Here is a 70,791-nt window from a genome sequence, read left to right on the forward strand (position 1 = left end):
TACCAATACTTGATTACTGTATTATTACATTTGTCCTTGTTATGTAGAAATACACCATGCTTTCTATAACAGAATAACAATATATTGCTGGCCCACTTGTTCCTCATTATAAAAAACTACCCAACAAAACAAACAGCCATGACAGAAACTTATGTGACCTCCCACTCACTACGGGGTCAACCAATCAAACATGTTTTAGAATGGAGAGACAGAAAAGAAAGTTTTACTAAACATACAATTATCTCTACCATTTGGAAAGAAATTTTCTTTTGAACAGCTGTGAAACAGTCACTTGAATCAACAAAAACACAAATAACTGAGGCTTAATTATCCCAGAATACCCTGTTCAGTATCAACAAGATATTGAGGTCTTCTCACAGCTATAAATCACATGGGGACAATAACATTTGAAACTAGAAAGATAAACATTATTTTGGTATCTACTTGTTCACGAAATTTGGATTTATACATAAAATATAGAAAAATACATCTCAAATCTTAAACCAATATAACCTAAATTTTATTAACTGATATGTTCTTAGCACTTGGATTCGAATCAAGGATATTAAACTTTTTTCCTTTTTTTGGTCATATTTTTCTCCATAACTTAATAAATGAGGCCTTGAAGAGCATGCATTGTACCTGTATACATATTTGTATATATGCTAAGAACATAAACAAAAATCCACAAGTATTATTGAGAAACAATTTTTGCCAGGAATAAACATGACAAACACATGGAAAAGTAAAGATATCACATGTTACTTAAAGATTTCAAACAGCTGATATTTAGACTGTACATAATCTGACCTAAATCACAAATAAATTAACCAGTTCAAATCGCTCAATTCATGGGAGTTACTGAACAAATCGGTCAAGAAATGTCAACATCCAACCTCAATTCTCATCACGTATACACATACACCCATCATGTCCGATACTGCTCTGTGATTGGTCACTTTTTCTTCACTCCCGAAAAAATCTGTGAGGCCCATGATTGCAATTTTTACAAGTAAATATTTGAAACTTTTTTTTCTCTAGTTCTTTCGTGAAAATAAATGATTTTTTTTTAAAACATGAAACCAAAGTAATTCCTATTAGCAGCCACATCCACTCTCTTGCTTTTTAGTATCGTTTGTAAGTTTAATTTGGTCAGGAAACTCATTATACAATTCCACTTCTGTTTCTTGAGCCAGGGCATTCTTAGCGACAGTTTGGAAAGCCTGTTCTACATTGATGGCCTCTTTAGCACTGGTCTCAAAATAAGGAATCTCTCCTTTACTAGTGCACCAACTCTGTGCTCTCTTGGCAGTCACCTGTAAAAGATTTTAAAGATTAATACTATTACCAAGGACCAACCTAGGGGGCGACTCGGGCGAAAAAGTCGCCTTGGGGCTTGAAACTTCGCCTTAAAATATCATCAAAGAGAAGTTCAAGTCGCCCTGATTTTTTCAAATCTATACTACTTTCAATGTTGTCATTAAAAATTCTAACATCTGGATTAATCTTCCGTATTAATTGCTCATTGTTCGCAAAAACCGTTACGTTAATAACTTGTATCACAGCATGCCCCCGACATGTGTTTTTCCACACTATCGTACATCCATCGGAACTCCTCTAAATTTTACCTTGTTTCATAAGAAGAAGTACGTAGTATCCAATGTAAACTGTGTACATACCTGAGCGACTAACTATCGCGTGTTAAGATCGGAAAGAGGGTGTTAAATCAATTGCAATATAACTTTTTGACAATCCTGTGATGGTTCACCCCTGTGATCATAAATGCCATACGCTACAAGTTTACCAGTCTCCGAAGTTTGTTTATTAAGTTTCGATATACATTTACTACAGCTGTCACGATCGGCAGTCTGCGCTGATCACTATACGTTACGACAATAAATTGATTTTGTTTTATTAATTTGTTTAATGTCTTAAAGACAATAAATCTATTTGGCATATGATGTTTTTATTGATATGGTTAACTGTATTTAAGTAAAAAAAATCGGATGTAATAGAACACAAAAGTTACCAGACAACGACACAAATGATTCTCCTAGCCTAGAAAGATTCCTTTGATTGGTACCAAAAGGATTCAGAAAATAAATGGCACTGTACATTGAAGAAAAGAAGCGAAAGTTATTTGCATTGTGAATATTAACTGTGATTAATATGAGTAACTGTACATAGTGGTAAATAATCTCCATGAGAACAATTTTCATGCATTAAATTGCATTCTTGATCATACGTATATATATGTATATAAACACAGTATTAAACAATTGCAATTAATTTAAAATTAGTTTCATTGTTTAGTTTAATAATTGAATAAGAGTAAATTGATATTGGTTAACAAAAAGATTTGTGAAGGTTGACGCAACACGCGTTTTGAGAAGTCTCCCTAAAATCTGAAACTTCTCCCTAAATTTCACAGAGGGAGAAGTGAAGTCTCCCTGAAATTTGGGTCTAGGTTGGTCCCTGTATTACAGTAAAACTCGTTTAGTACGAACACGGATATTGCAAATTCACGGATAAAGCGAAGTCATCTTGGATCCCCAGCTATGTAAATTTCATGAATTTCTTATAAGGTTATAACGAATTAGGGATATAACAAAGTAATTTTTTAGGTCCCAGTGACTTCGTTATAACTGAGTTTTGCTGTATTGAGTTCTCAACTTCTACAGATTTCCTAGGCATAAATGAACCTTTCTTACATCTTAAATCATATTTTTATCCTCAGCCTGTGTAACATTATAATATATCTAAGGAAAAATCAAAGAATGATTAATCAAAATATGCAGTTGGTCATATTTTGTTTTGGATATCTGCTGTATGAAATTTCTGTTTGAAAAACAAACTGATTGAAATTCAATCTTCCGATATCTCTAAAGCAAAGAAATACAATAAGGAAACTTTAGATATGATATCTGTGATATTTACCGATCACAGCTAGTAATTCATGTTGTATACATTCAACTTCTTCATCAATATTAACTTACCGCCCTATTTTCCAAGTCGATTTTATTTCCTATAACAACAAACGGGAAATTTTCAGGGTCCCTGGGACTGGCCTGGATGAGGAATTCGTCCCTCCAACTGTCCAAAGATTTGAATGTGTTTGGCATTGTGACATCAAACACAAGAACACAACAGTCAGCTCCCCTGTAGAACGCCACACCCAGCGACTGAAATCTCTCCTGTCCCGCTGTGTCCCAAATCTACAGAAACAACAGCATATCTACCATTACAGGCATATACAGCTCACAAAATATTTCCTTTATATTCATGATGTGCTGCTATGTGTCATATGACTAAACCCCATCAGAGTTGGGATTATAAGGTTTTTTAAGCTTCAAGTTGCATCTTTAAATATTATTTCTGATGAGCACAAAAGTGATAGTTCATATCCCCATGAACTTTTTAACATTGCTGTTTATTTCTTATATTTACACCTAAAGATAAGCTCATCAATACATTATTGTTAACAAAATCAATATGCTGCATAATTTTTTCATACACATTGAACACTGATGGATTCTCCTTTTACCTGCATTGTGACTAGTCTGTCGTCTACCATCACTTCTTTGGTCAGAAAATCTGCTCCAATGGTGGCTTTGTATTGGTTACTGAACTTCTTGTTCACATACTGGTTCATGAGGGATGTCTTACCGACTCTGCAGATACAAATCAATTAAATCAGCTTCATTGAATTGCATAATAACAGAGTCTCACAAATGTTAAGATAGCACACGGATAAAGCAGCTGTTTTATCGGTCTTTTTCTTTAATATTCATGTAGAAAATCAGAATCAAACACATGCAGTTTACAGAACCAAAGTGATCACCATCTCTTTTTTTTTTTATGTAAAAACATTGATGATCCCCATTCAACTCATAATGATGAAAACAACAATTCGCCTGAGTGTACAGATGACCTGGGAGCTACAGTGCCTCCCATTATAAAAAACTGTGATTTATGGCCCACAAATATTGTGCTAGTTTTTTACTAATTAATCTTATTTCCAAACACATTCTGTACAAATATTTGATTCCAAAAAAATCCTCTGACATTTTACTACATATATCATCACTTTCCTTGCGTCCGATATCCTTTCAAACACCATCACAAGCTTGTAAAGTGAAGTCTGTGGTGCAGTTTGTTTACAGGTAAAAATGGGGACTCTCTATCTTGACGTAAATTTGACATACATTCGAGCTCGGTAAGCATGTTTAGGAGAAAGTCCGAGACAAGTAAAGTGACGATAGACAAGTAAAGCGACGATATCAGTAGTAAATTGTCTGAAGAATTTATTGGTACTAATTTTCTTCCACAGAATTTGGGTGTAAAAAAAGGTTAATCAGTCTAAAACTGGAGCAATTTTTTGTGTGCCATAAACTGCAGATTTAAAATATGGAAGCCATTGTAGCACAAAATCGAATTTTTCCAGACCGGGAGCTAGACCTACAGCTAAATAATTCTGTACTGGCTCAGAATAGTCACAATTAAATGATTAAATGCCTTTTCCATGCTTTATTTTAAACAATCACAGTGATTGTTTAAATACTCATCATTTTTAAAAATTTTATCTTGTATATCTTTTTTACCTGTGCTAAGTGGAGGTGGGGATGGGGGGGGGGGGGGGGGGGGACTCAATGTTAATTCACTTTTTTATATGTAAACTAATAAGAACATTAAATGTTTGCTGCAAGAAATAAGTGAGTTAGGCATAACATTGTACTTATTATTTATGAAAACAATATGAACTGAAAAATTAATGTCTTACCCACTGTCCCCAAGTATAATAACTTTTAATAACACCTTCTTTCTTGATGCCATGTTCTGTTCTGCAAATAAAAAGAAAATTGTGTAGATAAAAATTACAGAGAACTTTAATAAATCAATATATATATATGAGTTAGCACTTGGAAATTTTTAACCACTTTTGGTAAAGCTTTTTCATCATTCAATACACATCAACTGTATAAAATACAGAAATTTATCCAATAAACTATATTCCTTCTCTACCCATTGGTATCCTGAATAACAAGAATTTACTGTCAATTGCATTAAACAATGCATGATTTACAAAGCTTCAAGTCATGTAAATGGAACAGAAAGGATGCAGTTGGTTGTTTCATTTAATTTTATTATAATGTTAGATATATAAGACATTGAAACACAAAAGACCTTACTCAGTCAACTCAGTGTAACTGGCGCCACGGTTTATTAAAATCTATAGCTGCATGTGTTTAACAAAACAGATAATGAAAATAGATAACACAAATAAATACATATAGAAATACATTTGATACTATGACGGATAAAACACAAAAAAACATTCTGAATCCAGTATAAGATTCTTTTTTTTTTTTTTAACATCACACAATCTTATACCGTAATTGTAAATGCAGAATACAACACATAAATAAATTCACTATACTATTATCCTTTTCCCAGGACTATGGATAAATGCGTGCTGTAAATTATGAAGAACAGTATACTAAAAATACTAACGTGTACTCCCTTTTCAGAAAATTATCAACTAACAGACACGAAACATGATTCTTTTCACTTGTTTACAAGAAGAAATAGAGATTCATATAAGATCTTATGATGGTCTATTTATAGCCCTGGTCAGCTGATCAACTGTTGATTAAAAAATCTACATTTGTTTCCAACGCTAACTTTGATGTTGTTTCAATTTAAATAGAAAGATACAGATACATTTCAATCTTTGTATCAATGAAAAAAAAGTGTATGGCTTATAAAAAGAGTTTTCTATTTCATTTTCCTCATGTAAACAAGAAAGAAAGTGGCAATTCCTATCCTCATGATTCTCACATTTTACTCAATATTCTTTCTGAATATCTTAACTTCCTGTAGATAGGCCTGACTCATTAGCAAGAAATAATCAATATCTGAGAGTCTACACTCACCTTAATGTATTATTTGATCAACAAATCTGCAATTCGATGGTTGTTGAGTTAGAAAAATCACTTCATCTGTGAGACACCTCTAAAATGGCTCCTGTCTCGTGACCTGTGACGTCATTCAACTTCCGACGACCTCCTTTTCGATTCATTATGTCAGCCTCCAGTGATACAAAACGTGACTTTGTGTCATCTGAACTTGGGACCAAAGAATAGTAATGTGATACTCATAAAGTTTATAATTAACTAAAAAATCATATTTTGTTTGTTAGAAAAAAGAATGATTTTCATTGGAAAATATTTTTGAATTTAACACTAGTGGTTGCTCAAGCGTTTTGTCACAGGTGCTAAAATTATCATGCATATATTACGATATATCAGTTACGTATGCGTTAGTGCATACATGTGTATATCAGGCAATCAGCTGTATATGGACCATTGTTTATTAAGATGAACGATATCGGATATGAATACGTAATCTATATATAAAGAGATATCGTGCATGTCAACAATATGGTCAACGTACGTACGTAGCCCCTAAACAGCAAAAACGAGACTATAATTCAGGTGTTTTTTTTACAGTTGGGATCAAGCCTATGACAGAGAAATAAAGTCGTTTAATGACGTTGGAGATGTTGGAGAAATATGGTATTTAAAAGTTAGATTTATAAAAAATAATGAAATGAAATAAAAGAAATTTATTAATGGAATGCATGCATTTCACAAATGAAAGTTATTGCAAATTTACCCACGATGGATATGATGGAATATATAATATGATGGAATAAATATTCAAGTTGAAATCGAATTAAACAAAAAAAAGGTTTTACCAGTGCATCAGTGGCTCAAACCCCTTTACCTACATGTATATGTAGTATATCTCCGTGGATCCGCCAAGCATTCTGTTGAATAACTGATCGTAATATGAACACTAGAATGTGAGACTAATAAAGTAAATAATTTGTCTATATAAAAGGCAGATTAATGATACTTTAGAGTTATAAAACATAGCTGAGGATTAGAGATAGTTAAACTATGTATGTGGGAGCCATGCAGACCATCTAGTTTGGAGCTATTTAGTTTAGTTTTTATTCACATAAATACATACATGCATACAGATATACATGCGTTTACTGACAAATGTTGTTTATATATTGATTTCCTGAACACAGTAGGTCACAGATTATTTACGTTTGAATTGTATCGATACATTTACTTCCTTACTCTCTCTTTCTTCTTTCTTTCATTCAAGTCATGAGCGGTAAATGTCGTAACTCCACCTACTACAATCTGATTGGACAAGGATCAGTCAAAATTTTTCATCACCAAGATGTTACAGCATAAGTTTTACACAAGTACATGAATGGGGTTCAAGGATCAATTTTAACCTAGAAAGATATTGATACTATAAAATAATGCATTCTAATGAGCACAATCAGCTGCAACTATAACAACATAAGATATTCAGCTTGCTGTTTTTGAAAATCTGGTGAAGCCCTTTTGTGCTTAGCCAGCTACATGTATGTTCTCAATACTCTCTCTGTCTCTTTCCCATATATATTGATATATATTTGATTAAAGGCACTCCAAACACAAGAAAAACTTCAAATATTAGTATATACAGTAAAACTTGGTTATAGCGAAGTCTGAGTGACCAATGGATTTACTTTGTTATATCCGTAATTCGTTATATCCGTACAAAGAATTCGTAATAATAACTATATTGAATTCACTATATGCATGTTTTCTTTCACCAGACTATTTTTTGTTAATATGAGGCTTAAAATAAAAATACATAACTTTGATACCTTTATTATCGGTTTATGAATTGAAAAATATTTATGAAAATAAATTAATACAAACTATTATGATAAATGGTAGTGCAAACTCTTTTAACTTTAAAGAAATTCGTCATAAAAGTGTTAAATTTTGTTATTATTCACCTCAACGTGACTCGAAATGAGTTCGCTATATCCGTAAATTTGTCATATCCAAATTCGTTATAACCATAAAATTTTGCTAATATTTGTTAAGAATCTTACCGGGGACTTAAAAAAACTTTGCTATATCAGAGAATACGCTATATTCGTGTTCGTACTAAATGAGTTTTACTGTATTTACATTCCACATATTTTTTGCTTGTAAAGTGTGTTGAAAGCTACGGCAGTAATATCACTTTAATACACACAGCTTACTAAAAGGTTTATTATGACATCACAAACTTTGAATGCTGTAAAATGCAACGTCACAAGCGAAAATCAAAGCTCACGCTTGTGGCTGTTACAGTGGCTGGTATAAATCACAATTGCAAACAAGGCAAGAAGTTTAAAAATTGTACTCTGTCTGGTAAATATAAGTATTAAATCATATTTTTTGAAAGATACAGTCTTGATAACTGCAGCGATGTATGCATACAAATTTTTATAACATGCTCATGCACGTTACTCAATTTGTATGTACACACGACTGTATCTTTAAAAAAATCATGATTTAATGCTATAAGATCTATAATAGGAAAATAGTTTTTTTTCGACCAGGGGCACATTATTTTCAGTGCAATTGCATTGTTTCAATCACATGCATTGTTGTAGCAATGGCGTGTCTTTGATGCTGGCGAAGCGACCGGCAGACTTAGTCTAGCAAGCTGCTTATGTAAACTTCGATTCTCACCAAGCGGGAATATCAGCGGTATTTTGAAATAAGCTTTAAATAAAACTTTTATTTGAAAGGTTTGGAGAGGACAGCCAAGAGAGGGTGTTGGATTGGCTGGAAGATTATGGAGGAGTGGTCACCGAAGACCCTGTGATAGATTTAGGCTGCGGCAATGGGGTGATGCTCCTGGAAATGGTAACAAATTCAGACTTAATTACATGACTAACAATTAAAAGTATTTTCATGTATTAACATTAAGCAGTCACCAGTTATAAAGATGCCACTTCACTATTTCAACACCTCTCATCATCAGCTTACCATCCATTTACCTCTAGGTATCCCTAATAACTGATGTACATTTTATTTTAAATATCAAATGTGTTTGGCATTTTTTTTTCCAATGCTGATGTCGAACCCCATATTGACTCCCTAAAAGGAAATAACTTTTGTTGATTTTTTTTAAAGCAATCAATACTAGTATTGATTCAGTATAGATTAATAGAAAGAAAGAATACTATTGATTCAGTTATATAATTAATAAAAAGAAAAAAAATTGAAATAAAGTAAATAAGAGTCAATACATGTATGTAACTTTAGGAGGGGCACATATTATATATAAGATTGTAATCTATTATTCATATACATGTAGATCGACCACTGTAGCCATAAAAAGCTGTGGTACATGCACTGTGTCACATCATGGCATGCACATCAGTGATTTATCGAGTCTTTACTAAGTTACTGTCACAGTGGTACCAATATACGTTTCATCAATATTCATTGAATACCAATTTAATCTCATGGATTTCTTTGTTGAGTTGATCCACAAAATTTAATTTTCATGAAAACCAAGAAGATGGGCCGGGGAATAAGATGGCGCAAATGCCCATTCGGTTTAGTCGTAAAATACAATTTTGAATTTATTTTTTCCCAATTAAATCCATTCAAATATTATAATACATGTACAAGTTTGCAAAAGCACAATTTCTAACTATATTCAGTTTTTAATATATTTAATAAAAGATAAGAAAAACAAATATTGCCTGAAATTTTGGTGGTATCGAACCCATAACATAAAAACCCTAGATATATAAGGTTAGCTTATGTCAGGTACTCTAACCACTGAGCCATTTCAGACACAACAAAGTAGGCTGTTTAAATATTATGTGTGACTTTGGCCACGAATTTACGGACTTGTATTATTTTTTCAAAACATTCAAATGTTGGGTTACAAAATAATAATTTTAATGCATAGTGAGTCATCTCTCGGCACGTTTTTGTTGATTGAAATCAGCTTGTTTTCCTTTAGACCTTTTTTAGACTATGAGAAAAATATGGAGCACAGACCCACTCTATAAAAAAAAAATACATTGAATTAAGTTCTAAAAAATGACAGTATTTGCAGGTTTTGATAGGTATACGCCTGTTTGAGTCAACATATTCCAAGCATTAAACATGTTTATAGGTTAAAAATCAATAAAACAGTATCAGATTTATTGATATTTTACATGCCTTATCCACCCATCTTCTTTCTAATAATTAATTGTATTTGATAGTATCATTGGCCACAAATTTATGTATCCGTGAAACTGATTTTCTTTAAACCTGTTGCCCACAAATATTGACAAAACCACAATTTTGGCAGTCTATTATTAGCAAATTGAATATGTATCACAACATTACTTAGGTATTGTTATAAATGGTTCACTGCTTGTGATTATAAAAGATGGACCTCAGGTGCTTCTTTCGGGTATTCCTAATATCAACATCTGGGCTGCATTCATAATCGTAGCAGCTAGCCTAGCCGCAAGGTCGTATAAATCTAGGTCTATTGAACGGACCGCCTCATATTTGAAGTTTTTTTAAATATTCCACTAAAGACTTATTACATTGACATAATTTGTTAATTTCAAGTGGAAATATACATTTTAAAATTCATTATAACTTAAAGGATGAACAAAATATCACTAAGTTTATAGATTTCAAGTTAAAGTTTTAACCAAGGTCAGGCCATCATGAATTTGATACTTAGCATAAAATATAGCGGCTAGGCTAGCTTACCGTTCAACTACGTAGCCCTACGTAGCAGCTACGATCTTGAACGCAACCCTGTAACAAGATCACATTATAAAGCATGGTTCATTATATTTCTGGTATGTAGGCAAAGAGGGGATATTCTAACCTAACTGGGGTTGACTATTCTGAGGGAGCCATCCAGCTAGCCAGGTCTATTGCAGATAAGGAGGAAGTGGCCTGTATTGACTATCAAGTAGGTATAGAATATATAGAATATCACACTGTTGTTTTGATCTCGGCCCTGTTTTCAGCTTGAGCTTGGGCGGATACCATTCAAGGGCTGATTCCATAAAATCTGCCTTAAACTTATGAATGTGATATTTTTGGCCGTAAAATATTAATCAATAAAAAAAACCTCTAAATAGCTTAGCTTTTAAATATGTCTATTGAACATTGACTTGTATTTTTATACATGGCTACTAAAGGAGGTAAATTTAGCCTAAAAGTGGACGCAATCATCCAGCCCTCATAAATGTTGACAGAAGTCTCATATTATCTGACCCCTTTCTTTGAAGGTAGCTGACCTAATTGCTGACGATTGCACTCGGAAGTACACGTGTCTGACGAGGCAGTACAAGTTGGTGATTGACAAGGGGACTTATGATGCAATAAGTCTGATTCCAGGTGATGACATCAAGACTCGACAAGCGTACCTTAAAACGGTCAGGCAAATCCTCTCGAGTGATGGAGTTTTTGTGATAACATCCTGCAACTGGACAAAGGAACAACTGCTACATTTCTGGGAAATAGGCAAGTTTATTTAAGAAATAAACAGAAATTTAAGAAGTTCACCGGGATATGAAGTTGATATGAAGTTGGTTGGTCCCGTGATCAAATCCTGTGAAGCCCAATTTTAATCTTTTGAAATTTGTTTTCTGTGCTTTTCAGATTTTAAGCTCTTTAAAACAATACCCACCCCCAGCTTCCAATTTGGTGGTAAAAAAGGCAGCACTGTGACATCTCTTGTGTTCACACACAAGTCCTGATGCAGAACAGTTGTCTGACAGGGATTACTGGTGAGGCTCAGCTGAACAGATCCATACTTCATGTAAATACACATTTTTATAGTGAAATAAACATGTGATCATGTACAGTCTTCTTTTGTCATAAGCTCACCAAGATGGAGTATTGGGAGAGCTTACATGCTAATCCACTGGTGTCGGTGTCAGATTTAAAGTTTATGAAGCTGGTATTAAATCTAAATATATATAGCTGTTGGTCTTTCAGCTTCACCAAACTTGCTTGAATGGACAACGTGCATCAAGGGATACTAACGCTGTCAACATGACTTGTAAAAGGCATTGTCTGCCATATATCCCTTTCATTGCGGCTGCAATTTCTTCAATCCCTATATTGGGAATACTACACATAAGCCGGCAACAGTGTAACAAAATCTAAAGATTGATACACCTGTATGGTGCCGCCTATTTACAAGTCGTGTTCTGCTTTAAGGAATTAATTAACAGGCCTTGATGATGGATCCAGTCTAGCTGAAGCTCTGTAGTTCCTCTTCCAAAAACATTTGGATGGACGATTTTGGAGGCTAAATTTTCAGACCGGGAGTGACAGACCACAAATATCATATATCCATTTTTTCTCTGTTATTGTATAATTTCTATTAGGTATATTCATTAGCGTATACAGTAAAACACGCTTATAACAAAATGCCACAGGCTGGTGATTTTGCTTCGTTAAAAGCGTAATTCATTATATCGGCAAGTTTACACCATGTACTACAGTCACCGGGAATGAAATCACTTAGCTGTAAGCGTCAATTCATTGTAAGCATGTTCGCTATAACTGAACGTGGTTTACTGAATTGTAGATCACCTTTTATTTGGGGAAAATTTACTTCTGAATAACTTTTATGACCACCAATCATAATTTGTTAATTATCTATGTTCATTATGAACTTTCAAATTCTATCTTACAGTTAAAGGAGTACCAGTGCTCATCTCTCCCCACAAAATTTAAGATGGAGATACAAATAAAAGAAAGACAAAAACAACAAATTCCACAAAAACAACATTTATTCAAAACATCTGACACTCCATACACATGTCAATGTCAGGGCATACCTCTACCTTCTCAGGCCGTTCTTGTCTTATGGTTGTCTTATAAGTTTGATCCTAACAAAATACCTTTAGCAAAAAGCCCAAAAAAGATTTTTAATCTGATATTTCTATCAGATCTTACTTTAACTTTAATTGTGGTTAACCACAAAAGGCCTTGATATCCTATAAAACTCAAAATAGTCTGTCACTCTCATCTCCTATTGTAGAATATTATATGTATTTCTATCTAAGCAAGGAGTAGTACACAATAAAGATTATACAAGAGAACTTGTCAAACTTAGCACAGTTACCAAATACACAATGTATACAGGAGTTAAGAGCACAAGCAAAGAGTCTTTCAGAAAGAGTCCAAGTTTTTGCAGGGACAAACGGTCCTCTGTTTGTAAACTTGACTCCCGACTGCAAGATTTTTGCTTGAGAGAAGTTATTACTACTTAATAAGTGCTTACATGCAAATATACCAATCCAAATAGTGATTAATACTTTATGATACCAAAAAAAAATCATTCTAGATGGGGGGAAGTATATATATGCCGAGTAAAAACAAAATTATAAGAGAAAATCATGCACTGAGCACAAGTCAAAACAGGAATTCAACATGCCCTTCTCCTAAATGTGACTCAAAAGATGTTGAATAGTATTTCCTTCAAAAATCATGCTGCAAGAAATTATACCAACCAAACCTCAACAGTACATAATTATCAGCAAGGAACTCATTTACAATTGCTAAACAATTTAATTAGGGGTGTCAAAAAAAATTTGCCATGCCTTGATGTAAGGATTTTTATAAAGTCTTCAAAATTTTGTTTTCTCTCTATACGCCTTGCAACAATCATGGCTTAAAGGTGAAGAAAAAATAGGTAAGAGAACATATTTAACATAATAATCGCACTAATGAACGTTTTGTACAAGTCATTAAACTGACCGCTTTCTGTTGGGTCTATTCCACAACGCTTAAAAGAAAAGAATAAAACTGTGAAGAAAAAAAGCAAAATTACAACATAATCAATTTGTAGTGAGGAGAAATCTTCAATATTTTACAACATGCTTCAGTGTTTTTGTGTCTCTGGATATCTCCAGAAACTTTTTTTCTGTTTCAAAGCAAGCTTCATGCTACCATTTTATAAAACACACAAGACTTGATAATTAGAGTTATACAAAGACGAAGCCAGTAATTTAGAGTTTTTACTTTCAAGATATTCAAGACCAGGACCCCCCATATAAAAGAAACTTTTTTTTCAAGTTTAAACAAAAAAGATTATATTAAATTCTCCCAAATTACTGACTTCTTAACATTTCAATTCCAGTAATTAATACGTAAGCATATTTAACACTTGTGATAACTACAAAATCTGAGCTATTTGACATCAATCAAATTAGCTTAACATTAACATATCATCATACATATCTAATACAAATGAAGAAAAAAAAAATAGTAAATTAATGTACACCTGGGACAAGGAGATATTTAGCATTTATTTTGCATGAGAAAACTTGCTCCTTCATTTTACGTCCCAATTTTTAACTTTCCCAATCCAGCCGGATGTAGGGAAGAATATTTTAAGCATGCCAACTTCTGCATGCATGCTTAAATCAATATTTCACTTTATGTTGCAAAGTAAACTCTATATAAAGAAGAAACCATTTCAAAGATAACACTTAGTACACTGGTTCATTATACACCTACACTTGTGTTTGAATAAAGTACTCCTCATTTTATTGTCATTGAGAAATCAGTTTCTCAGGGTCGAGTTTCACAGTAGGAAAACGAGCACTTAATTTTTTTTTCTGAAACACTTAAAAGTTGATCCTTGTTTGAAGTAATTTCTTCTCATAGTCATCTCTTTTTTGTCACTATTTCCTTTTTTCTAATCCAGTCCAAGTTGCCGTGGCAACAATTTCAAAGACACAGTTAAAATGTCAAAGGTCAGTTATATTCTTTCAAGTACTGTCTCCCAATAGACACCAAAGAATTCTCGAAAAACCTCTTGTTCTGAGTAATAAATTTAGTTCTCATAAACATGTACAACACATTATGAAATTCACATAGAAAATATGTAACCATGTAAATCCACTCCTTGCTAAAACATACCCTAGCCTATTTTATTGTCTATTTCTGGTAACCTCTTGGTTAAAGAGCATAAGTAAGTTTTCTCTGTCAATTCCAGAATGTTCATACATCCTAGTTGACTGGTAACATTGTGTCAAAGTGTGCACACTAGAAATCCGCCCAAACCCAAATGATGCCGCTGTTCCTGGCTTTATTACATTATAAAGCGAAAAAAAACCAATTTTTTCATAAATCTTTTCACTTATCCATATCATATTCTAGACTGCAAGTGTTCTGATTATACTTAGAATTTAATAGGATTTTTCATACAGCGGAAAACAAAGTGGTGTAAACTGGAAACCAACTGCGAGAGAAAAACATGATACAGTTTGGGCAATATCACAGGCATCGACACATAAAGCTCCTGCAAAGAAACAGGGGACTTCACTTGGTCTAGTTTCCAAGCCTAACATCTTGTGAAAGAAGAAAGTTCCAAAATGAAGGTAAAGTTATCTTGTTGTCTAGAACATCAAATGGATGAAAACAGAAGGACCTGAAATGCTTTCGAGGACACACACGTCAATTCACAAGACAAATACTGATCTTTTCAAAAAATTTGTTTTGCTAATAAAAATTAATATAGAAACATACAAAAATAATGTTGAGTTCTTCTGTATAAAAATAATAAATTAAAAAAAAAAAATATGGGCCATTTTTAACACTTGTGCATGTTTACACTTGCTTCACATTACCAATAAGTCAACTACAAGGCCTCAATCTTCTGTGGCCAGCAAGAATTTCGAAAAATTTAATATTTCTTTAATATAAATGAATTCTCAAACTAAGAATGCACCTATCAATATGTCCAACATTAACTTCTGTTTACTCTTTCCCTAGCCTTTGTCCTGTTAGTTATTATTCACAATATATCAAGTTGTAGGATTGACAACACTTCTGGATTTGATCCAATCAAGTCAATAAAATGGCATCCTTGCTGGCTCACATTCCCTCTCTTCTCACTCCAGCATCCGAGTCATGCTTGTCCGACTTTGGCATCCGACCATTTTTGTGGACTGGAGGTCAAAAGACCACCATTGGAAAATATAAATGCAACAAATAGAGGCCACCTTACAATAGTAAGAGCCTTGTTCAACAAACATGAAGTGAATAAAATGTCCCTGAAAATTCAACTCCTCTTGAGCACACACATTGCTACTCCAAACATCAGTCAACACTCTTCAACATCCGAGACTGCATAAAAAAATTTGGCAGTTGGCAGTCCTCTACATTACTATCAACTAATATCAGTACAAAAATGTCCACATCGCGAGGAAGTTGTGCAATTCTGATCTCACATTTTAAACACCTCAATAACATTTTTACATTTCTAAGTTCAGGGGGCTTCAGGCATCAAAAAAATGGACTGAATGTTTTGTTCATACCAAGCCTTTCCCTCCTCAGAAATCTGTAGAACTGTTCAAAAAGCTAGGGCATCAATGCTATCTATATATAACATTTTGAGGGGGGAAAAATATAAAACTAAAGGAACTTTAATTGCCAGCCCATACTTGTTGAACAGTTCTGAGTGAGTGACATGATGAGGAGAGAATTGTTCCAATCCTTGTCGTCACCATGTCACAGAATACAGTGACCAGTCCACAATAAAAAAAGGTATGAAAGAAAAAATATAACGAAAACAATAGAAATCTGGGGCAAAAAATAAACTAGGACTGGCCATCACTGTATTCACTTAGTCTGTGTATCTGTGTGTAAACATCAACAGCTGAACACTCCTCTCATGTAGAATAAACCAAGTTTACACACATGCATCAACTATGAAAAAAAAACATGATGGGGATGATTGGGCTGCTTAAGCATTAATGTCAGTGGCAGACTTGTCTCCGTGAATTCCGCTGTCTGGGCTCTGGATTCCCTCGTAGATTTTCCCCTTGCCGACTGGGGTTGTGAGAGTCTCGTCGGCATCTTCATATGCGTCATCAGAATGGCCGTTCACTTGGGTGATTGTAACAGATTCCCTGTAAAAGATCATGGCATGTTAATTATACATGAAGCAGTGGAGTACTTTTTCTAATTAGGATCATGATGTACAACTTTATTGGCCATTTTAAAGTACAAAAAAGAGCCAGCAGAATCGAAATATCATTAACTTGCATTATTACAATCATATATTTTACTGTTGTGAAAGCAATTCATACCTCAAAATGAAATCAAAATTGTAATTTAGATTTATCAAATATGGACTTGACTCTTGTTTACACCTACTCAATGATTTCAATGGTGGTTCCCCGTCCCTTGCCGTTGGGCTTTGGCTTGGTGGTAGTTTTGGATTTCCCTGGCCTTGGTCTGACCTTGACCTGTGGTCTACGAACTCCCCTCACAACACCACGTCCTCTGAATGGATATCCACGGTCCTACATAACAAAATCAAGACAATGTCACATAACTTGCAAGTCTTTTGTTTATGCCTAGTCCTTGCACATTTGAAGATTTTCTTAAGACTAAAATAATAAAATAAAACATTAAAGTGTGAAAATCTATACTTGATTCTCTCCCTCCATTTCAATCTACAGAGCTGAAGTACAATAAAGAACAAAAAATTTGCATCCACTATTTATGAACTTATTTTACTGATTTTTTTTCTCCCTGCAACAGTGCTTTGTAAATAAAATATCTCTAGACAGTTTTCCATTTTTTTTGTTACCATTGGCATCCTCATGGCTCCGCGCCCATATCCATACATTGGCTGTCCCATACGGCCTCTGATTGGTCTATTCATTCCTCGGAACATCATTGGTCCACCTCCCATTCCCATGGATCCTCCCCCTCTCACAGGGGGCATCCCTCCACGCATCGGATTCATCCCACCTCTAACATAAAAATCATCATCTTCATTACTTCTATATAAAACTCAAGGTTTAAAGAACAAATACATTTGATCAAGCAAATTTTTTTTATAACCAAAGGTCTTGTGGGGACAAAATCTAACTAAGTATGTTAATACTAAATATAAATGTACAGGCACATTTGTTAACTTACAAAGTATGCTTATACTAAATATACAGGCACATTTGTTAACATGTAACTGACCGGTTTGGGTAGCCATTGCCCTCATTTCCTCCCCTTCCAACGGACATGACCCTTGGGCTTAATCCAGAGTTACGCCCCCTCCCAGAGGTAGGAATGTTGGGTCCCCAGCTTCCCACTACAACCCCGGCAATCTCGAGCTGTCCTCCGCGGGCGTCTACTGGTGAACGACCTAAAACAACAATTGCCATTTTCAGAGCTGAACTGTACATCAACACTGTGTGATGAAGTTGTATAGCAGACAAATTATTAATGAGCATAAAAGAACAAAGTGTAAGTAAATACATGTACAAACAATTTAATGCACATGCATATAGATCCAGGGCCCTTACCCAGAATTCCTCTGCCCCTCCCTGGGCTCTTTGGCTGATTCTGCTGTGGTCCCATTCCTGCAGGAATTCCCGGTCCTGGTCGAGACATCCTGGCATTAGGGGGTCCCATTCCTGCGGGGCGGAAGTTCATGGGGTTGTTGGGATTGTGGAAAGGCGGATACCCTCCGTATGGATAGTTGGTGTACAGTGAGGGTGCAGGTAGCATTGGCTTAGCAAACTCAAACTGTAGGCCCTCCATGATGGCTTGCCTCATTCTCTCTACTTGTAAGACTTGATCTACCTACAGTTGGAAAGTCCAGTTTACTTACTCTATGAACACGTACAAGCATGTGTAAATTTTATGCTAATTATTGTTTAAAATTAATAAAATACACAACAAGTGAAAAGCTGTTAACGTGACAGCAAACTGGGTTTTCTTTTATGTGAACAGTATCCATAATCCATGTCAACCCTGAATTGATAAACACTACCTACCATATCCAGTGAAATGGAGTACCCTATATGCAATATTTTGCCAAAAAATGACTAAAATTCAAATGCTGGTATTTTTTTCATAAATTACAAAAATCAAAATTCTAGCAATATGCACACCTCTGATATAGTCCGTACAATGAGGGTCACCTATATGCAATATTTTGCCCCAAAAAATGACCAGTTCAAAGGCTGGTATTTTTTTCATAAATTATCAGAAATCAAAATACATGTACTAGCAATTTGCAGACCTCTTACATATGTACAATTGATCTGCAAAAGAACAACTTCCTATCTTGAAAACTGTAGGAGGAGTTATCCGTACAATGAGGGTACCCTTTTGGCAGCCGCCTGCCATTTTCACCATCAATAACGGAAAACCCGCTTTTAAAAAAATGATTTGTTTATTTACATATTTTTTCCTATGTAAATATGGACACATGGTTAATCTTGCTTTATATTTTTTCTTCCAATCACCTTTCGCAAAATTTCAACTTGGTTTAAATTACCCCATACAATTGAGTTTAAAGAGATATGCCTTACAGTGGGGTGACTGGGGCACAAATAAAAACAGGTGAAATTTTCCCAATTTTTCAGAGGAAGCAACTGAATTTTTGCACTTCACACATCACTTCTGAACAACACCATCTGAATGTTTATTCAACAATCTAGGGTCTAAAGCAAAACATTATTAAAGATGTACATTCAAGTTTGCCAACAAGATTTGTGTACAAATGAGGTATAAATGACCTAGTTGTACATGTACATATGTACATCACAAAATGTTACTGGTAAAAATGACGAAGTTAAAAATATACCTGTCCATCACACATGTCAATCAGCGGGGTATTGTTGGTCGCCTTAAGCAGCTTGAAGTGGAACAGTTTTCCATCAAAGAACTGCCAAGGCAGGCACATGTTCCAGGGGATTGGAGCCCCACACACATCATTGGCAAACACTGCAGTCTCCACCCCCGACATAAACAGAGAGGCCAAGTGGATACCGCGGGGTAGGACGTTGGGCAGCTGCAAAACAAAAAGACAAAATATTCTGAACACGACAAGGACTCGTGACAAAACTAAACTCCCTTTTGAGTAGTGCACTGTAAATTCATAACTGAAGTAATAACCACGTAAAATTGCGAGAATGCTTCCTTGCAATTTCAAAACTTTGCTTTCTTTTTTCAGACAGTTTTGTATGAGTTCTCAACCTTGTTCTTACACTCCTTCCAGAAAATACTACATGTCACATTATTGGCACACTTTACTGCATATTTTGTTCTTGTAAATTAATAGAATCTGTAGAGAAATTAGATCAAAGCAGGTAATGACAAAAAGCTATGTACCATACACAGCTAAGTAAAAATCCCAGTCTTTGTACAAACTTGCTTTCTTTTTTCAGACAGTTTTTTAATTTCACCAGGAGTCGGGTGCAGTGGATTTTGAATTCTCACAATTTGATATAAAACAGCAGAATTGCAAAATTAAGTTCTCACATAAAATAAGTAACACACACCATTGCTCCATGATTGCCGGTATAGAATGTTTTGCCTGATAAACACAAATCTGAATTGCTAATGTAGTATAATATACATGCATCTGTTATACTCAAGATTTCTATGACCCTTGGTAAATAATATAAAAAAAAAAAAAGAGACACAAAGTCCGTTGTCATAAAAAAAAAATGTCATTATTATATGAACCTTGAATACATTTAAAAGTATCCTTTGATGGTTGCAATAGTTTTGGGCAAGTTTTTATATCTGGATGCATACCTTGAGATCCTGCATGGTCTGTACATCATGTAATAGAGGAGACACACTCATTGCTAGGAAGGCATCCAACTCGAGACGTTGTAGGATTCGACCAAATCTCAACAAGTATCTGTAGGAGAAAGGATGTGAAGGCAAGTTAGCTTTTATCTATGAATAGGAACATTTCTCAATTCAAGTACAATTGAAAATAATGTACATTTCATTTTAACAAATAAAATTATCTTTGTAGTAAAAGAAACAACTCAAAGAATTTTCCATAAAGGTACTTTTATAAAACAAAGCCTCTGCCATCCACACAAGACAAAACTTGAAGCAAATAATTCCACTCTGAATTCTTATCTAAGAGTATAAAATGCTTTGTTGAAGCACAAATTGCATGTTTACAATAAGACTCTGAATTCTTACCTAAGGACACAGCAGAGAATAAGGAGCTGTTGAGGCACGTATTGCGTGTTCAGCATCAGAGGAGTGTCGCTGTCCATACAGGTGAAGAAGGCGCGGAGACGGCGAGTCTTGTCATCCACCTGTTGACCGAGCCACATCCTCTCGATGGAAGGCGTCTTCCAGTCCACCGGCCTGGCAATGACCATGTCAAAGGAGGGGCGGGCATTGTTACGTCTCACTGACCACTCCTTGACGGGGATATCAAAAGATTTCGGTGATGCTGGCTGACCATCACCTGCGAAAATATAGAGTTATCATTAGCATACGTGTGAATGTACTTCACAGAATTATCTGATAAGAAACATGTATATCAATTGTAGGAGTTTTTGTGGATGTATTTATGAAAAATAAAGAGTTATCATTAGCATACAAGTACATGTACTTCACAGAATTATCTGATATGAAACATCTATATCAATTGAAGGGGTTTCCATGGATGCATCTATTAAAATACACTTGTGTCATTTTTCCAAAGCATAAGGTATATTACATGGAAATCCCTTGGTTTTACCCCATAATAAAATCCAAGCAAAAGATTTCACTTTAAATTAGAGACAAGTTCCAGGCTCCTAAGTCAATGAGCATTATATGTAAAGGTATCTTGTGCTCCCACTAAGAAACTATTTTTATCATAGATCAACATGATACATTACCTTTCTCTTTGACCTGATTTTCATGGATAATCTTTAGTTTGTTGAGGTTAAAGAGAACTGAGTACACGGATTGTCGAATTGGTTTGTAGAGTTCTGCAGCTGTTGGCAATTCACGGCTGGCTTCATCTTCCAAACTGACAGGAATTTTCATTTCTCCCTGAAATTTAAAGATTCTTAGTAGGCAAATCATTCATTAAACAATAAAAGTCAGAGAAAAGGAGTCCCACCTTATTCATTTATACCAGTATTTTATTCTAGAAAAGGGGTACATCCAAATATATTCAGTGAAAATGTGAAAACAGGAGCACTCACATGATTTTCCCTAAGTTGAGATACATGTAGTTGTACATACATGTACACTCTAGATGTAGATTTTCTGTTGACAGATAGGGATACAAACCTGTGAGAGAAGTTGATAGATCCAGGGATGCATCAGCCCCTTCTGGTGCCTCTCACTGGCTATTCTCATGATTTCTGGTGACACGGGTGGGATTTTGGAGTCTCCAGCAGATGCTTTTTGTTGTGGTTTGTTTTGCATTTGCTAATTAAAAAGGGAGAGAGAGAAATTTAATCTCTGAATTCCATTCTCTTAATTATAATGCAGAATTGGTATAAATAGTTGTGTACATTGAAATGATTGTTCAATTTATTGTTGATTTTAATTCCTATACAATAGATAATGTATAAAAATTTACTTTAAGAATGATAAATGATGTAAATGAAGTAATTTGTCTTGGAATTGCTTTTTGTATAAATTTAAAGGCATGCATTTGTAAGAAGCTTAGAATAACACGATAAAAAAAACATTTCAAAATTAATTTCATTCGTCTAATAACAGAATATACCAGTATGTATCAGGGTTGTCTCTAAGACCCGGGAGGCGGGGAATACCCCCGCCTATAATGCCTTAATTACCCACCTATTAATGCATTTCAAACACAATGTAGCTATAAGCAAGACCCCCAGACCCCCTGCTACTTTTTCATTTCCTCCTTCTACTTCAATTTTTAGAGACAACCCTGATGTATGTAGATGTACATGTGGCTAAACAAATGAAAATAAGATTTCAAAAGCAGTCCAACATACTTCTGTCATCTGTGTATGTCCCTTAATGTGTATTAGAGAATATTTTAAAACATGTTCCGTAAACATTTTCAATTATCTTGCGGTAGTAATTAAAGATATGGGATTTTTGACCCCAATACCACCATTTGTGCATTAAGATTATAAAACAAATGTATTTACTGCTTGTAGTTTGAGTGACTGGGACCAGCTGGCCTCCGGACTGTTCCGGTTTGGACTGGATCCACTGCTGCTTGATGATGAGGATGACACTGCAGCCAGCATGTCCTGACGAATTCCTGCACAACACATTACATTAAAACCTGGCTCATGGAGAGACACAAAAGTGGGGCACTTGGAGAAACACTAAAGCAGGGCTCTCGAGACATTCTAAACTAAAGACACACTAAATAAGGGCTTATGGAGACATACAAAACCAGACACAATAAGAAGGTCACAGCAAACGATGGTCATTAAATTTCCTACTTCCATAGCATACACTTTAATCCCAAACATTTTGTACATCATTTTCAGACACTTGTTCAGAATTTTTTTTTAAGCTTAAAATTATTTTTGTGTTGACCCAGGTAACCCAGCTGTTGCTAAGTGCAACTGGTGGTTGATAATTTTCATGATGGTTACCCTACCCTACCCCCACCCCACCCCACCCCCCTTTACCCCATTTATTTATACTCCTAACCTGGTAACTACAACAATACAAATTACAAGGGCAATGAGCATTGTTTTTCAATTGTTGTTTGGGGACTTACCAGGAGGGATGTGATTGACTTACCAGGAGGGATGTGATTGACTTACCAGGAGGGATGTGATTGAAGTTAGGATTACTGCTGGTGGGGGGATCCACCACAACCTGAGGCACGTGATCTCCCGCAAATCCTGGGGCATCCTGAAAAACACACAGGTCACCTACTATACATAACTGTATGATGGAATTCCTGTGGCATGAAATTTAACTGGAACCTAAAGCTTTACCAATATGTCTTCATTGTCAAAATATTATTGATATGCAGATAGCTGTTCAGGAATGAATATTACAGATCAAAGAATCTCGAAAAATATCAAGAATCAACTTACGATAGTTCTCTGTGGCATTGCATAATTCCCTTGTCTTGGAGTAGCACCAACTAAAAGAACAGCATATAATATTATATATATATATATATATACATACACTGTCTTCTATCTTTCATATTTTAAATTGAAAGAATTCATAGTTTAACAAAGTGCAATTAAAAACATTTTTTTTTTCGAATCGTTGAAGAAGTAAATATCATTCTTACATTGTCCGAGGCGTGGCCTGTATTTGAGAAAGCCGTCATTTGTGCCATTCAAATAATACTGTACACACTGTTTGAACTTTGACACCAGTTCCAGCTTGTTTCCTTTGGAGTTTCTGTAAGTCAGAATTAATACAGAGTATCTATTCTATCCTCCAATGCATGTCAAACTTTTTAAAGAACATAAAATAAAAGGAATCTTGGCCATTCCCCGGATGTTACCTGAATATGACTTCTCCCACTTCATCCAAGTTATCCACACTTGGCAGATTTCTGACAAAATCTACAGCAGCTTGGATGGCATTTTCTGGGGTTAACTGCAGGAGAGAGAAAATGACGTTTTACTGTAAACTCCTAATTAAATGCGAGGAATTTTTATCCGCGTAAAATCGCGAGAAGCACCCCTCACGGATTTAAAAATCTCGCCATTATTTTCTAAGAGTTTGGAACTATAAGAAATGTGGATAAATAATCAGAGTTCACGATTTTATATTCTCGTGATTTGATACAAAACAGTGGGGTCGCGGAAATAAGTACTCACATAATATAAGGAATTTACAGTATACCTTTTTTTATTAACTTGAGAAAAACAATTCAATGGTTATATTTTCTAATTTGTCTTCTTTTTTAAAAACATTTTCAAAGAAACTTAACATTTTCCCTATTTTGATGTCTTCAGCATTTTTATTAAACAATAGCTAGAGAACTGATAAAGCTATTTTCTTGAATTTTAGAAATAGCTGTTCATTATATAATTCGTAAAAGATCTTATGTATAAGCTCTTAAATGAAAGTTGAGGCTGTTAGAGTCAGTAAAACAAAAAAAATTCTATTTTTTTATTGTAATACTTGAGTGCTTCAGATTTACCTTGGCTGGTTTACTTGGATCAGCCCTACTTAGGAGTTCAATGTAGAAAGAGTAGAGATCTTCGTCTGGGAGAATGTGGTTTCCTGCAAACATTAAAATCATACATAAATATCATGCATAATAATTAGGTGTAAACAATCTACATATAACTACACATGTACATTGTCAAAAATTGAGTGATATCTAGTTAATCTGAATCATACCAACTTCCAAATTATTTTTTGAAATGCTTATATATTGTTACTCAAGACAACTTTCCAATCTTGGATCTCTCACATTTCATACAATTTGTATAAAGATTAAACAAAAACGCTAAAGCTCACATTTAAAAGCTTTCCTGTTTGTTTAAGAAGCTATCCTGACCAAATCATTGTTCACAGATAAACAAGTGACTTTAATTAATAGAGAACTGCAACACACAATCAAACCATCACATACCCAATATATATTTCATTCTTGCTTTTGAAAGTTTAAAATTATTAAATGAATGTCCCCTAGCAACTTGAATGTATTTTAAGGAGAATAGGTGAGGCAAGGGTGGCAAGATGAAAGTGCTTATATTAATTTATTCTCTATGCTCACCTAATAAAGCTGCCAAAATACAAAATCTGTTTGGATTCAGGTCTAAATTCTTTGCAATTTCATCCATAATATATTCTTTTGTTTCCAATGAACCTTTGTATGTCAGTTTCAGATTCTGTGATGAAAAATATCGAGGAGGATCAAAGATTGTGTAGACAGGGTCTTGTGCAATGATACCCTGCAGCCCATGTTCTCTGCAGTAACCTATTACTTCTTGTGCATGGTCATCCATCGAGCAGGCAACCCCTATACCCATTTGCCTCAGGGCCATGCGCAGAGCCCCCTGCAGGAACACAGGCGGGATCCACCACACCTTGGGGGGCGGGGTCCCTTTGTTGTTAATGTGACGCAATACAAATGTGACTTTTTTCTTTGCATTTAACTGATCTCCATACCATTCGTTTAACTTTTGGCTCTCTAATGCACCATTGAAGAATACGACCATGTCCAGGTTGGCAGAATGACAGGCCTGCATTAGGCTGTTTAAAAACGCCATCATCCGATTCCATTGTCCCCCGCAAACCCAGTCGGAGAAATATCCCCCGTATAGACGGTCGAGACAGCTCTCGGCATCAACCACCAGACAGAAGCGCTCATTTCCGGGTTCCCTGCCACGCCTTTTTGGTATGAAACCTCTCGATATTTTCAGCAAATCCACCGACACACAGGCACTTGCACAGTGCGTTTCGATAAATTCCTGTAATGACCTTATCCCCATTTTGCAGAATTAAGCCGAATGATTATTTTTGCATACTAAACAATTATTTTTTTGTCCAATTAACATAAAGAGTTTTGAATTTTTGAAGAAGAAGTAGGTTAGTTTTGACCTACAAGTCGGCCATGTGCTTTTTTCTTGCAGCTTGCGAGCTAGGTGTCATGCGCCAGTGACGTATCCCGGATGTGTACCCAGAAGCCATTGCGTAACTATTCGGAATTATAAACATTTCTAGAATTTAAATACCTTCTACATGTAAAGTCGAGAGAGCTTCCGAGAAAAGAAACTAGCAGACAGCAAAATAAAACAAAAATTTCCTTTAAAGTAAAAAAATAAGAAGTGTATGATAATTCAATGCTAATTGTAATATTGGTATTATACATACATACATGTACATGTACATCTAAATTTTTTCAATTAAAAATCAATATATACGGTAAAAGATTATAAAAAGTTTTTAACGTCTGCAGTAGCCTGAGTAGGGTCATAACGTTACTGTAACTGTAGATAATTTATACAAAATTTTGTGTATCAACATTCTTGTAAACAAATGAATAATCAATTAATTCAAAAATTCACAAATAGATCTATCTACATCAAATTGATAAATCTACGTGGAATATCATTTTTGTAGATCATACCAAATTAAGTACGAGTTATCTAGATCCTGTATAACATGGCGACTATGAATGACGAAACGTGGCTAGAGAAATTTGAAATATCGTAAGAACTTGGTTCAAGGTAATTTTCACTACATTGCATCACAATTTGTCTATAGTTATATCCATGATGTATATATCAGTTTGATTTTATTAAAAGAGCCGCTTCCACTCGGCATGTTTATTTGTGAAATATGGATAGAAACAAACACAAATAAGGCGTATTTCTACACATGCTAGACACATGTGTTTTGTGAAAATGAAATTATACTAAGTGATAATTTTGCAACTAAAATTGACTTTTAAAAATTATTTTTGTTGATTGTGTATGAAAGTTATTTCCGTTTGATATGATTCTCTCAGGTAAGGCTTGTAATATTTCTTGTTTATATTTCGAATTTCCTCTTAAACATGTCTCATATTCAGGACACTCCCCACGAATTGACTATATCATTGAGTTTATTTTTGTTTTCTATTTTCATGCAGCTGTGCGAAAGATTAACTCAACTAAACCATTTTTTGTAGGTTACAGACATGGAGTAATAACACAAGACATTTTTCACTATAACAAACCCATTGTGGTATATTTCGAAATGGATGAGGATGCTCTTCGTGGCCTGGACCCAAGGGCTAATCCACAGCTACAGAATAGGGTAAATTTTAGATAAATTAGATTTTTATATAAAATTCTGTCAGAATGTTAGAAGATATATAAGATATCATAGATTTATATCTATAGATGTAACTACAAGTACAAACTGATATTCAGGAGACCAAACAATTTTATTTCAGGCTTTGCAGTATTTTGAACAATTAAAATCCTCACCTGATGGTTGGAAGCTTTGTGCTGCAACATTCACCAATGGAAACTATTTTGGGTCAGTGTAAACCTAGTATTGATAAAAAAGCATAATTTATTCTCAGAGAGTATTCTACCTAGTTGGATATACATGTATATTTATCAATTTGAGCATAGGAAGAATACTTTTTCATATGTCCTGTTTCTGTCTATTTGTAAAAGTACAAGGTTTCTTTTTCAGAAATGACCAAGTGAGATTTTTCTGTCTCCAAGTGATAGAGCATTATCTGAGATACAGGTAGGATCTAAGAAATCATTAAGCTCTCCATAAAGTATAGAATCAAATTATTAAGCATTTCATCAGTAAAGATTATGTTCCTTTGGGGCTGACGTTGTTCTCATCATATTCTACAGGTACAGGGAAGCTGGCATTGATGACCAACAGAGTGTACGCAGCCTCATCTGTACATGCCTCCAGCTGATGGTTTGTATCTCAATACATAAGTTAGCAGTGACCAGTCTTATAGTATAAAGCTGTTAATGAAATGGTTATGGTGAAAGGATTTGTTTCTATGGTTTAACCTTTTTTTATGCTCTTTTTGCAGGGAAATGAATCAAACCAAGACCGAAATTTTTTACGTAATAAGGTAGCACAGATTACCTCCCATGGTTTTGTTGCTGATTACCCCCATCGGTGGCCCTCCTTCTTCACTGACCTGATCGGGATCCTGTCGCCAAGTGCTAAAGCTGTGGACATTTATCTGCGAGTCTTACTGAGCATCGACAGCGAGGTGGTAGACAGGGAAATTGTCCATACATTTGAGGTAGGAACATGAGGGTTGTTGTGGTTGTCTTTATAAGAGAAATGGAAAAAAGGATCAATATTTTTCTACCTTGCTTGCTTTCTGTAAGACTTGCTTTTTATTAATATGATATTTTTTTATACAGTTTTTTTTAGTAAACTTTTCCATATATATATATATCTTTATGTAAAATATCTGTCTGATTTCAGGAGATTCAGAGGAATACAGTCATTAAGGATGCCATGAGAGAGCAGAGTGTGTTACAGCTGACAGAAACCTGGTACACCATCCTGGTAAGTAACTATAGATCTCCGACCCCTAACCGTCCTCAACCCCACCCCTCTTGATAATGATTTTAGAGAATACATCTGTAGATGTTTTCACACTTAATTTACATGTGCATTAATATGTATGATTTTAATTTTTTGTCAGATTTTCCCCAAACATTTTGATTTAAAAAGTTTTAATTAGAAAGCCATTTGACCAAATTCTGTTTTTCTGTACAGACCCAGTTTCAGTCCAGCAACCCTGAGGTGACCTGTATGTGTTTAGACGTCATTGGGAAGTATGTGTCATGGATCGACATCAACCTCATTGCCAACGACAAGTTTGTGGGGGTAAGACTTGACGCCTTTCTGAGATATATTTACATTCTACTGTGTTTTTCCATTAAATTCCGTGATGTTTAAATGCCTCTAAATGCAACACCTATTCACTGCGTATGAATTTACATGTAATTTACATAAGTAGTTCTCAAACAGTGATTTCTATGTAATCGGTTAAAAAATGTATTTCATAAATGTTGTCAAAACACCATGTTTTATAATTATTCAACAAAACAGTTGACTTTATTGTTAAAAGCAACATTTCAATAGTTATTTTTCATGGATTATATTTTCATGCTTGTCGATCTCATCTCAACGGTCTCTGTGAAAACCAGTTTAAACCGGTATTACAAATCAGCTGTTCTTGCTGTTACTAATTTACTCCCTCCGTGGTCTTCACTTTATATCGATTTATTTCAGTAAACAATTGATTTCTTCAGTAAGGGAATGTAAATATAAGCATTAAATGATTTATTTTTGACGTCGTCGTGTCAATAACTGCCGTCAGGTGAGCAGACAAATTATCATAACGCGCTAACGCGCGATATTCAATTTGTCTGCTCACCTGACGGCAGTTATTGACACGACGACGTCAAAAATAAATCATTCAATGCTATAGTAAATGACAGGATTGATTGTTGATGTACATGTACCGGTAAATTGTATGCCATGTCAAATGCAGGTTACAAATAGGTTTGTAATCTTGTTCCCTTGGGAGCAGAATCTTAAAAACAGAAACTTTAAGGTTTTGTTTAAGATTACTGGAATCAGATATACAAATGCATACACCCATCATGCTAAATGTTGGTACACATATTAGAGAATATATTTAAGTATGAAACTACAACATTTTGTAGGTGTTGCTGGAGTTTATGTCTATGCCTTTGATACGGGAAAGTGCATGTGATTGTATCCATGACATCATCAACAAAGGAATGGAACCAGTAGCCAAGACCAAGCTCATCGAGTCCTTTACATCCATTCTGCAAAACCGAGGAATCTTCAACCCACAAGAGGTGAGAGTTCACAGCTTACACGTCTGTGTTTATAGTGTAAAGAACAGGTTGACTCTGTGTGATAGAGCCCTTATCATGGAATGCTGATGCGTGTTCATTATTTTTAGGAGGAGGAAGGAGATTACATGGCTAAACTGTCCAAACTTATCAATGGGATTGGGGTCAATCTGATCATCAGCTGGCAAAAGTAAGAACAATTATGAAGTTAAAGTAAAACCCTAGATTCTGTACTAACAATATATGTGTCATGTATACACTATGTAGTGTATATGTTCCTAATATCAATATATTGTAAAACTTCATTCCTCTTTTAAGGTTTTGACAAAAAATGCTTGTTCTTGATTCTGTTAACAATTCTATTATGCAAAAGATAAGAAAATGAATGTTGTTATAAATTGAATGAAAAATTATTCCAACAGATTGCAAAAAGCAGAGGATCAAGAAAATAGCAGTGTTACCATGGCAGCACTAGAAGAGAAGGTCCCACTCATGTTCCGTTTCCTTGGTGATGAGGATGACGACGTTTCGGCGGCTGTCATTCCATTTGTCCAGGAGTATATTGGAATCCTAAAACAGATGAAGCAAATATCCCCTAAACACAGGGAACACATTGAGGTACAGATTGTGTATACAAGAATATCAGAGGATGTGGGGTTAAGAAAATGTTAATATCAAACATACATGTAAATGTAATCTATATACAGTATATGTATACAATGTATTTAATCATTTATTAAGTGTTTTTATAAATAATAACTGCACAAAACAATTGATTCTTTTATTATTTGATTGATTCTTTAATTGGCTAAAGTTAATTCATTAATTTTAGGGTCTGCTGTACACTGTCATTAAAAAGATGAAATATGATGATTCCTACAATTTTGACCATGAGGTTTGTTCTATAGAATTAAAGTTAAACAGCCTCTATCCATAGTACTGTTTAGTAGATTCCTTATTATAGAAGAGGAATTGATATCTGTCTGAAATCATGAGAAGCAGCCCTCAGAGATTTTAAAATCATGCTTTTATTTTTCAGACTGTTTGAACTATATAAAATGATAACAAAAAATTGGTGCTCGCGAATTTATATTCTCTTGCTTTGATACAAAACAATGGAATCATAGATTTAGAAACTCACGTAAAATAAGGAATTTATAGTATTTTATATTTCGTATGTAAAGCCTAGTTTTATAATTGGTGTTAATCTGTGAGATGGAAATGAAGACCTCAGATTTTTTTTCAGGGTGAAGATGAGGCCATGTTTCAAGAGTATAGAAAACAACTAAAGACTTTATTCACAAATTTATCTGCTCTGGTAAGTACATGTATATATGTACTGAAATCATTTCATTGAATTTAATGATATGCTATACGTTGACATAATTATTATTGTAAAATCAGTGAAATATCTTAGGGCTAATTTTAGTAGATCATCTTTAATTTTATGTGTTCATGGAAATGCTAATAGCAAATAAAAAATTTGTTTGAATCAATTATTTTATCTACTGTATAAACCATGTTTTGATATTCACATTTGATATTGATGCTTGACGAGGAATCATCAATGTAACTTTAATTCTGACATGGAATTTTGTAAATCTGTGTGATTTTGGCAGGACACGGAGCTAATGGTGGTCACCATTCACACCCTGGTGACTCAGACCCTGCCCCAGTGGGAGACGGTCAAGGTCTGTGACCTTGAGGTGGCCATTACCATGCTGTACATGCTGGGCGAGGCTTTACCGGTAAGGACTGCCAAGTATTGATATTGTAGCTTTAGTGTTATACATTTGATTTTATAGTAATAGAGTAGGCTACATGTACATACGCAGATGTTCACATATTTGAGGCCGATATTTAGAATAAAACTTTACTACTTGATATTTTTTAACATGCCAATGCAACCTGTACATTTTGCATGTGCATTGACAAACATCTATGACTTAAGATCCATTCTACAAATTAACTTGACCAGGTGCTCTGTACATCTTATGAATGTTATTATACTCATAAATTTTGCTTAGAATAATTTTATACTTAAACATTCGTAGTTTTTGTAGAAATGTGTACTTTGTTATTGTATCTACATTTAAGGAAATAATTATTTAGTTTTGTACATTGTAGAATCCCCAAGGACAGCAGTTCAGTCCTGACATTTCAAAAGCCAGTGCCCTACAGAACATGATCAGACTGGTGAGTTCTAAAAAACAGTGCAGTGTAATAATGTACTGTCGGCGTAATCTCTGTTACGGCAGGCTCAATATTGTTATGTTAAGAATGACAGATCACCAATCAGACTGTTTATGGTGTAAAAGTCGTACGATGTACAATAATATATATAGTCTAAACTAATTATTCAAAGAAAAATTAAAGATGACCAATATTTGATGAAAAAGTCTGTATCACTAAAATACTGTAAACTGAGTTTTTTTTTTTATTTCTGCATATCATGATATAACAAGTAGTGCAATGAAAACAATAAAAGAAGGGGGAGGGGTAATAATATGTTGCTTTATTCTTGTATGCTCACCAAATTAAGTAAGATGTATTGCCACTGAAGTGAATTGACAAAGTTTACATTTTTCGTGCATGTATCTTCTATAGCTCATCAGCAGCCGCGTAAGCTGTCAGGGTCACATGATTGTAGAACTGCAGTTTTTCGAGACAGTTGCCAGATATGAAAAGTTCTTTCTAGCGGAACCTCAACATATTCCTGATGTTCTGGTTTGTCCAATTTTGTTTCTTACAATTTGCTGGTACTTAAATTAAGATATATTTTCGAATCACTTGCACCTTAAGTCTGTCTTGTTGGATTTCAATTGAATGCTTTACCCACAGATGGCATTCACAGATGAGCGAGGATTTCGTCACCCCTCAGCACAGGTCAGGAGTAGGACATCTTACCTGTTTTCCAGATTCATTAAAGGACTAAAGTAAGTGAATTAACAAATATAGAAAAAGTAGTGAATAATTTACACCACAGCAATACCTACAGAATTATAAGAGATCCATTAACAAATATGTTAACAAATAAATTACCCACAGCATTAATTTTGACATTCTCTCTCAGAGAACACATTATTTACAATAAACAAGTTTTCATATGTATACCAGGTTTTGTAATAGACTCAAAATTACCTCACATGCTGAAAAGTACAAAGAAAAGTTCATGTATGATTTATTGATGGAACAGTAAAACTTGTTAGTACGAATACGGATAAAGCGAATTCTCTGATATGCGAAGATTTAAGTCACTAGTAAAATTCTTATCAAATCTTTGCAAAATTTTTTGGTTATAACGAATTCAGATGTAATGAATTTACCGATATAGCGAACTGATTTTGAGTTCCGTAGAGGTGAATAATAACGAAATTTAACACCTAATAACAAATTTCTTTACAAATTAAAAAAGTTCGCACGACCATTTAACAGAATAGTTTGAATGAATTTATTTTCATTTAAAATTTCCAATTCACAATCCGATTATTAAAGGTATCAAAGCAATAGTTATTTTTACAAATTCGTTATACGAATATAACGAAGTAAATCCATTGGTCCCTGGGACTTTGCTATAACCGAAATTTTACTGTACTGTTAGTAGTAGTTGATTTTTTTGTATATTCAATTATATAAAGAATTTTATGCTATTTCAATATTAAGAAATGAATATACATTGTCTTTAGGTGTGTATTTTCAATTGATTTATTTATTCCACAGGTACTTAGACATGATGATTAGGTATTTATATGTTGATTACGTTTTAGTTAAGAAATGTAATACGGAAAAACTGCTGTATATAAAATGCGGACAAATATTTGGATATATAGCTGCTTATGGGAAAATTTGAATTGTATTTCTGTTTAACATACATATACATTTATTATCTATATTTGGAAAGTTTTACTATTCTCTATTTATGTTTGGGAATCAGTAGAGGTGGGAATGGTATTTTGCACAGATACATATACATTAAATATAAACCAATAATTTTTTGCACATGTCAATCAATGTATCTCACAAACCTAAATATATATCTGAAAAGTTGCTTGTTTCATAAGACGAGAGCATGAACAGGTCCTGATGATGTTAGATCAGGAACACAATAAACACACAAGTAAACACTTGTATACTGAAAAATTACTTACTATGGAATCATTCAAATTCATGATGGCTCAATTTTTGTGGTATTCGTGAGTAACTCTCCCCCACAAATTTACATCCTCGATGAAAACAAATGAAGAGTTTCATTTCTTTCTGACACTGAAAACTGGTGCATTTACAAAACTACAACCCCACAAATAAGCAAAAAACACTCAATCCATAAAAATTGGCTCTTAAATTTAAATGATTTCACGGTTTTGCTTTACATGGCATTGTTAAGGAACTTTTTTTAATGCAAAAAAAAGTGTACATGTATTTCTGAAGAACACTTACATAATAGGGCACCAAAGAATGTCATTTATAATGCTGTGGGTACTTAATTTTTTCAAAATATTTTTGTTTGACATTTTTAAACCCTTTTTTTTATTACAATTAGTTGATATGATCAACAAATAAAGTTATTTTTGCTCAACTGTGTATGTTTCAATACACAAAGTTTAATGTTAGAAAAAGTTTTCCATAAAGCAACAGATGTTGGTGAAAGTGAACATCTCCATGTTTTTCATTATCTTCATTATCAGGGGACAATTGAATCCTTATATAGAGGATGTGTTGAGTCGAATCCAAGATTTACTGGTCCTCAACACTCCTGACAATGGGTACCAGCATCTGCTATCGAATGAGGACCAGTTGTTTATCTACGAGACAGCGGGCAGCCTCATTGTCTCCAGTAGTCTCTCACCAGAGGTCAGTGGATGCTTAAATTCAGTCAGATATTCAGTGTATGCTTTACATAGTTCATTTCTTAAGCTAAATAATGTAATTTTGTACTTAGATCTGCAATGCAAGCATTCGTTCTATGAAGTATCCAATTTGTTTTATTATGAAGATAGTATGGAAAATTTATAGTAAAGATCCTTATTTTGCTTCTCCAGAGAAAACATCACTTAATGAAGGAGTTACTTTCGCCAATTGCCAGTAAGTTTGAGAGCTTGTTGAGCAAGCTTCAAGGGGAGACAGACGAGAAGAGACAATATGCTTATGCACAGAGCATCAACATGGCCACATCATTAGCAAGGTACATGATCAGTGTAGAGTCAGAAGTGAATCAGTGATGTTGCAGTAAAATATTTTTTTGATAATTTTTGCATTCTGTAAACTTGATGTTATGCATGTGCAGTAAATAAAGAGCAACCTCAAATTTAATTCACAGCCAGCCTTATACCAAAAAATATACGTAATACATTAGTTAAGGTATTAATGAACATATTAACATCTAAACAATTCTTTTCATAAGTTGCCACTGTATTTTCAGCCGAGTGAGCAAAGGATTTTCTAGTCAACAAACCATGCAGGCCTGTGGCTGTGTGGAGACCTTCACCGACCTGCTGAAGATCTTCCTGCAGGCCGTAAATGTCCCCACCCACAGGCAGCTGATACAGACGGGGGTCAGGCAGTACCTCCACAGGATGGTGGTCTGTCTGGAGAAGGAGATCCTGCCCTTTGTGCCGGTCGTTCTTGAGAACCTGCTTAAGCAGCCCGAGGCCAAAGAGCTGCATGACTTCCTACCACTGATGAACCAACTCATTATGAAATTTAAAGTAAGTACAAAGCTTTGTTTGCTTTGTTTAGCAGATTCAAGATTGTAGTGTCTGCGTAACTTTATGTATCCACCACGGTCTGCAAATATATGCTAGCTAGCCATTACAAGCCCTTAGATGTACAATGCATTAAATACAACTTAGATACCAACCTTTGCAGATAGGGAAGCTGCTTGTGTAACTCAGTGAAGTAGATACTCTAGTGTTATTATTGGTTGGGCCGTGAAGGAAAGAATAGGTTTGCAGTTAGTATTAAAAGATTTGAATTTTATTTTCTGTACTTGTAAAACGATGACAGAGTTTATAGTTTAGGTCAAAACCAATACCTCATTGTATGGCTTGATGATCTACTATTAAGATGTGTAGAAAAAAATTAGGTCAGCAATAGTAATTTAATGGTTTACTGTGTATTTCATTTGGTTTTGATATTTCAACAGGCTGCCATTGTCCCCTTCCTACAACAGTGATTTAATGGTTAACTGTGTATTTTATTTGATATTTCGACAGGCTGCCATTGTCCCCTTCCTACAACAAGTGTTCATGCCTCTGGTCAGTACCATATTCCAGGTCCTGTCCACGCCCTCAGACGACCTTGACCAGGTCACGGCCGTGGAGAAGAAAATGCTGCAGAGGAGTTACTATTTATTTCTGTCTACAATAATTTCCAATGACTGTTTGGATGTCATCAAAAACCAAGGTACAGAAATTAGCCATGTAGGATAGCTACATGTACACGTTAAGAATATTACACTAACGATTAAATTGTTTCTCAGCAGAGAATTTTCTGAGTGAATTAAATTATAACTTGTGAAAGATAAATTTCGTGTTTAAACGAAAACCAACTAAAACTGGAAAACATTATATGCATTGGACTTATAGCTGGGATTTAAACCATATTTTACCCCTCTGTGTACTTTTGTATTTTTCAGAGATGAATAATCTTCACAGCCTACTTTTAACGGTTGTCCAGGGAGCGGCAGACATTCCAGATCCACAGGTCAGAGTTCATGTCAGAGTTCATGTCAAAGTTCAAATTAAAAGATTTAGTCATTTTAACAATCAGAGCATTAGAGATTTTTGTCTATCTACTTGTATCTTATTTAATGGACGTTTGACAACAGGGTAAAAAACAAACGAATAATTTCAATTATTCAACAAAAATTTTGCAGAAAATCCTTAGATTGGCCTATTTTGAGGATAAGTCATTAAAGTATATCTAATAAGTGTAATTACATGTCCATGCAAATAATGTAAATAATCTGCTTTATTTTTATAGAGTCAGAAAATGTGTTACAACATAATGAAGAAGCTGGTTGAGACTTGGGGTATGTTAAAGCATTCTTTTTGCCCTATATCTGTGTGATATGGTGGTAGATTATTTTAGTTGGTAAACAATAATTTCTTTGTTGACTAACAACATGTTAGTTACATTGTATGATACCTTGTATGTTTGTGTAAAGTACCATGGTACATCCAACATTGTAATCATTTTTTCATATGCCTACAGTCATCATCAGATATACAGTGTAAGATACGATTAATCTTTTATTTCTTTCAGGTGGGCCCAATGGTTTAGCCGGCTTTGTGGATTTCATGTACAAGAGTTTTCTGCCAGCATGCTTTCTTGGTCCAATGAAACCCACCTTTGACCTAAACGATGGACAAACTTCACTGGTATGATGACATAAACTTGAATGATTCTATTGACAGAAATAAAGTATTTAAGAAAAAATCCAAATATCATAATCTGTCATTATTTAAAGACAAGTGAATTTACAATAAGTGTTTTGACAGTCATTGTGAACATTTTATTCGATTGAACGATGATCGTAATTGTAAAATGTACATGAATATGTCGGTGAATATATAGAATGTATGATTGTGTACTTAAATGTGTACACTGCAAGCATGGCCTAAAATGACTGATGTTTTGAGTTTTAAATGATAAGTATCCTCTTCATACAGGCTCTGGGAGAGTGTGCTCAGTGTTTGAGGTGTATGCTGGATAAAAGGGTCAGTATACAATGAAGAGTGTATAAAAACATCCAATACTTTCCATATCCATTCATTTTTTACTTGCGAAGATTAGATGAATGGTTTTCAATGAACTATGATTTAAATTTAATGCCATTTTGAATTTGGCTGTTGTAATACAACAGTGAAAGATATTTAGTAGAGTAAACCCAACTTATTCCTTATTTATTTTATTCCATATAGGGCCAGGAGTTTTTAACTTACCTGTCCACCGATTACCTGCCCAAACTGAATGTACCTGCTGAAAATATTCAGGTATTACTTGGTAAAACATTTCCATAGCAATAGGATATTATTTTTTTGATAACAGGAAAAATGAATGATTAAACAGATTTGCATTGTAAGATTATTGTTTGATCTTTCATAGAAGTTTTTTTTTCAGCAGAGAATTTATAAATGATGTTAAGGTTTATTGATTTTTTCTTTTTACATTTGCAGGAGTTGTGTGAAGCTTTAAAGACAGACAACAAAACATTTAGAACTTATTTAAAGGTACGCAATTAAGACATTGTATATCTTAATGCTGAAATAATCATACACTTCAATAAAACAGCTTCAAAACTGTATCTCTGGGAAAAAAAAAAAAATAGGACTGTCAACTATAAAACTACAGTTTTATGCTTGCTTTTAATTGGACACAAATGCATGTGGTATATATATTTCACTTCTTTTTTATTTCCCACTAAAATTATCTCCCTCACCACCTATGAAAGCAGAGGAGCATTATATTAACTGGTATCTTCCTTTTGACAATCAAATTTTTTTATCAAACTCTATAACAATACAACTTGAAGTCAGCTTTACAGGATTGGTGAAAGTGTTTTAAGAATTAATTTTGCCGTAGTTGATTAGAATGTTTAAAGAAGTTTTGTGGAAAGTAAAGATAATAGTAGTATGAAATATGTCCACTGTTTTTAAAATATAGCAAATAAAGCCAAATATAGAGTTTGTTTTCAAGAACCATGAAGTTTTTACATGTAAAGAAATGTTCATTTAGTCATCTTATTTTTTTAACCAATGAGCATGCAGTTAAATTATAACAGACACCTTTACATGTTTTATGCAGCATTATATCATTTGTAATTTTCTTGCAGAATTTTTTCCTGAAAGCAAAGTCATGACAAAGGGTTTGTCTCAGAAGGGGAGACAACTAGCTTCATCATCCTCATCATCATCATAATCATCATAATCATCATCATCATAATCATCATCACCCAGGAAATGCAGTGTAAGAATCCAATGAAGAACTTTGTGTTTGTGCAAGAACTCACTGAAGAAGGAAGTTTGTATCCGAGACCGGTAAACCAATGACATTACCAGAGAGAGTCAGTCTTGTCCCCATGTAGTGATTGCTTTTAGCTATTGGATGTGCTTTGTGCTGTTTTGCTATGGCAGTTTTGTAATACATGTTGGAGAGTTTTGAGGAAAAAAAACTGAACACGAGTAGAGTGCCATGAAGGTCAGCATTTCAATGCAGTGTATTGATGCCAAAAAAGTATTTTGTATTTGTTTTAACCTTATGTAAAGAATATTGACTGCACTAGAATAAGAACACTAAACATCTCTATTTTCTCACAGTTATTTTAAAGAAAGTGGCATTATTTTATTTTATTTTCTTTGAATTTTGTGCAAGTTGAAGAAATTTCAATTAGAATATATCTGAAGATTTTGGTGCACATTGAGTGATTGCATGTCACCATACGGAATGCATTGGACAGTTTGATGCAAAAATGTGTGTTGTGTCTCTGAGAGAGAGAGAGAGAGAAGAGAGAGAGAGAGAGAGAGAGAGAGAGAGAGAGAGAGAGAGAGTTGAGTCTTTTCATTAAAGCAATTAATTTGTTTTATTCAGAGTAAATTGCATTTCTGTCTAATTTTCATCTGCAATCTTTAATAGTAATTAATATTAACATAAATATGTACATATATATTGTGATAAAATGAATTAATGTTATTTTTTATACATCCAAAACTTTTCATGAAAGAAATCACTTGTACATGAATTTTACTCAAATATGAATTCGATAATATGTGACAAATTATGTTAAAAATGTCGGAAGATATTAATATTCAAGGTTGAGTCATGAAATGAGCTTTTTACACAGCAATAAGATTTTGTGTTCTCTGTGTATCAGACCACTTTATAATGCATTGCATATAATGTCTTTTCTGTTAGTTTTTGGGTTGTTACTGCTACAGATATTGTTATTAAATTATTTTTTTCTTTTAAAATTAAATAAATCATTTGTAAACATTTGTAAATTGTTGTTTTTGTACATTCGGTAGAGGTATAATGTGGAATCACCATTGTTTGTGGGGGACAAATATTGATGGCTTTCATGGGTAACCCTTGCCAATGAATTTACACCCCCTTTTAATACATACATACAACTTATATACAATCCTATGTTTTTATATTTATTAAAATTATCCCGACTATGCTACTAATGAAATTACGTCCCCACGAATCAGAAAATTTTGGTTTTGTACATTCGGTAGAGGTATAATGTGGAATCAACATTGACCCCCACGAATAAAAATGATTCCACAGTATACGGTACTAAAATTAAGAAGAATTTTAAAGAAAATGCAATATTCAAAACTTTGTTAATTTAACATCATCATTTGAGATAATTCACCAAGGTTGTATTTATTACACTGTTGTAAATATTTTCTGTGCAAGTTCAGGACAAATGACCATACAAATGAATCTGAGCAAAAACACCAGTTTTAAAATGTACTTCATATGCATAACCCCTCATATTTTGTCAATGTAGACTTCTGTTAGCTTTTATTGCAATGATCAGTCCCTGTTATACATTCATGTGTCATTAATCAGTAAGTAATCGAGCTCTATTAGAGTAAGTTATTGTCTATTACACTCTGTCCCAAGATATCCTGGATTCACATTTTGCCTGATTGCAAGATATTTATAAATTCCACAGGGTTCAAACGATGTTCATTCAAAAGTATGAAAAATTTCCTAGATTCCTCAGTTAAAATGCCCCTGTTAGCTTATCAGGTTTCAATACAATGCTAAAAAATGTGATGTCTACTGGGATTTTGTATTTTAGCAAGCCCAGATGATCAACTTTTTCAACTGTACTTCTTTCACAGGTATGTGTATTTTTATTAAAAAATAGTCCATATGTGCTGCATAAATATCATGGGCTAGACTTAAGTATGTTTTTCAGAGATACCAAATCTTGGAGAACACCATGTTTGTCATTCTATGAACTGTTCACATACATTGTATCAGGAAACAGTTTGATTTATAATGTCTCTTGTACATACTTGAGATAATCACATCTTTTCTTAAATAATTTTATGTGCAAAATTGTATTAATCAGATCATTCATATTCAAAACTTGATATTTTGCAAGGGGAACTAAACAGGCCCAAGAATTGATCTGTGGCCTCCATTCATAACCCTTTGCTGACTTTGACTTTTGACTACAGATGTTGACAGCCTAAGAGGGAGGTATAGAGCATAGACTCTGCGTTAGTTCCACTTTTCACTATTGGACTTAACATCAAATTTATACATTTCAGTTTCACAGAACATAAAAAAAAACAGCAACAGATAATGTATGTTTTATATCTTTATACTGGAAACATGCAACGTATAACTACACAATTTATTTACAGAATAGCACCAATATTTCAAAATTTACAACATAATAGCACACCTGAGATGAATATAAAAATGCAAACTCCTTGTACACTGTGATGGAACTCTAAACACTATTCATTAATAAGTATAAATTGTGATTGTCTCAAATGTCACTGAATATCTGAGCATGATGTTATCTTTAGTCAAAGAGTGTGGAATCATAACGGATTTCAAAATCCCAATCCACCAGGCACAGTCAGTGAGGGTCCAGAAAGGGTCAGTGAGGGGACACTACAGGATGTCGGGAACTGTGGCATCCCCTGGGTCTGTCTATCCATGTACTGACAGCTGGGTCTTGAGAGCGTTTGGTTCTGACAGCTGGGTCTGGAGAGCGCTTGGTTCTGTTCCGCTTGCTCTGTCATTAGCTGTGTCAGGAGGCGTGTTCTTTGCTGGAGGTCCATCTGATCCCAGACACTGCTGGAGGCGGACATAGGACCGTAGCAGGCCGGGAAAGGGAACTGACAGGACACGGGGGAGAACGGGGCCGGGGATTTGTGTCCATGGATGAACATGTTGTTCTCAGGGCGGCTGTACGGCATGTAGTGTAAGCTGAAAGGAAAATTGAGAAATTAAATATAGACTTGCTGACTTTCAGCTATTACAGATACAAAGAATATTTTCAATAATTGATTTTAAACTTCATGGATATCGATCATCACAAATTTAACAGTTTATCTATACCATTATACTGAATATTGTGTTCACGGGATATGAACTTGGTTGGTCACGAGATCAACCAAGTTCATATCTTGGTGAACTTTTTAAATAACTTGCTGATTTTAAATTAACATACTTAGAGTTGGGAGCAGTCAGGGTGTTTTCGGCGACTTTGCGGTCCGGGGGAGACAGTACGTGCTGTTGTCCGTCCTTGTGACTGAGTCGACAGGAACTGCGCATGTCCGTGTTGTATAGCTGCTTCCGCATCCAGGCCACGTGGGAGTCCTTGGACTGCCTCTTGAACTTAGAGCGCCTGTTCTGGAACCACACCTACAACCAATAGTAAAAAAAATTTAAACCTGTAAACAAAATCACTCCACAATAGTTTGGCTTGTATCTTTTTTCTCTTCTTTTTTTTTTTTTACATTTGTAATTTATAATGAATTCTTCTTCAGTTTTAAAGAGAACCAATAATACTCACCATTGACTGCTCGTTACTTTTAATAATGTGTATGGGATGAGGCAATTTTAATGTGTGTGTATGATTCTTTTATTTTTTATTTTTTGGGGGGGCACCTACCGACACTTTGTCCGTGCTGACGTCCAGTCTCTCCGCCAGGTCCTCCAGGGTCTCTGTATCTGGGTACTGGGAATCCAGGAAAGCGCCCTCTAGCAGCTCCAGCTGTAAACGACAAGTCAATGCAATGATTAATCATCAAAGGAATGTGTTTTTAAAGTTTTGCATTTCCAATTAAAACTTTTGGGTCCAGGTGACTGACACAGCCCGCGAGCCTTTTGTAAAAAACAAAAAAAAAAAAAAAAAAAAATTAGGATTGCCGTTTAATATACAATTAGTATGTACTTAATGAAGGAGTTGTTACTTATCAATCACAGAATTCAAATGGACACTGTTTTAAGAACATGGTTGAACGTAATGGAACATTTATGTGTGTTTGCTTATAATTTCTATTTTAAATCCTATAATTCTGTGGAAAATTAACGGACTTCTGACATTATGTTTTTTTATAGAAAAAAATGCAGAAGCAATATTTGCAATTCTCTCTTATTTTTACCAAACAACCACATAGAAAAAAAATAAGCATTCGATATCGAATCCCAACAAATTTTAAGTATTAAAAATCGATGGTTAACATCCACGAGTTATGGACTACTTTAAAAAAAAAGATTTTTCTTTTCCTGAAAAGTACCAATGTTGTGTTATACATTCACTTTCAAGAATATTAGCTCGCTATTTTTATTTCCAGGTAAATAGTTTTCATGGATCAGAAATGAAGGTTAAAATTGAGATAGAAAAAATCCTTAGTTAGATTAAGTTGCTGCTCCAAATCTTTATATCAAAATAATTTATTTTAATCATACTTAAAACTTTGTCCAAAATATAAAGCGTTGTTCCTAACATTACAACAACTGTGGATTTTTGTTTATACATAGGCCAGTTTGCATCAAACTGATTCGAGTATTGTTTTTTTCTTTTATCGAGAAATCAAACAATGATATGCATTTGTATGTACAACGAAGTGATTGCAACAGCTTTCTGTTCACTTCGAAACAAAATCATTCATTTTGAGAGAGAGAGAGAGAGAGAGAGAGAGAGAGAGAGAGAGAGAGAGAGAGAGAGAGAGAGAGGGGGGTGTTGGGAGGGGGGTAACTGGTTGGAAATTTGTATTCAAAGCTCGCATATATAATCTTTATATAATCAGAGTTTACTTCTATTGAAAAGAAAAAGTCAAATTTCCCATCTTTAATAGATCATTAAGTCTGCAATTCTGGGTAGCTAAATACTTTAGAGTTGACATATGTGTTAAAATATCTAAAAGTAATACATGAACTGTTAGTTTTTCATTAAGACATCTTTTCTTTTAAGTGTAGTATTTTATCACCAAGAAGATAGAGAATGAATTTCAACAGAACTGGGTCAGGATTTGGCCCAAATATAAAGATTTAAGGATCTCTTTGTTTGGCATAATTTTAAAAAATCGCTGAAGGAGTTCTTGAACAAATAGGACACTCCCACAGTACATAACAAAGTGTCTTGTGGTTTACACAAGTTACATGACTTACGACGTTCCTTTCGAGTATTGAACTTAATACTTCACTTAAACTTGATACTTTGCATACTTTTATACTTAAAATGTTTTGGTTTTATTTTTAATTAAAATAAAAATTTTGGTCACAGTGGTTCTTAACATTGATTTTCCCATTGTCGATTCAAGCGCATATTTGTCGTGTGCATTTTTACTGAAGACTTTAGAATATGTTATAGGGGGATTTACTGTCAAATTGAGTGTTTAATTTATTTAACTCGAAGGTGTTATCCTAAGCCCACATTTAACAATTAATAATAAGGTACCTCACTACACCCAGACTTATTCTTTTTAAGACACTACGTCACAAGATGGCGATAAAACTGTTTTGTTAAACTTATTATCACGTTCGATTTAGTGGTATATCATCGTAGCTCAGTGGCCAAAGTATTTGGCATATGAACCGCAGATCATGAGTTCGAATCCGCCTGGAGCTTTTGTTCATGTTTATTGAATTAAATTTTCGTAAAAATAATTTTTCATCCAAAATTGCACTTTTTTGCCTGTTTGGCTTAAATACTTTTTATTCATTATGATATCTATCCATAATCAATTAATTTTCTGCTGATCTGAGAAAATATTTCAAGGTTAAGTGAGCCACCTTTTAAGTTTAGTGGATGTTCCTACCTGTTCGGGTGAGTACTTGGTCCTTGGCTTCGTGCCAGCTCTCTTGTGAACGTCAGTTTCCCGCATCTGTAAAAAGCAAAAGGCTTTATTAAAAGTCTACATCAGTAAATGAAAATAAATATATGTATACCTGAGTGTGAAGGTTGCAATGGGGGGGGGGGGGGATTAAGGCCATAAATGCTTTAATTCCTATTCTATACTATTTCTTATTTATTAACAATTAAATTTGTAGATCTTTATTTCAGCATAAAGAACTATATATGATATTAGTCAAATTTGGCCCCCAAAATCCGCTATTTTTAAAATGATTCAGGTACATTAATTTGTTGTGTTATTTTATAACAGAGTTGACAATATGTTTTTCACCTATTTATTTGATTTATATGCACTCATTGGCAGTATATGACGTCAGAAGTGACGCTATTTTTATAATTCAATCAAAATCAACCAAAAATTGACATTTTTCTTATCTTTTTTCGAATGGGAAATATAGAGCGACTCTTTGAACAAGAAAGAACTTGTTGTCACTTGTATTGGAAAGATACATCTTTGGTGAAAATATTTTGTTTGTTCAAGTAGTCGCTCAATGTTTCCTTAAAGAAAAACTGCCTCAAAACAAGCCGTTTTATGCTAAAAATGAGAAAATGGCGGGAAAAGGTAAACTTTATGATGTCATATTTTTAAATTGTGGGCACTAAATTCAAAATGAAAATTATGAAAAAACTGTATAAATAAAACAAAGAATTACAGTAAAATGACAACGTTCATTTTAGGGGGCCATTATAGGCTCAAACCATATATACTCCTTTAATGAATAAAACTTTACTTGACCAAATCTGACTTTATCTTACTATTGAAATTATATTTTTTAACGTTTCCGTAATAACACTTTATAAAATTTAGTTCTGCATATTAAACATTATGAATTTGAATTGAATTGAACATATTTTATTGATTAAATCAAATAGATAAGACACAAGTTCTTAAACTTAGATAGTCTTCTCCTAGTAGTGAAATTTTATAAATATTGCCAGTAATAACGTTAGATATGAATACACATAAATATACAGGAATAAACAATATACTACATATATAATATTAAACATTATATATGATCATTCTACGGAAATATAAATTAAAATACAACAAATATTAATGTCTCTGAACCCTGCATGACTCTTTACATGTACCTAAGTTCGGTTTTCTTAAAAGGACGAAACCCTTCCTTACTTTAAAAGAAATAATTTTTTTTTTTTTTAAAAATTAGTTGTCAAATTTAGCATAACATGCAGGGTAAATGTTTCCGTCACGACACATCAATCTTTAATGATTTGACCAATCAATTTTGAGAATTCAATTTTGGTATTACCGGTATGATTAAGACCTAGTTACTTGAATAAAAAACCCTTTTGCACATAATACAATGAGGCACATAGTATTGCACCCCCCCCCACCCACCACCACCATTTTTTTTTCGCGGAACAGACATTTTTTCACGTTGAGAAAATTAAATTTCCTAGTAGCCCCCCCCCCCCATTTTTGCTGGATCAGATTTAAAAAAAAGAAAAGGGAAATTTTTTAAATTATTTTTTAAAAATAGAAATTTTAGGTATAACACCCCCCCCCCCCCCCCCCGGATTAGGATTTTAAAGATTGGCAAAAAGGTTGGGGTTTAATTAGTGGTTTTTTTATTGCTCGTCATGATTTCGGAGAAATCTGTCCCACAACAATACCCTCTTTAAAAAAATAATGCTATGGCGAGAACACTATATATAAACACCATAATAAACGATATACAAAAATAGGTTCATTGAAAAAAATACAAGATCTGGGATCGCTTACATATATATTATTCCACAATATCATTTTCCCCCTTTAAAAATGTTTGATTTTAAACCAAAATGAATACAAATCTAAAGAAATAAAGATCTAATTTTATAGTTTTAAGAAATAAATATTTTTAAATATTTTAACGAGAAGAACTTGTGAGTTGTTCGAATTTGTTTCTGATCGATCGATCCTGCAGAAATATAATAAAGAATTTCACACCGAAAAGTTAAACAATACAATATTACCGCGACTAATAATAAAATAATGATTATAATGGTAGGAACTTTGCATATTTTCAAGTTATCATTTATTATAAATATATCGATCGTTGATACTGTTGTTGCAATCATTAGCTACATAAATTTAGAATGGAGTAAATTTTGGTCTAATATACAATATGATGTGAAAACACATTCAACCAACAAATCAAATTCTTAAAAATATACAACTTGGATGAAAATTTGCCAAATATAATATTGAAATAGTATCATGTATATCTTGAATACTCACCATTGCTCTTTACACAACAAGCTGCCTGTAGTATTTTCTCAAAAATGATTTGTAAAATACCAAATCAGTTCTACCGCTAACCGTTATCAAAATACACGCGCAGGCTCTCTTTCATCTTTCCGCCAATTTCAAAGCTCATCATTTACACCATGAAGCACTTTGTGTTAAAAGCACGCACGTTGTTGTGAAAACACTGAAGCCATTACAGCAATTAGAGGATGGTATTTATATGCTCATGATATGTAGATATTTTGTTTTTACAAAACACCTATGATGTCCCCCGACAACTTTTAACACAGGGATTAAGATAATCCGATAAATCAAAATTTTTTTTCCCGAGTAAGATAAACAAAAAGTATGCTTGCACACCAATTAATTTGATTATGTCTGGTTCTCTCAATGAAATAATGAAGAGAAAGCTCAAGTATATAAATCTATTTTATGTATTTAAAATAAAACAAAAAATATACTAAAACTTTGAATCACCATTTTAAACATGTGAATTCAAAATGTAGCACAAAATTTATTGGGCTTGAATAATTATAAAATATTCCATAGATTTTACGATATACATGTAAATACAATAAATGAAAGAAATTTATAATGCAATAATTTTTTACCCATACTTAGAATTCACATGGATTTAATGGTTTTACTTAAAAATATGATAAAGTACAACTAAGGTAAGAAATTAAAATATTGAATCGTGAAATATCTAAACATAATGTTTTATATTCTCTGCACGTAAAGGGCAGATTGTGTCATCTGTTACTTCACGAAAACACGGAAAAGAGAATGCAGTAGGATTAAAACCTTCAATATAGTTAATTAAAAAATATATATCAAGAGTAAAAATAGACAAGCATTTAAAATTAAAATTGGGTCATATGCTATAAATCACAATATCTTATAAATAGCAGAGGCCAATATATAGATGTTTTCTTAATTACATTATTTAGAACCTAATTTGGTTAATTTAAATAACAGATTTTTAAATTCACCTTTGAGAGACTTTACTCTATTAATAATTTCTCTCAGATCTTGTACTTTGCATATCGATTTTTTAATTGATAGCGGTTTCATTCAAATATGCGGGCACATCTGTTTAAGACAACTTAGAATAGAAAAGGTTGGTAGTGGATAATTTTTTATTCTGATCTTGTCGCAAAAAGGCCACGATTTGTCTTTGATTTAATTTCACACATCATTTTTCTTTAACAAATTCTATCAACCTTGATTCAAATTGACCGAGAAATGAATTTATGTCTGTCAAATAGATAATGATAGGTCGTTTACAAATTGAAAACTTTTAAATTTACAGACTAAATAGAAAATTAATACATGAACACCTTTTACTTTTAGAATGTGTGTCTTGAATAGATGCAATGTTCATTAGCATACTGTGTACTGTACGCAATAGCCTTACTATCAAACGTGCACGCAAAGTGAATTCAATGATTAACAATGAATTTCCCGACGTTGACGGAAATGATTTTTCTACATTTTCATTTTTTTTTTATATCAACTTTGCAAACTTATTGAATTAAGAATTTAAGAATTCAAGATAAACGCACTCAAAAATAAAGAACTGTCAATTGCATGTAATCGACCAAATTTACTAGTATTACAAGGAAATTTTGAGGACAAATACCAAGAGTGAAAATTTTGCCATTGGAAAATATATATACACAGACAAATTCGGCAAATGTGTCTGTGACGTCATAATACGACTCTACCGGTCTCGTCACAGTGTTAACGTCATAATAATAACGCCATATGGTAAAGCAACGTAGAGATGGCCGCCAACAGTGAGATAACGACAGCCTATGTTATTATGGAGGGATCAAGGAGCTGGCTCTGTCAACTCAGAAATTACTTTGAGTGCTTTGTTGAAAATTCTAGTTCGGAAACTTTATTGGACATGGTAAGTTTGTATTTAAATTGTTTCTACATAACTATGTCTTGAAGCATTTTTAATTTAAACAGAAAATATTTGTTGTGCGAATGTGTACGTTCGTTTGACAGATTGAATTTCTTCAGATGATGTGTTATACCGTTGCTCCTCTATGCAATGTTTTGTTTGTGTTCATTTTTAGAGAGGTCCATATGTAGTTAAAACAGAACTGATTCTTCAAATAGCAGAAAGAAAAGTAATTCAACAAGACAGAGCGCTATTGACTTCAAACAGAAAGAAGGAAATCAAGAAATATTTTGGTAAGAAAAAGACAATATAGACTTGATACATATATTTCATTTTGATTATGAGAATGCAAACAAATAAAAAAGGAATAAAGAAATAAAACAATGTATTTTTACAGTGGAGCTGAAGAAACTCTTGATTGCAGCTTACGTAGCAACCATCTCTGTGTCCAAAAACAAATTCAACAAAGAAGAGGCAGACACCATAGATAAAATGTGGCTGAAACTGACAGATAACCTGGCTGGGATGGGTAAGGAATTATTCATATGTATAGGGAACAATTGTATATTAAACTTATTATTTTTTAAATTTAATATTTATCTTCTGATGTTTACACGAACTACTTGCATAATCGCATGTATCATTTATGAATATTTCTAGATACTGCACCAAAGGTTGAGGAAGTACTTCGTGATAGCAACCATGTAAAATATAATGTAAGTATACATGTTAAAGAGCAGACAATTCTGGTGACTGCATGATTGCTTAGTCCAATGACGATTGTACTAACAGTTTAATTACTGTGATTTATATTTGTAGATAACAAGGCTTAAGAAGAAGATTGAAAAGAAAACACAATCCAAATGTAGAGATTACGGGGATAAGCGAGACAGTTTTGTCTTGAAGAAGAAGAAATCCCATCTCGTGCGCTTTGTGCGCTACCTGGCCAAAAACATGCGTATACTGGAGTAAATGTTTTGCATTAACTTGTAATTCATTGTTCACGAAATATTTATAGATGTTTTTAAGTCAGCTATATCCTATTTGAATTATAATTAAAAAATGTAATAGTCGTACTATATAGATTTATGTTTTGATTTCACCGACGGATGGCGATATACCCCACCCCTCTACCTCTGCCAGTTTGTAAAATTGAGTGACGTTCATGGAATACGTCACGCATGTGAAAATAAGGAATAGGCTGTAGAAAATGGACGGAGAGTCCGTCTGTCGGCGATAGAATATCGGGAGCATAAAGAAATGCTCTGAAGGAAAACAAAAATACAGTTCTCCAAGCTTTCTATATTATACATGTACATTTATTTACTTAAAACAAACCAGCAAAGCTAAATGCTTATAAAGGTACTTGAAGTGACCGAATTAAAGAAAGGGTGAGAGAGATATCTACTTGTCAATAGTGGACTTTGCTTGCATCGGAGGTTTCTTAATAAAATTGTATTGGCTGCAAAAGAGCTATCAAATTTCTATTGGACATGTTTTCTGAATTGAATACATTTGAAAAAACAAACGAGGAAACCAATGCAATGACGGAATACAAATACAGCTTCCCTATTTAGAATTACACGAATGTAAATAAACTAAAAGTAAATTAGCAATTGGTCAAGTACACGCAATATACAACGCCCTACATTTGCAAAAACCGAAAAACAAAGCGGAAAAAGAAAATCGTTATCATAAGTTATGATAATGAATTCGGATTTTGATCGGTAGATAAATTTGATAATTATGCATGTACATATTATTTTCTAAATTTGTAATTAGAAACTTGTCAATGGTTAAATATATTCAAATAAATTCTCATAAAACCCGGCGGGTCACTGTTAAAGGAGGCATTTCTCTCGCGCTCATCGCAGTGTTTTCACTCAAAGAATTTCTCTCGTCATGGCTCTGATGACACCGCATATTAGGAGAGAATCAGTTTTGACACAAAGTGAGGAAAATTGAATTTGTATTCCTGATTTTCTGAATACGGATCCTAGTTCTACACCTTGTGAAACAGCACTTGCAAATATCCTCTCACCTTGTAACGGCAACCTTGCAAATATTCCCCGTGCATCTAACTACAAAATCAGGTAAGAACAATATAAACTTTTTCAGAGGTTTCTGCATATACAATGTTTGTTCCAAAGATTGTTTTATGTATTGGGGGTATTGATAGAGTTGACAGGGGGCATATGATTACAAAACAACGATAGTAAGAGAGAGAGAGAGAGAGAGAGAGAGAGAGATTGTTAAAATAATCTGACGTTTCAGTAATTTGACCTAATGACAAGTACTACCAATATGTACTCTGGAATATTCATAAGCACCAAGTCTTCGTACGTTCGTGTACCATGCTAATTGCTACTGTCATTTAGGAATTTTAATTTGTCATTTACACGTGTAACGTCCAACAAACATGCAAATAAATGTCTGACATCCCATTGTTTTGTTGTGACCCCGTTTTGTATACCTATGAATATTCATCAGTTTGTACCAGGATACCCATTATAAACAAGTTGTAAGAACGATACGTTTCTTTTGCAGGATGGGACACTTTGGAAATTTGGTCTTTCTCTTCTGTGTGATATCAGGTAAGAAATATTATAATTATGATGTCTATGATATATCTAATATATCAACAAAAGATGGACAATAAGCTGAATTAGAGTTGAATATATCAAAGACTAGACTTTCAATCTTCCTCTTCTATCTCTACAGGGGTAAGGACACTAGTTCCAGTGAACAAACCCGGGAAATGCCCTGTACCTACATATTATAACGCCGGAGGAGACTGTCAGCAAGATTCTGAGTGCGCAGGCTCAATGAAGTGCTGCCCCCACACCCTGGCGGGCTTCGCGTGCATGGAGCCGGACTCGTCGACGGATGTCGCTGGCGGTCGTCCGGGAGACTGCCCCGTCATCATGGACTCCAAGACAGGGATTGGGTGTGAGAGAGACATGGACTGCATGGAGCCCCAGATTTGCTGTGACTATGGACAGGCTTCGATATGTGTTTACCCCACCGTGGTAGATACCCTCCCAAAGTACAAGGAACCGGTTCTGAAGCCCGGATTAGATGGTTTAGGACATCGACTGGCAGCCACTAATCGTTGGTTGATACAGCAGTTGAAATCAAAGGCGAGGAAGATTCAAATAGAACCCAAAAAATCAAACAAACTTAACCCTAGAATCCAGAAGCTTTTGTCAAAAATATCACCAAAGAAGTCTGAGCAGCATAAGATCTTTCAGAAACTTACGAATTTTATCAACTGGTTTCTATCCCAAAAGCCCAAACCTTTGGCCTTGACACCAAAAAAGATTAAAAATCTAGAAATCCTGAGAAGCACGTCAGCCAAGCCTCGCGACATTACAACAGCCCCGACAGTGTCTAAGCAACCTGGTGGGGTCCCCATTGTTCCTTCATCTAAAATAGCCAATCCAAAGAAGGTGAAAAAGACACTAGGAAAAGGTCTTGAAGTCAACAATAGCCCCAGTTCTATACCTATTCCAATAAATGTGCTTCCAGAATCTTTAAGCACAGATAGCCCAACATCAGTTATTCCGGAAATTCCAGTTATAGGCGTAACGGAGGCACCAATTTTACCTCCATTAAGCGAACCTGAAGCTTTTCCGGATATAAGCATGCTCTTCCCGGTACCAGAAATCCTTGTCCCGGAACCGGAACTACCTACATTTTCCGGCACGACAGAACCAGTATTAAGTAGTTCGTCGACGTTAAACTTCATTAGTACCACCACTTCGTCCCCCGTGAGTCAACCTTCTACTAAATCCCCCCGTCCAGAGAGCGACGTGGCTGACTCAAGTCTACCAGAGGGCCTCTCCCTGCCCGAGTTTAAACCAATCTGGCACATTATTGATCCAATGTCCAAACAAAAAATACCACTAGGGAAACTTCCTATTGTTGACGCTGTTTCTCCGGCAGAGAGAATGTACGAAAACGAGTACGGTCCACCAGAAGAGCCTAGTGACGCTTCACAGACGTCGTTCGACAATCACTTCGTAAGCTACCTCCAAAAAACAATGGTACCCCCAGAGTCCAACAGTATCTACCCATTGAACTCTTTGTTATACCCGGAAGTGGAAGTGTTCAAACCGGAAAAGCAGGGTTCATGTCCGGCGAACCTGATGTACCGCCAGTGTGAAACAAATTGCACGACCGACGATGACTGTCCAGGGGTGGACAAGTGCTGTGACATGGGGTGTGGGAATGTGTGTGTAACCCCGAAAGAGAAGAAAATCTATTAATAAGTTCTTAAGGACTAGATATTGTTCTAGAAGAAAACGTGCCTCATAATTATTCAGCGAAACATGACGCTTCTCTTGTTTATAAAGCCTCAGGTGTGTAAAAATCTCAGAAACTCAGTCGTTGTTACAAGGAGAAAAAAGGACAATTCATTTAAGAATTGATAATCATAGAAGATTAGTATTAACACTGTTTCAGTGATCAGGGCAGCTTTGCATGCTCATATTTTGTGACAAATCAAAATATCACCCAAGAATTCCATTGTATATATCTTCCATGTTATTTATTTGTTGTTTCATGTTGATCCAAAATAAATCACTCTATTCTTGATTTTCTTGCTTGTTCTTCGATGAGGACATTTCGTGTATTATTTCACCGTCGTATGCAAATGACGCACACGACTGTTCCTTCACAATGTCAGTGTTTGATTGACAGAGGTCGGTATATGAAATTAACATGACAATATTTTTCGAGTACATATCGTTAATATTTATTTGACAGGACTTCTTGATTTAACCAAATTAATAATTTGTCTAATATTCTGGTGGGAATCTATAATGCCTCTACATGGATCTTCCATATGCCACAACCTGTCGAAATTGTTCGTTTGCTTATGTGTAGGGCATGTGGGGGTGGGGGGGGGGGGGGGGCAGGTGCTTGGAGTTTTGGCTAAATGTATATCACAATACAAAACATAACACCTAGCCAATCTTTAATTTTAATTTTATTTCAATGCCCTTGAAAAGATGATTGATTATGTTACTCAGGAGTCTTACATCTTGTAGTAATTAAAGATTCATAAATATTTAATATTACTATTCAAAACCGTTGCAAGTTTTCTTTTTTTAATTTTTTTTTCTTGAATTGATGAATGAATCCACGCGTGCTTTGTAGCTGCTAAAATCTATTGATACAATGTCATAGAGTTTGACGGATTTCTTTCTATTTTGATTAATTATAAAATCATTCAGTTCTGAACCCGATCAAAGACTTCTGTCAGTTACTTAGTTCATTTAAAACCCAGCCAGAAATTAATGAATTTTAATCAAAGACATTCCTCTCCATATTTAAGAAAAATGATAATGTTCTAATCAGGAACTGATTTTCCTGTGTACATGATGCGGCAGGGCCACAATGTATAAACGACCCGTGTGGTCGTGTTGTAGTACTGCAATTCCACAAAGTGAAATGAGTGAATTATAGTGAAATAGAGTAAAATGAGGCTGTGTGTTAACTACACGTTGCGGCAGTTGATCATATGGTCGATTTTGTTGCATGAAACAGAGGTGAAGTAACTGTTGCGGGGGTTGTAAATAGATTATATGTAGGTACACGGTGCAGCGAAGCTGTGTATAATCCAACGGAGGAAGCGTCAGAGGTTTGTTTTCGGTATACCCCGTTCAAAATTCAATCAGTAACATTGACTCCTCCGTGCTGCTCGTTGACGAGTTTTCATTGCCATTTATCTATTTTTACGGAATTCTCTCAAAACATATTTATTGCTCTTGACACTTTTAAACGTTTCTAGTGCCTTGTTGCACTGGTATTAATTTAATGCGTCTTAAAATACCTATATCTACGCTGTTAACAATTATTGCCTACATATACTCAAGTTAAATTACAGTACTTGGGTAGTTGATTTAGGGAGTAAGTTTTGGGTCAGTTGCTAAGAGACACTAAGTCAGTCTTGGAGGAAAACAACAAAGTCCAAAGCTATGTGGTCAACATAGCCATTGATTGATTTATTGATTGAATGATCGTGTTCTTATTCTGACCCTCTTCTGATATCCATATATTATTTACAATCAAAAATGACGGTTCTCTTTTACGATAGCTTTTGACGGCGATCTTTAATAACAGGTGACAGGGTGATATACAGGTATTAGTACCCCAAAAGTCAATGTTTTGAATTTACAATCAACTATTCACATCATGAATCAAACACCAAATAGAAAAATAACCTTAATAAACAAATTATTTCCTATTTTATTAAAATCACACTAGCGCTTCTTCTTGACATTAAAATATAAATCCCACGCTTTCCTATTTCGAATTTTACGTGTTATCAAGTGAGTGCAGAACATCATCACGGCACCGTACTTCAAGGCTTCGTACACCACGTATTTCCTCTCCACCCTGCAAAGACAGACAAAGATTTCTTATTTATTTAAATAACCAGTAATATTCATTAAAAATAATGATAATATATGACATCATTTACAAAGGGCAAATGCTGTTAGTTCATGTAGGTGATATTTATTAACCTGCTTTGTAAATCAATTGACATAATTCTACATGCCAAAATGATAATTTTCCCTTTTATTCATTACAAATTGACAAATCAGGAAGAGAGACAGACCTTAATTAAATTATATGATACACATGCACACTCTAAACTAAACTTGTAAATTGTAGAAAATTTAAGTATGTCTGAATTTTCTACAATTTAAAGACCTTAAGTCTTAAGTACAATTTTAAGTCCTTAAGACAATCTCTGGACCCTCAGTCTTACTGAATATACCTTATCTGTTGATAAGATACACCATTAGAAATCATAACTTTTGAATTCATTTGTTATGCTGCATATCAAACAGTACATTAGGCTATATATTATTCCATTCAGATGTCGGAGAAAGATAACCCAATCACAGCATAGTACATAGAACATGTGGATTTATCTTTGAAAAAAAAATAAGTCATGACAGAAAGTAAGAAGTCTTCATAAGAAAAAAAATGTTTATGATTTTTGTTTAAATAGATCACAATCAATGTACTTACGTTGTAAGTTTGTCAACATCCAAATCTACAGTGTTCCAGTTGGCTCTGATTCCCTCCAAATGTTCATTTCTTACTATTCCAACCACCACTGGTGTTTTGTCTGAAATAAAATATGCAAAGACAAGTTTTATTAACAAATTTATTACTGCATACAGGGAAACATTTGCCACCGTTTTATTTTTGCCCATTTCGCCTCTTGTTGTCAGCAGGCGAATTTAGGACTTGTTGAATTCCAATATGCCAACTCCTATATCTTTAAACACAGCTGTGTCAGAGGTAGCAAACACATGAGGAGTTTAGAGGTTTAAAACCAATATCTGTTTATATCAAATAATTAAAAAAATGACACGTTGCTTGAAACCCTTTGTGAGTGGTCAGTGAGTTACCTGTGGGGGTGGGTTCTGCTGCCTTCTTCAGGGAGTAAGCTAGATATCTATCCCTATCACCGATCAGTACTCTCTTGAACGCTGGTAAGGAGTCAAACTCCCTCTCCATGGCCTGCTCTCTGTGTTCTTTATCCAATTCTAGTTCATGCTCTTCTGCAGGACTGTGGGTATAGATAAGGCAAAACAGGAGATCAAAAATAGGTGCACGTTGATAAAAAACTATATTTGATATGGTCCAAATTTTTTTTAATAACTGCCCCCAATTTTAACCAATTTTTAAATAGTATCCTATAAAATTTAAATCTTCATATATCATTTTACACAGGATGCCTATCACTTTAATCTTGATATTAGTAATCATTGTCCATTAGCTGTTAATCTATGATTCATTTAAATGAGCAAACAAATGAAAATATTGTCATTTTTTCTTTATACATGTATATGCAGATGGAGGTAAAGAGCGCAGGTCTGCCGAAATACAATTTTTACATATGGTTTTGTTTGTATAATTATTCACATTATACTTAAAATGGGTACTTCAGCAAGCATCCGCTCTATGTTTCCCAGTCAAAAAACCATCGGAAAACACCAATATTGTGCTCCAAAACATTAATTCATCAAAATATTAAGATCTCATTTCTACATTATGACATCACTGTGGTGATCACCTTTTGCATACTTATTTCCCATATAGATTTCAACTATCTTCCACGTTATTTTTAAAACTCTTTAGAAAACTTTAATATTGGTGGCAAGAAATGCATAATACCGCATGCATAGTCCTTTTACTGCCATAGTTTTAAGTTTAAAATACAGTTATTCCCCTTTGCAAACCTTGCAATAGATTGAGTAAATTAGAATTCATTCTTCAGCAATGATATCAGTAACAATACCTACTCTTTCAGTTCTTTCTTTTGTCTCTGGTACAATCTCCTGGCGTATGTGAATTTCTCCCTGAGGCTGGGAACTCCCCAGGTTCTATAGACAACAGCTTCATGTGGTAAATCAGCCAGGTGAAGTCTGCAGTCGGGAATCTTCTTCCTCTGTTACATAATATATTGTCAATATCAGAATTATTCTGTGTTAAAACCTTTTCCTGTACTTTAATATACCGTTGGCAGGTATTTGAGAATAAGGAAAGATTTTCTTTATAATTTTATATTTATACAGTAAAACTCGGCTATAGCGAAGTCCTAGGAACTAGTGGGTTTATTTCGTTATATCTGTTATTCGTTATATCCGATACCTTTAACAATCAGATTGTGAATTGAAAAATTTATATAAAATTAAATTCATTCAAACTTTTATGTTAAATGGTAGTGACAACTTTTTAAACTGTAAAAAAATTCGTTATAAAAGTGTTTAATTTCGTAATCATTCACCTCTTCAGGACTCAAAATAAGTTCGCTATATCATTAAATTTGTTATATACGAATTCGTTATAACCGTAATATTTCGCAAAGATTTGTGAAGAATTTTACCGAAGAATAAAAAAAACTTTGCTATATCCGAGACAGATCAGATATCCTAAGATAAAATTACAGAAAATAATAATAATACCTGAAGTTTGTATAATATTTCCCGAAACAGCCAAGTCTATCAGGGAATCTCACCTCATTATAAGCTTGTCTAAAGTCTGCATCAGGGGCTAGTCCTGTCTCCTTTGACTGTAGAGTCATCTGTTTATACAGCATAGCTGCTACAAGTCCATCCTAAAATATAAACATTACTTGAAAATTTTTTAAAGAATTTAACCAAGTAATTTCTCTTTTGATTTCCATAACTTTCATTTTCCAGTTAAACTTTTGGTTTATCAGTCAAATTTGACCGGTACAAATGTGAAAGGGTTAATGACATGTGAGCAAAAAAAGGCTGAGAAAATATATGCAATATGTGTAACAAAACAGCTTACCCCAAAAACTGTCATACAGAACACCCACAGGTTCACAGACAATGGAGAAAAATCAAGTTTCTTCAGGGCGTCTTCTTCTTTAAGTTTGATTTCATCTAATTTAGAAGAACTGCATTGCAAAGAAACTACACTTGGACGCAGTTGTTGTATAATCTAAACGTCGAGAGAAACAAAAAAATAATGATCACAAAACGGTTGCATTGCATATGTTTATGAAATAGCTACATAATTTAATGTGTAAATTAAAATTAATGCAAAGAGAATATAAATCAAAAAGTTTTTGTAATACCATATTTAGTTATCAAAATTTATTTCTTGAGAATACTGGCCTTTTGATGAAGATTATCTTTCATGAATGTAACATAAAAATGAAGAAAAGTGTGTCTTGGACATTTAAACAGTGTACCAGTATTGAATGGTACAATTTGCCTTCTCATTTCATACTCGGGACAAAAATTATATGATTAAGTTGAGTCGACAAAGCTTTTTATTATTTACCTTGGATACATTTAGAAGACATTTTCTACAGAATCCATTGGTTCCCAATACATAGACCTTACTCCCCCACTCTGTTGTCAACACTTCACAGTTCTTTGGTAAAGGTTCTCGATTGATTGACTGAGGAACAGTCTGGTCAGCTGCCTAAAAAAGAAAACAAGCTTATTAATATTATTAATACCAGTTTGGCGCTTATTTATATCTGAATTCATTAAAATGACCTGGACACAATTTGAAATGCAAAATTTCATTTTTCATTTCTTAAGTTTAAAATGATTTACTTGAAAATGTGTATTTTGAATTACTGAACAAAATTTGAATGTTAGAAGTCATGTCATAAGCAAGATACAGACCTATGAAATCACTGTTGACATGTGTTATCAAAACTTGAGTAACAGTGTAATTATTTGTTTACAAATAATGTAAGAAATTACCGGTATGAGTATACATACAATTTCTTTAACAAAATGACTCCTTGCAAACAAGACAAACTGAACAATAACAAGACTTGAGCTTAGCAGGTTTACATAACAAAGAATTTCAAACTCTGTATCTACATGTAGCATGCTTGTAACCCAATTTTTGACTTTCATGTAAAATACCCATACTAAATGGAAAAATGAAAATTTGGAGCCAAAATTGTGTCAATTAGGTCAGAGTTCATAAATCTGTGTGTTTATTTTATATTTCCTTTTAGTATAGTAGATTATAATGGTTAGTTGATTATCTTTTTTTACTACTCATCTCTATGAAGGTTTACACTAAGATATGTAGAGTTCAAAACATAATTTTAAGCAACCATCCACATGTATATCTTCATATTGACATGATATCCTGAATAAATGATGATTTAAGATTTTAGCCAGTCTGTACATTAAATAAGTACTGTAAGAGGAGTATTACTATGAACTACGGAGATTTATGAACTACTGTTTTACGATTGTTTATGTTAATATAACTTTATAGAATATGATTATCAGATTGGTACCAACTGCCAAATGGGAAATCATAAAATAGCCTGTTTGGGCTAAAATACCCCATATAACTACATAGTTCAAAGGATATGCGTACAGTATAATATGTAAATCATGAAGAAGGGGAGAATGCATATGCACATTACCCCACATGCATGTCCTACCGGCATAACTCGAATTTACTCTGTCGTTATGCAGTAAATATCAGAATTCAAAGTGAAAACGAGAACTAATAACAAAACTTTAGTTAATGAAACACAGAATGTTAGCACATATACCTTAGATTTCCCGAAAAACATCTAAAAATGTAACTTTTGACACTTTTTAGTTGATAACTGTAACAGTAACCTTTTCGGAGTTTTCCGAGTTTTCGTGTAACTGTATGTTTTTGTTTAGAATATTGATGACGTCGAGCCCGACAACTTAAACTACATGAAGGATATGCTGTCACTTTCTCGATTTATTCACATGATTCTGTGTGCCTTTTGTGTAAAAGTGAATATTCAACGAACATTTTCTTTTTAAATTGTTTAAATTCAACTGATTTTTTTGCGTTCCAGGTCTTTGGGTGTCAGAGAGAGAGAGAGAGAGAGAGAGAGAGAGAGAGAGAGAGAGAGAGAGAGAGAGAGAGAGAGAGAGAGAGAGAGAGAGAGAGATTTTTATGATTAGGTGAGCGTCCGTAGCTCAATCTAAGGCTGACTCTATTTTGGCACAAAAACTTGGTAATTGGTAATCAATGAACATTTAAAGTTTGGTCTGTTTAAATGACAGTTTGAGTTTTTACCGATCATCACATTTCTTTCTGTTACCATCGAGACGCTTATTATCAATTCAGCAGTTGAATCATATAAACTCTTAGTGCAATTGGTTCATAAAACCACCAATGAATGTAATAGTACCAATTAAGATGTAAGAAATACACCAATGCACGAAATGAACTGTTTTCAAACCTTTTAAATTTAAATCAAATTAACATTATTAATTGTCATCTAAATTTTGTGGGGAGATGTATCTCTGTAAATTTAAACCAACGTTTTTTTTAGCTGTTTAAAGATCAGAGTTTCCAGTCTTACTGTCTAGACCAAATTCAAACAGAACTGTTCATAAATACATGTGCGTATGTTTAATAATTTAACCACTCTAGTAATATCCATTTCTATGTACTTTCCATTCTATACTACTATACATTGGTAAATTGTCATACTTCGTAAGAACCTCGTAAGTTGTTAGATCTTGTGTTCGAACCATTTGTATCTGTTTATGCAATAAAATATGTTCAAACCAAGTGCAATTGATCATAACTGTTAGTGATTTATATGTATATTTTTTTCTGCAAAGTTTACTACAACTAACTTTTTTATGTCATGCACTGATGCGATATAACATCACTTGACGGGATATATCTCAACTTGATCTCTATTCAACCAATCTATTCAACAGATTCTAGATTCAACAGCTTTTTTTGATTGCAAGTAAAATTTTCAATACGTAAACTTACATAAACATGATTTGTAAAAATTAGATAAAATCTATAAATCAAATAAACCAGAGACAGAAATATATCGGATAATGACATTTATGTTAATTTTTTTTTTACATACTTGTATTTGCATATGATCCGTTTTTTCACCCCCCCCCCCCCCAACCCATAAAAGTATAATCATATAATTTGAAGTAATTCAAAGCTTCATTTTTGTTAAATTTTCAACAATTCAATAAAACTTATTCATTCTTTGGTTAAAATGTCGATGCAACTTCCTCCATAGAACTTCCGATGTAATAAATCAATTATCTCCAAATTCTTATATGGGTTAAAGGGAAGTATATTAACATGCATGGGGGTTCCCTGAAATTTGTTGCCCTTTCCAAATATAATCGTAAGCATCAATTTTGTCAATAAAAACCCAGACTCTTGCATTTCCGTATTACCCCTCTGACTACATAACACAAATATCATATATGAATCTCGGATTATTGGACGGTTGTAAATGCCTGTATATTGGGGGCTTTGCTTGTCTAAGTTCTACCATTTCCTTCTTGAAGTAGCCACTTTATATTAATGATCAAACAAACGAGTGCAACACCAATCATTGAATATCGTCGGATACCGATATTTCGTTCATGTCTAGAAGGTCGCGGGACATCCCCTCTTTTTTGAGTTCTAGAAAATGCTATCATATCTTTCTGGTTTTTCCAATTAGTCAAAGATTTCCGTGTGTGCACGTACATTTACACACGGAATTTGCAACAATAGGAATTTTTTGTTTTTCCTTCATATTTTATTTCACATGGAAATAGATACGCTGAATATTAGGCTTAAGAATCAATTCCTCTAGAACAAAGTTGTATTATGAATTGGGATGGGATATGTTATCAGAAAGAAGAAAAGTGCACAAGTTAATTTTGTTTTATAAGATGGTAAACCACATGGTACCTACTTACCTTGAAAATCTTTTAGAACCATGTATTCCACCTATAACCCCATATCCTTTAAGAAATCATGATGAATCTACTTACACTATCCCTCAAGCCAGAACAACATCTTATTTAAAAAGTTTCATACCATCTACAGTTAAGCTATGGAATGATCTTCCACTAGCTATTAGAAGTCTTCCAAAGTTGGCTTGCTTTTCAAATGCTATTAAGAAATATTTTTTTAAGACTCCAACAAAACCTTTTTAATTTAGGGAATCGGAGGGAAAACATTATACATTGTCAACTAAGAAATAATGCTAGCAGTTTAAATGCTGACTTATTTTGTGATTTTATTCGAGAAAATTCTGTTTGTGATTATTGTGGTTTTCATACTGAAAATGCAAATCATTTTTTCTTTGAGTGCCCAAAATATAATGATGAAAGAAATTGTTTCTTTCATCAAATATCTATGTTAAATCTCCAAAAACCAATTACCTTAGATCTATTACTGTATGGAGATAATGATGTTTCATATGATGAAAATGTTAAATTGTTCAAGCTTGTACATGAATACATTAAAAAATCCAGAAGATTTGTGTAAAGAAAATAATGTAATTAACACATATACTGAAAATGTAAACAAAATTATGCATATACCTATATTTATATATATATATGCTGTAACCTTATTGACAAAACTTGATAATTCTGTTCTACTTTTGTTATAACCGGTTTTGTCAATTTTATCTTTTTTTCCCCCTCTTTTTTTCTTTTGTTCACTTTGCTACACAAAAAAAATCATGTATTCTTAATTGTATCATTTAACTCCACAATTCTTGTATTTTATACATATGACTACCTTGTACCTAGTGGAGAAGGCTTAAATAGGCTTTGCCTGCTGCCCAATCCTATTATGTAAATATTATTTTGCATAATAAAATATGTTCAAATCTAGAATATCTGCATAGCTTCATTGTCTAAAATATTGGTGCAACAACAGAAACCATTTGTTTTTATCGTCACACCCCGTACATATTAAGGAAGGAGTCTTTTCTGGTTATTGACTTGTCAGACGTAAATTTAATTAATTGTTCATTAAATCAAGATGAAAGGAAATTAAAATAGGATATTTTTCTTTCTTTTTTATTATCATACAACTTGGCATAGAAAAAGTAATCAATGTTAAGAATCTAACAAGGACTATATTTTTGGCGTAATATTGGCGTAGGAAAATATCACATGTTTCGCAATTCAGAATTGCTGCAGATTAATGGGTCTGTTTTAGCATTTTAAAAACAATAACAATAATGTGTGATTTTTTCACTAATGTAAACTAATGATATGATACTTGGGTTTCGGAATATGCTTTTAAAATATGATTTGCCTATCAAATTATATTTTATAAGCTTTGTAATGCGCCCATTCTATACATTGATGTTTGTGAAAAAAGCACTAAAATAAGTTTTTCTCTCTTATAAAATGGTCAATATATTAGCTTTTCTGTCAATTTATATCTTTATATAAAACCTTCATTATACATAAAAATCAGAAATATTTTGTTATTGGAAGCATAAAAAAATAATCAAAATTTCTTCAAAATTTAAGAAATTTAGAGGAAATGCGGGCTACGCAATATAAATATAAGAATAGAAATTAATTCCAATTTAGTAGTATAAGCTAATAGACACTCTTATATTCTATCATTTCATTGAAGAATAAAATCTTCAAATCTTAAACAAATGTCTACAAAACAACAAAGAGCTACCCTTATTTCTATCATCTTTAACTTTAAGGAAAAAAGGTAGTGACCTTGACCTGACCTTTATGCGAAAACAAAAAGGTCAAATTTGATTAAACTGATAAAATCATTTGGTAATATGATCCGTTTGACTGTGTCAAAATTTCATGAATTTCTTATTATAAGAAGTATTTGATAATGAGAAGACTCCTTCCTTAAGACCACCACCAACAATTACAGAAGTTAAAATCTAAAATCAAGAAACGTTAAAAACTAGCCCGATTCTACATTTATGAAATAGACTTCAACCTCGTGGTATTATTATTTTTTATTTTTTAATACGTAGAGATCTATATTTAAAAGACAATATCGTTCACAATCTACTTCCTCTTTGCCAGGTCGAACCAAGCTTAATTTTTGGAGGTCAAATATTCCCTCCAAAATAGGAGGAAAGATGCTCACCCAAAAGGTGATCTGAAATATCAGTGCCGTTTCTGTTCATTTTGATACGAATTGTTGCACTGATCAGATGATTGTAATGAAATTAATTTGTACCGTATGGATCTAAACTTTGAACTTTTGAATCAGTCAAAAAGTATTCCGGGATGCTTCAGGAAAAGTTTGAAAGAAACGCAAAAGGTTGTCGGTATTTGCCATGAAAAAAAAAAACAACAATTGTTTTTTTTCTTAAGAATGAGACTCATCGAAAAATACAGCTTATATATTTAATTTTAAAATTTTTTGGATTAGGATGAGTTACATCGTACTTAAAAGAATCCAAAATTAAGATAATTAAATGATTGTTAAAAATACAACATTTATTAACAGCTTATTAAAAATTTCTATTTCTAAGAACGTCATGAAATGCATCGTTTTTAATACATATAAGACCCGCCCTCTATTAAAAACTAGTATTTTATGACGCCTTTGTTCTCCGCTGTCCAATCTTCATAAATAGAGTGATTGTAAATTAAAAGTCTCACCAGTTTGTAAAACAAAATTTGTATTTAAACTCACTTTGAAATCTGATCTTTCATTTATGACATTGAACTAGGGGCAATATATATTGTGAAATATCAACCAACTGCCACTGAAGGGAATACCACTGAAGGTATATATTTTGACATATGTTAATTTAATTCTAGGTTTAATCGGACACTATTTGACACTACAACTATTCTATTAGTTGATATTTTGTAGAAGAAGGTTTTGTAATCCAAAGTTGTTTGCACAGACATTATTATTCAACTTAATTGAAAAATATAAGTGTACTGTGACCATCAATATTGTTTGATTTATTCAATATTTTTTTTTACTCAGTTTTCGTGATTTCATGGGTCATTTCAACCACGACTTAACCATCTTATTAATTTTATAAAAAGTATATTTTGATTCCATGTTTATTATTTATTTAAGAAATAAAAACAACGTTATTTAGTGAACATGGCGTTATGAATAGCAATTGCTCTGTTGGCATATTCCATGATGCGCGCTAGCGCATCATGGAAAATATGCCAGCAGAGCAGTTGCTGTTCATAACGCCATGTTCACTAAATAATCGTTGTTTATTACTTATATTTGCATTTTACCACTCGCAAATGCCCTGTATTAGCCTAGACCTTGACAGTTAGCTATTACATCAAAAATAAACATTCAGACTGTAATGTATTTTAATTCACATAGATTTTTTAACAGAATCAATGGTATGTTATAACAGTAAATCTTTTAAAATGTTATTATAAGACAGGTTTTGATATTAAATACATCAATTTTATGGAGTTGGAGAAAAAAAACACATGATGTATCGTATAGTGGTTTAAATCTATAACGTCATGGAAAAGTATATGACGTCAGACCTTTATGACGTCATAGTATACAGACGGAGCAATTGCGATTATAGAAAAATAATTGCAGTTCCTCCCTATGGACTTACAGTGGGAAAGAACAATGCATATGCAAATATTTAAGAAATGAACTCAATGTCTACCCAAGTTATACTCGTATAACCTGGGTTGGGGCAATTTACGCTTTATAATCCGCGAAGCGGATTATAAAAAAGCGTAAATTGCTCCAACCCAGGTTATACGAGTATAACTTGGATAGATATTGAGTTCATTCCTTATAATTTAATTTTCTGGAATTTGCTGTACAAATTGAGTCCGTTTTACTTTTAAAAATGATATAAATCTGTTCAAAATTCAAACGTAACGTCAAGTGAATTAGTACGTTGGTGCATTGTGACGTGTCTTATGACGTGCAAACCAGGTTATACAAATTTAACTAAATTTTTCTATCCAATCAAATGCCGCGTTACAACCAGAATTAAATTATATGAATATATCCGAAAAACTGCGTTCAAATGAACATGTAAAATGTAAAAATCCGTGAAAATTACATAAAATCCACCATATGTATCTTTGGATGTTAGGACTTGACCTAGGTGGTTAGCATACTTTGTACGTTGTACTGATATTACTGTTGATGTAAGCTGTTGCATTAATAAATACATGTACCGCTGTACTATCATCGTGTGAAATGTTCCCATTGGACAAGACACCTTTTCCCGTTGAGTGACTTTGATCTGGACACCCTTAATTGACTCATAGTTTATCTTAGTAATCCGTTAATTGAAATAACTCTTTATATTACTTTTCTGTTATTTTCTATTGTTAAAAATGTTTTGTTATCTTTATGTTATTGGTTGCCATGTTCGGCAGTTGGAGAGCGACGGTAAAGGCGCTGCTCGTACCACCGACTCCCGACCTCGCGGAATATTGTAGTAAGTTTGTGGAGTTTTAATAAATCTTGCAAAACGTATACCGATCGACTTGTACATTTTCCGCGGGTCACAGTACCGTGGTCCAAGGAATTGTCCCGGCAGACTGGTCCTACATATATCTCGCTTTCAGAAATCTGCAAATGTCTTGGTCGAAAGTGTCAAAAATCAACCTAAACAGATTCTGCATGATTGTTCCGGAACACGACATGAACAATAATATCATTAACGAAAATGATTATAATTTAAATTGTGTGTGTGATAACTTTGCGTATCTCTTCATTTTCAGGTGCATAATAAAAGTGTGTTCTTATATGAAATTAACATTATATGTAATGTGTTAGTTCAGAAAGAGTGATTTTAGGAATTGGATAGGGTAAAATGCTAAAATGGAGCCTACGCGTCATCGTTTCTCGGTATTTTAAACTATGCATAAAGCCAAAAAATAAGTACGATTTGCTCAGTTATTCGAGGCGGCGATGGATTTTTGAATAGGAATTTATTGATAGAGCAATTAGAGAAACATATGACAATTTTTAAAGTGTTATTTCTTTAAAAATTTATTTTTACTAGCGAATATATATAAATCACAATATTCCAATTTTTTTTGAGAGAAAAAAAACATCAACTGTGATATTAACCTTAGAACAAACAACGAGGTAAACATTTCTTTATATTTCACTATTTTGTGACATTTTGAAAATAGTTTGCACGTATATGGAAGAAAAAAGAAAATGCAAACAAATATAGGAAAAAAACTTGAAAATTAAGCACATTTTAACAAAGTCGCAGAGTTTTCCAAAGTAAAAAGAAATAACTTGTTTATTATCTTAAAATAAATGATACAGTTTTGAAACTACATGCAAAAAATTTCATCAAAATTTATTCAGTAGAAAAAAAAAATAGACTCGACTTCGTTTAAAGTTTTGGAGAAACGTACACACACCAGACTGAGCGAATCTTCATTAATTTTCAAACCATATATATGATATTGGAAAACTATGGATTAAATTTGTAACTGATGGTTGTATCTTTATTTACGTAGTATCTATTAGATTGTTGTTTATAAAAGTTTTATGAATCCTTCGTTTATTTGAACAGATATACTTGACCTTTCTCAGTCAATGAAGGCTTTGTATTGCACGCCACCTAGCGGTGTTTTTGCAAAGTTGACAGTTCGTTCAATATCTAACGTAGTCTATTTGATGTTAGGTTGAAAGTTCATTATCGTTCTGGGCTGAAACTTGATTCATTATCTTAATGTTGACAAAACTTCACTATTGTATTTTTAGCTTGATCGAATATAAAAAATGAACAAAACTAGAAAGGCTTGTAATTTATGTTTTCATTTGTTTAGATATTTAGGTTTAAAATAGTTTTATTTTAAGCTAATAAAATGTGTTAGTTAATCATAAACACAAGAAAACTGGGATCAACCTTTTTTTTCAATCGTATGTTTGTTAAAAAAGTTAAAGCGTAGCAAGAACCCCCCACCCCCCCCCCCCCCCCCGGAAAAAATCCACTTCGCCCTAATTTTTTGTTTTCCAGTTAAGTTTTGCTTCTTGTTTTTATATACATAATTATGTTCAAAGTATCTTCCTTTTGAAATTATATTTGCCTGTCATGTATGATATTACAATAACAAAATTTGAGTTTAAACAATATTTTATTTCAAAATAAAATAGGGTCGGACAGCAGGCATGGCCTATTTTGTCCTCTCCTTACAAACAAGATTATAATAACATTGTGTAATTAGATTAATAATACAAGTATGGTGCACGAAAATATACGATGTTTAAACAGAAGATGCATATACAACAAGAATTGAATGACAAAGGAAAAGTACAAAAAAGAGGAAATAATGAAGAATTTAAGAAAATAGACAAAAAAAATTAAAGAGGTAATAAAATAAACCCACAACACAATTCATTGTCTTTTGTTATACTCTAATAAAATACTTTTACATATTGATATCATTTATCTGTGTACAAGCAGCATCAAAATAGAGAAATATTTGTTTATTAACAGTAAAGTTACATTGGTTACTTATTTCTACAGATAATGGTATGATTAAATTGTGTACAGTATCATTACTTATTTGGTTTGCTACTGACTGACTACAGAAATATATTGGGTTGATCAATCTCATAGATGACGAGGCGAAGCCGAGCCGTGTATGAGAATGATCAACCCAATATATTCCGACAGTAAAAGTGGACATAATTTTTTGGGGGTCTTACAGATAAATTATCGAGATACTTCTCAAAGCCAAAATTAGGTTTCAAAATTTTATATCCATGACCTCAATAGGAACAATTTATATCATTGGAGCATATATGAACAAATTGGTCTTTTAATCCCTGATTTACAGTAGCAGTTAACCATTATATATTAAAAAATTGGTTGTGCCATGGCTTTTATGAACCTATTCATACAAATACTTTTTTGCTTTAGTAATTTTTGATAATACGATACTCAAGTATAGATCTTCGAATTTTTTAACATTTTCAATAATTTCTTCTTTTTAGTTAAACAAATCTTTTTTAGTGTTGTAGCTTTGGAGAAAATTAGTAGATTATTGAAGGGGACAGCATATTCCAGTTCCCCGAGAGCAACCCTATTTTTCGAGGCGAAACCAGGGATATAGGATTACTCAAGAAGAACTGGAATCTTGCTGTGTCTATTTTATACCAGTACAAACAATGCATCAAAAGACTAATTAATGTTGTCATACAGAAACTAGACACTTTAACATTAACTTCAACACGGTAAGATTGGCGATATTAAGTAATCTTTTTGTTGTATTTATGTAAAATGCAATTTTCAGAACTGAATTAGTAATGTGTATTTTCCTATATCATAAGCTTAAGTAAGGCATCTTATCATAAAGCATTGCCTTAAACCTAACGGGTTTTGGAGAAACGTACACATACCAGGAAATCTTCATTTATCATCAAACCATATATGATATATGCATGTAGAACTCTCATTGTGAATATTTCATACATAGGAACATTAGACAGAAACCACATGCATACAATAGCGAGAAAAGCTCGCCCCTCCCCCCAAGAAAATCGACTCGCCCATTATTTTTGGTGTTTGGATTAGTTTAGCTTCCTGTTTTTATATACATCTATTTAAAGTTTCTTTGGAGATTGGTGTCAGGTAGGGTATTACAAATACCAAAAATGTTATTAACTATGCAGTTATTATGAATTTTTTAAGACATTCGGTAGTGTCAATATATTTTCCTTGAAAGTCTTCACACGCATACTCCAGAGAATATTAAAATTTACCAGATTTAAGTCTATATAAATTAATTATTGGGATTGAATAGAGCATTGCGAATTCTTCCAAGAGGAGTTATACAGTGCACTAGTTGATTAAGGAGGTTGGTTCTTACTATTTATACCCTTGATATTTTCATGAATTTTCTTGCATGAAATATTACTTCTACGTGCATGACAATTTTTAATATCAAGGAAAAAATTTCTTTACCACTTCGATTTCCGTAAAGGTCTTGTCAAAAGATAACCATATTTTAGTATAAATTACATTTCAAATTTGTTGGAAAGGAGCTAAATATTCACTTTTTAATTTTTGGTATTTCTAGTCTAGTGGTTTTTTCCCTCAAATATATGAAATCTATTTCAAACTGTCACCAAATCGTGAAATTGAAAACTCTTAACTTCCTGGTTTAGTCCAGGTCATATATCAAAGCAAAGGTTTTTTTTAAATTTTCCATCTCTCATGATTTGATATGTTTGGTAAATATTGACTTAGATAAATTAGTTTCGACAGAAATTATACCAATAAACTGCTGATATTTATCTTTCGATACCATGTCAATTTATTTTTAAATAAAAAACCCTTGGTCCTGCGAGTAAATGAGCTAGTTAAACATTTTCTTTATATTTGAACATGGTCTATAATACTGTGGAAGGATGCAGTTGCTTGCCCCTTTCTAACATTTTATCCGTTTAAACTCATACACTCACACTTTTTCAACTCATAAACGCTTTATATA

General features: G+C 33.6%; 8 protein-coding genes across 10 annotated transcripts; 4 read left to right on the top strand and 4 right to left on the bottom strand.

Annotated features, from left to right (window-relative positions):
• Positions 1-605: 605 nt before the first annotated feature.
• LOC105347620 (ras-related protein rab7) lies at positions 606-6,075 on the bottom strand. Its single transcript, XM_011456767.4, has 5 exons — positions 5,934-6,075; positions 4,781-4,841; positions 3,545-3,671; positions 2,997-3,215; positions 606-1,316 (listed from the first exon to the last, which is right to left on the bottom strand). Exons 2-5 carry the CDS (start codon positions 4,831-4,833, stop codon positions 1,098-1,100), a joined length of 618 nt encoding a protein of 205 aa, XP_011455069.1. The 5' UTR covers positions 4,834-4,841; positions 5,934-6,075; the 3' UTR covers positions 606-1,097.
• Positions 6,036-11,744, top strand: LOC105347621 (EEF1A lysine methyltransferase 2). The gene is made up of 6 exons (XM_011456768.3): positions 6,036-6,142; positions 6,510-6,575; positions 8,657-8,774; positions 10,741-10,848; positions 11,171-11,405; positions 11,544-11,744. The coding sequence occupies exons 1-6, from the start codon at positions 6,081-6,083 to the stop codon at positions 11,639-11,641; spliced, it is 687 nt and encodes a 228-aa protein (XP_011455070.2). The 5' UTR covers positions 6,036-6,080; the 3' UTR covers positions 11,642-11,744.
• A 923-nt stretch (positions 11,745-12,667) lies between these two features.
• LOC105347622 (constitutive coactivator of PPAR-gamma-like protein 1 homolog) lies at positions 12,668-26,258 on the bottom strand. Its single transcript, XM_034450895.2, has 17 exons — positions 25,369-26,258; positions 24,787-24,869; positions 24,142-24,236; positions 23,923-24,035; positions 23,717-23,766; positions 23,438-23,528; positions 22,805-22,920; positions 21,960-22,100; positions 21,560-21,716; positions 20,868-21,141; positions 20,463-20,571; positions 19,507-19,713; positions 18,218-18,497; positions 17,889-18,057; positions 17,503-17,668; positions 17,064-17,212; positions 12,668-16,816 (listed from the first exon to the last, which is right to left on the bottom strand). Exons 1-17 carry the CDS (start codon positions 26,084-26,086, stop codon positions 16,651-16,653), a joined length of 3,084 nt encoding a protein of 1,027 aa, XP_034306786.1. The 5' UTR covers positions 26,087-26,258; the 3' UTR covers positions 12,668-16,650.
• Positions 26,259-26,669: 411 nt separating this feature from the next.
• Positions 26,670-39,954, top strand: LOC105347624 (exportin-T). 3 transcript variants are annotated; one of them, XM_011456772.4, is made up of 29 exons: positions 26,670-26,824; positions 27,268-27,395; positions 27,535-27,620; positions 27,783-27,839; positions 27,956-28,025; positions 28,147-28,365; positions 28,554-28,637; positions 28,851-28,961; positions 29,807-29,965; positions 30,073-30,152; positions 30,385-30,580; positions 30,795-30,857; positions 31,209-31,280; positions 31,582-31,710; positions 32,090-32,158; positions 32,570-32,689; positions 32,804-32,898; positions 33,683-33,703; positions 34,648-34,813; positions 35,002-35,144; positions 35,382-35,667; positions 36,175-36,364; positions 36,597-36,664; positions 36,944-36,992; positions 37,226-37,341; positions 37,633-37,680; positions 37,885-37,956; positions 38,140-38,193; positions 38,796-39,954. In XM_011456772.4, the coding sequence occupies exons 2-29, from the start codon at positions 27,336-27,338 to the stop codon at positions 38,820-38,822; spliced, it is 2,910 nt and encodes a 969-aa protein (XP_011455074.2). In that variant the 5' UTR covers positions 26,670-26,824; positions 27,268-27,335; the 3' UTR covers positions 38,823-39,954. The 3 variants fall into 3 exon arrangements, with proteins under 3 accessions (XP_011455074.2, XP_011455072.2, XP_011455073.2); XM_011456770.4 differs by lacking the exon at positions 26,670-26,824 and adding an exon at positions 26,946-27,105; XM_011456771.4 differs by lacking the exons at positions 26,670-26,824; positions 33,683-33,703 and adding an exon at positions 26,947-27,105.
• Positions 39,955-41,280: 1,326 nt separating this feature from the next.
• LOC105347625 (homeobox protein Mix.1) lies at positions 41,281-47,120 on the bottom strand. The gene is made up of 5 exons (XM_034450893.2): positions 47,101-47,120; positions 44,761-44,826; positions 42,609-42,710; positions 42,165-42,358; positions 41,281-41,920 (listed from the first exon to the last, which is right to left on the bottom strand). Exons 1-5 carry the CDS (start codon positions 47,101-47,103, stop codon positions 41,542-41,544), a joined length of 744 nt encoding a protein of 247 aa, XP_034306784.1. The 5' UTR covers positions 47,104-47,120; the 3' UTR covers positions 41,281-41,541.
• A 1,736-nt stretch (positions 47,121-48,856) lies between these two features.
• On the top strand, positions 48,857-50,100 carry LOC105343336 (uncharacterized). Its single transcript, XM_011450654.4, has 5 exons — positions 48,857-49,024; positions 49,197-49,314; positions 49,419-49,550; positions 49,682-49,737; positions 49,841-50,100. Exons 1-5 carry the CDS (start codon positions 48,896-48,898, stop codon positions 49,991-49,993), a joined length of 588 nt encoding a protein of 195 aa, XP_011448956.2. The 5' UTR covers positions 48,857-48,895; the 3' UTR covers positions 49,994-50,100.
• A 633-nt stretch (positions 50,101-50,733) lies between these two features.
• LOC105343283 (titin) lies at positions 50,734-53,598 on the top strand. Its single transcript, XM_011450580.4, has 3 exons — positions 50,734-51,114; positions 51,569-51,615; positions 51,743-53,598. Exons 2-3 carry the CDS (start codon positions 51,570-51,572, stop codon positions 53,287-53,289), a joined length of 1,593 nt encoding a protein of 530 aa, XP_011448882.2. The 5' UTR covers positions 50,734-51,114; position 51,569; the 3' UTR covers positions 53,290-53,598.
• A 1,660-nt stretch (positions 53,599-55,258) lies between these two features.
• On the bottom strand, positions 55,259-60,233 carry LOC105343282 (traB domain-containing protein). The gene is made up of 8 exons (XM_011450579.4): positions 60,114-60,233; positions 58,862-59,005; positions 58,364-58,516; positions 58,065-58,163; positions 57,349-57,494; positions 56,452-56,612; positions 56,066-56,165; positions 55,259-55,423 (listed from the first exon to the last, which is right to left on the bottom strand). Exons 1-8 carry the CDS (start codon positions 60,132-60,134, stop codon positions 55,288-55,290), a joined length of 960 nt encoding a protein of 319 aa, XP_011448881.2. The 5' UTR covers positions 60,135-60,233; the 3' UTR covers positions 55,259-55,287.
• Between the last annotated feature and the right edge of the window lie 10,558 nt (positions 60,234-70,791).

Source organism: Magallana gigas, chromosome 4, assembly GCF_963853765.1.
Source record: "Magallana gigas chromosome 4, xbMagGiga1.1, whole genome shotgun sequence".
NCBI lineage: Eukaryota > Metazoa > Mollusca > Bivalvia > Ostreida > Ostreidae > Magallana > Magallana gigas.

Bases quoted from the DNA above. Each gene is read 5' to 3' on its own strand.
- LOC105347620 (XM_011456767.4), bottom strand. From the start codon at position 4,833: ATGGCATCAAGAAAGAAGGTGTTATTAAAAGTTATTATACTTGGGGAC. The intron at 3,672-4,780 runs GTAAGACATTAA...TTGTATCTGCAG, and splicing joins ATTATACTTGGGGACAGTGG to AGTCGGTAAGACATCCCTCA. The intron at 3,216-3,544 runs GTAAAAGGAGAA...TTGTTTCTGTAG, and splicing joins ACAGACTAGTCACAATGCAG to ATTTGGGACACAGCGGGACA.
- LOC105347625 (XM_034450893.2), bottom strand. The intron at 42,711-44,760 runs GTAGGAACATCC...TGTCGTTTACAG, and splicing joins CCAAGTACTCACCCGAACAG to CTGGAGCTGCTAGAGGGCGC. The intron at 42,359-42,608 runs GTAGGTGCCCCC...TATTGGTTGTAG, and splicing joins TCAGCACGGACAAAGTGTCG to GTGTGGTTCCAGAACAGGCG.
- LOC105343283 (XM_011450580.4), top strand. From the start codon at position 51,570: ATGGGACACTTTGGAAATTTGGTCTTTCTCTTCTGTGTGATATCAG. The intron at 51,616-51,742 runs GTAAGAAATATT...CTATCTCTACAG, and splicing joins TCTCTTCTGTGTGATATCAG to GGGTAAGGACACTAGTTCCA.
- LOC105343282 (XM_011450579.4), bottom strand. From the start codon at position 60,134: ATGTTTTTCGGGAAATCTAAG. The intron at 56,166-56,451 runs GTAACTCACTGA...ATTTTATTTCAG, and splicing joins AGCAGAACCCACCCCCACAG to ACAAAACACCAGTGGTGGTT. The intron at 55,424-56,065 runs GTAAGTACATTG...CTGTCTTTGCAG, and splicing joins GATGTTGACAAACTTACAAC to GGTGGAGAGGAAATACGTGG.
- LOC105343336 (XM_011450654.4), top strand. From the start codon at position 48,896: ATGGCCGCCAACAGTGAGATAACGACAGCCTATGTTATTATGGAGGGA. The intron at 49,025-49,196 runs GTAAGTTTGTAT...GTTCATTTTTAG, and splicing joins CGGAAACTTTATTGGACATG to AGAGGTCCATATGTAGTTAA. The intron at 49,551-49,681 runs GTAAGGAATTAT...GAATATTTCTAG, and splicing joins AGATAACCTGGCTGGGATGG to ATACTGCACCAAAGGTTGAG.
- LOC105347622 (XM_034450895.2), bottom strand. From the start codon at position 26,086: ATGGGGATAAGGTCATTACAGGAATTTATCGAAACGCACTGTGCAAGT. The intron at 24,237-24,786 runs GTAAATCTGAAG...TCTCTCCTGCAG, and splicing joins ATCCAAGTAAACCAGCCAAG to TTAACCCCAGAAAATGCCAT. The intron at 23,529-23,716 runs GTAAGTTGATTC...TGTGTTTTTCAG, and splicing joins CAATGCCACAGAGAACTATC to GATGCCCCAGGATTTGCGGG.
- LOC105347621 (XM_011456768.3), top strand. From the start codon at position 6,081: ATGTCAGCCTCCAGTGATACAAAACGTGACTTTGTGTCATCTGAACTT. The intron at 8,775-10,740 runs GTAACAAATTCA...TCTGGTATGTAG, and splicing joins GGGTGATGCTCCTGGAAATG to GCAAAGAGGGGATATTCTAA. The intron at 11,406-11,543 runs GCAAGTTTATTT...TGTGCTTTTCAG, and splicing joins GCTACATTTCTGGGAAATAG to ATTTTAAGCTCTTTAAAACA.
- LOC105347624 (XM_011456770.4), top strand. The intron at 35,145-35,381 runs GTACATGATCAG...CTGTATTTTCAG, and splicing joins ATGGCCACATCATTAGCAAG to CCGAGTGAGCAAAGGATTTT. The intron at 36,993-37,225 runs GTATGTTAAAGC...TATTTCTTTCAG, and splicing joins GAAGCTGGTTGAGACTTGGG to GTGGGCCCAATGGTTTAGCC.